The 72,089-nt window shown below is 42.8% G+C and overlaps 2 protein-coding genes across 5 annotated transcripts; both read right to left on the reverse strand.

The window, feature by feature from the left end:
• Window positions 1-879: 879 nt before the first annotated feature.
• On the reverse strand, window positions 880-13,333 carry LOC107384120 (phosphatidylinositol 4-phosphate 5-kinase type-1 alpha). 4 transcript variants are annotated; one of them, XM_054739103.2, is made up of 18 exons: window positions 12,309-13,333; window positions 8,934-8,962; window positions 8,725-8,814; window positions 8,503-8,633; window positions 8,297-8,414; window positions 6,716-6,868; window positions 6,051-6,350; window positions 5,760-5,968; window positions 5,602-5,685; window positions 5,147-5,195; window positions 4,964-5,048; window positions 4,334-4,492; window positions 4,083-4,227; window positions 3,932-4,000; window positions 3,354-3,852; window positions 2,822-2,896; window positions 2,210-2,293; window positions 880-2,102 (listed from the first exon to the last, which is right to left on the reverse strand). In XM_054739103.2, exons 1-18 carry the CDS (start codon window positions 12,370-12,372, stop codon window positions 2,100-2,102), a joined length of 2,346 nt encoding a protein of 781 aa, XP_054595078.2. In that variant the 5' UTR covers window positions 12,373-13,333; the 3' UTR covers window positions 880-2,099. The 4 variants fall into 4 exon arrangements, with proteins under 4 accessions (XP_054595078.2, XP_070412223.1, XP_054595084.2 ...); XM_070556122.1 differs by lacking the exon at window positions 12,309-13,333 and adding an exon at window positions 11,258-12,292; XM_054739109.2 differs by lacking the exon at window positions 12,309-13,333 and adding an exon at window positions 9,138-11,230.
• A 187-nt stretch (window positions 13,334-13,520) lies between these two features.
• Window positions 13,521-16,424, reverse strand: LOC107384121 (phospholipid hydroperoxide glutathione peroxidase-like). The gene is made up of 7 exons (XM_015957196.3): window positions 16,310-16,424; window positions 15,453-15,547; window positions 15,099-15,243; window positions 14,779-14,930; window positions 14,557-14,581; window positions 14,386-14,445; window positions 13,521-14,230 (listed from the first exon to the last, which is right to left on the reverse strand). Exons 1-7 carry the CDS (start codon window positions 16,421-16,423, stop codon window positions 14,198-14,200), a joined length of 624 nt encoding a protein of 207 aa, XP_015812682.3. The 5' UTR covers window position 16,424; the 3' UTR covers window positions 13,521-14,197.
• Between the last annotated feature and the right edge of the window lie 55,665 nt (window positions 16,425-72,089).

A 72,089-nucleotide genomic window follows, 5' to 3' on the forward strand; every position in this document is an offset into this window, starting at 1 on the left:
TGTGTGTGTGTGTGTGTGTGTGTGTGTGTGTGTGTGTGTGTGTGTGTGTGTGTGTGTGTGTGTGTGTGTGTGTAGGTGAAGGTGTGTGTTGAAGGACAATTTCATTCTGGGCCGATTGGTCAGGTAGCTGCTGATCCTTGTCCATCACACATTCCATCATGGCTAGACATGGCTGACTTGTCTCCATGAGTGAAATTCACAACTCTGACTCTCTCTCTCACACACAAACACACACACACACACACACACACACACACACACACACACACACACACACACACACACACACACACACACACACACACACACACACACACACACACACACATGCACAGCACATTTATATTGCATGATATTCTTTCTGCTTTGCCTTTAAACGAAAACATTTACATTTATATCAATAAAAGCAGGTTTTTTTTAATCCAACAAAAGTCCTAAGGAGCTGTTAGGGACAACAACATGATTGATTATTGTTTTATTTGTGGAAGCAAGCCTGCGCTAATAAAAATCAATCTGCTCTGAGTGAAGTCATCAAGATTTCATATCGTTTTATTTATGTACATTAAAATGTCAGAGTGATGTGGTGAGGTTGAGGTATGAGGCTTTAAACACGAGCCTCGCTTTTATGATCCATCAGGAGCACAGTAAAGAGACTCATGAGGTTGCTCATACCCCGATGAATGTTGGGTATTTTAATTTCAAACGGTATCTAAGAGCAAGAGCAGTATGGTTAAAAAAAAAGAAAACTGAAAGCAGTGAGTAGTTAACCACTCTATGAAGCAACACTGGGTTGCACACCTTCTAGGCACTCTGGCGCCCTCTGGTGTTCAAACTATTGATACTTCACAGCCAAATTGTTATATTAGACGTGCATCCACATCATTAACACAATATAACTTTATTAGATTGTTCACAGTGATAAATTACAAACACTGTTGCCCACAAACAGGCAGGTTAACATCAGCAATCTGAATTTAAACAGTAAAAAAATGAATAAGTGGTGTTTCACACTCAAACAGGGGTCAAATGATTCTGATTGTTGTTTCAGCATGTTATCACACAGGGGACCAATAAAAACAGCCATTTCTGTTTTTAACCACACCATATGCAAACTGGGGAACATTTGGTTTTAGACTGGTGTAATCATTTCTCTCCAGTGTTGGTGGAAACCGAGCCAAGCGTGTTTTGTTCTCCACACAGAGCCAACAAGCTCGTAGCTGCTTCAAGCTCTCAGCTGACTAAAAAAAAACTTTTTTCACAATCTGACAAAAAAGAGAGGAGAGAAAAAAGTCCCCATCTTACATTTTGGCATGCAAACCCATGCACGTGCGCACACACGGCAACACAAGATCAAGTATGTGCTTAAGCACATGCAAACCAACAGTTTACAAAAAATAGAAACTATTAGATCTATTGCTTCTTATTATCCTTCTATAATGCATTTTAATCACTCTGCTAAAAATAGTTGGCATTTAATTACAGATAGATATTTTTAATAGTTGTGTTTTAGTGGAAGATGTATACAAAGTGTTTATATTAAAGAGTTAGTAAGGCCATTTGAACACAACCTCTTATGCCAGATTCTCTAAATGGACCAGTACACAGCACAGGGAGAGTAAGAACGTAGTGAATACACGGTGGTTGGAGTGTGAACACTGATAAAGAGCCTAAAACAAAAGCCTACAAACCGACATGCTGCTAGTGACAGAAATACAGAAAGAAAGAGTCAATAAGAGAAATCTGTAACTGATATTGCATAGGCAGAGAAGGGACAGAAGTCTGGACCCGCTTCGCTCTTTAAGCTGCTGCTGCTTCTGCATCCAAACTCTCAGGAAAATTATGTAACAACAGATAGTTTGCATTTTTAAACACATTGTCCAATAACTGATGTTCAGTAAATCATGCTGCTGCTGATTTTTTTTTCTGTTCTTTCATTTTAATTTGTCAAAATGCATTCCCAATTTTTTTTTTTTTTAGATGAAAGCTTCATCACCCATCAAACGGCAGTAAGTCTGCAGCATCCTCGTGGCTTTATCGGCAAAACATCACCGCTTTTGTACTCGAGGACTCCACCCATCACTGTCGTCCCCACAGGGGGATTACTGGAGGAGAAAGAGAGATGATTAATATCAGGAACAGACACGCCAGAGAAGGAAAACAAATCATTTCTTCTCTGTTCTTGGAGTTCAGGAATGAGATGTAGACTTACTGTCTCACTCCCACCATCGGAGCCTTTTCTGGACTCGGAGCGGTAGTGAAAAGGAGAGTTCACCCAGCTCTGGTCCTCCTGAGTCTGCAGTTAGAAAACAATACAGCCAGCAGGGGGCAGAAGATGATGAGAAGACTGAGATCCACAAGCTTCACACAAATATTTGAAAGCTGCTGTTCAAGTTTATAAAACAGAAGTGCATTCGTGCATTTTCATGTATTAAGTTAGTTTATTTTTTTACAGATTGACTCCCAGTTGTGCAGATCTAAACATAACATTAACACATGCACAGAGCAGCTTTATTAGACAGCCCATTCCCAGCAATGCAAATACAACCAAAGTTAGATTCTGAGCATTCAATTGTCTGATTAGTGGAAATATTTGATATAAAATTGCATTATTTATTTCTAAAAACCAACGGAGGAGATTCTGATGCAGCACTTCTCACATGCAATGCCCTTTTCTGCAAACTTTAGTAAACGCTTTACTGTTAGTAATGAGCTAGAGTTTGGTTTTGATCCACATCAGCAGCGCATATGATGGTGCGACTGGAACAACTACTCACAAATCCCAGTTTGCCTAACAGCTACCACTACCTAACTGGAAACTTACATTGTAACTTGAACTAGAGTTAAGTTTACGACGGCCAAGAACCGGAGAGTACACCCAATATCGTCCATCCGCATACTGATGGTTGGAGACACACAAACACACACACACACGAACACACACACACGAACACACAGACACACATTGAAGTAAAGGGATGAGAGTGGATTATGGTATCAGACACAAAAAAAGCATCATGATGATGTATTAAAGTGTGGAATGCAGATCAATAAAGATGGCTGACGGGTGGAAAATGACATGAAGCATAAAACGGGTTGGCAGACAAACTTCATGCTGTGAAGATGAGACGCATTCAAAAGCAGATTTTAAGTCTGATTAAGACTTTTGCAGCCAGAGCGTGCGTGCAGACTGCAGCACACTCAGACCTGCTCACCATCATAACTCTACCACGCTATCCTGACTGGACCACTGAAAAAGGAATATTTCCGTTTCACTTGTCAGATGGTTTCAAATCTGCTTCACTAGCTTGAGTTGATCATTTTCAGGGGGGACGTAAAATCCAGATTGAACTTACGAAGTAAATGTCAGAAACTTGCACCTCCCCGTCCAGCGAGTCGTGGCTGCTGGACACTGAGAGCTGATTTTGTGGCACCTGCTGAGACACCTGGGGGCTTGAGGGGGAGGAGGAGGGAGGTGTTGATGGGAGATGCTGAGAGGAGGGAGGTGTGGGGGAGAGAGAGGACGCAGTGCAGATAGGGGTGAAAGCTGAGGCGGGAGGGAGGGAGGCGGTGCTTGTAGGTTGCACGGCTGGTTTAGAAACCAGAGAGGGAGGGGTTAAAGACTGAAGCGCTTCCGGGGAGGTGAGGGGTTTGTTGGATGGACGGATGGATGTGGAGAGTGTTGCGGATGACTGAGCAGCACACTGAGCAGAAGAAGAGGAGGATGACACAAAAGAGGGAGGAAGAGTGGCGGAGGAATATGCGGAAGATGAGGAGACTGTCTGATGGGATGATTGTTGGTTGGAGGAGATGATGCCAGTCATCTGTGTGAGCTCGGTGCTCTGTGGGATTTTGCTGCATAAAGAAAACAAATTAAACTGTTTAAAAAAACTACAAACATGGCTGTTTAAGCTCATCACTTCATTCTGTTTACCTCAGCTCCACCTCTACGGTTATGGTCTCCTGGCGATCACCGTGAACCTCGACAACTTCTTTTTGTGATCTTTATGGACACAAAAATAAAAAACAAAGTGTGATTTGACACGAACGTCCATAACTGGATTCCTGACGTTTTATCTTCTGACCTGGCCACATTCGGTGAAGCCATCTGTCTTCTGGAGCGTGGATGTTCTGGTGTGTCGAACGGCGAGGTGGGTAAAGAGTTGTTAGACGACAGAGTCGTGGCGATGGATGCTGTAGTGGCGTCTTCAAAGGAAGGAGGATCCCTACCTGAAGGACCAGATCATGAGTCAAGCCCAGAACCAGTACATCTACTCCGTTATAGTTGTAAAATATCAACATCCGTATAGTTTTAGATTCTTATAACGTATCTTACTGTTGTCATCCAGCATGGGAAGGTTGCGAGCTCCTCTCAGGTTCTCAAAGTTGTCTTGCCTTTCATCACACAGCGAAGGGCGCTGCCCAGTTGACCCGGTTCCAGCACTGGACTTGGACGGCATTCCTCTGCCTCTCTTAGAGGGAGATGATCGCAAAGCTGTGTGAAAGGGAGTAACATTTACTCCATCCATCCATTTTCCTCCGGTATCTGGGGTCGGGTCACAGGGGCAGCTGCCTGAACATGCCCAGCCACTTGTGCCACCTCCTTTGGGAGGAGTCCCTCCAACGTGTCCTGGGTCTTCCTTTAGGTCTTGTCCCGGTTGGACGTGTCCGGAAAATCTCACCAGGGAGGCGTCCAGGAGGCATCTTAACTAGATGCCGGAGCCATATCAACTTGCTCTCTCGATGTGGAGGAGCAGTGGATCTACTCCAAGCCCCTCCCAGATGACTGGGCTTAACACCCGATCTCAAACCAGATGCTTGTATTAGTGTGTGTGTGTGTGTGTGTGTGTGTGTGTGTGTGTGTGCGTGCGTGTGTGTGTGTGTGCGTGCGTGTGTGTGTGTGTGCGTGCGTGCGTGCGTGCGTGTGTGTGTGTGTGTGTGTGTGTGTGTGTGTGCGTGGACTCACAGCTGCTTTTCCTGAAGACGACTGAGCTGCAGAACCTGTAGAACCTCTCAGCGTAGAAGCCGGGCCTGTGGACGGACACGGTGTCCTGTGGTGGGGAAACGAAGCAAACCCAGAAACAAATAATTGTTCAAACTGAAAAAAGACACATTAACAGTTTCATGTGCTTAAATAAAGAAGATTTACTCCGTCGTGGATGAGAGACTTCCAAGAGTGCTCAAGTTTCTTGATCAATCTGTCAGAAAAGACATTAAAATACAATCAGTCACTCTTGTGAAGTATTTGTAGAAACATCAATCTAAAATACTTCTTTAATAATGGATCCATTCTATCTTATTAGATCCATTTGTTTGAGTTTAAGATCAAACTGCATTGCTGTAAATTATTTTATTTACGCCTCGATTGGCCTCAGCACAAGCATTTCCATCCTAAAATGGAACTGTAGTGGTGCCAATGAGAAGGTTCCCACATGTCACGATGACCCACACTCATCTATTTTCCCTTGTGAGAATATTTTTGTGGGAAGATTTTGTAACTTGCCCTTTTGCAGTTATAATCCATTCAAGTTTAAATTAAGCATTTGTATTAAAAATAATAAAAATCCTTAAAAATCTTTTCATTAAGGATCCCCAAAGCATCACCTGTATGACTGAAGGATGTCAATAATTCCAATGAACAGCAGGAGGCGCTCTCCTTTCCCACTCGCAGCAGGAATGCCACCCATACTAAAGCAGGAAACACACGTCTGGATCATGTGTGGCTTCGATACGATGATAATGATGATGAGAAGGTGACTCACGTGTCTTCATGGTCCAGTGTGTCCCTGCATGTGGACCCCCCCTGTATGGACTCCATAGCTGTGGAGTACAGAGCTCTCTGGCCTGCAGGCTTCTTCTCATCGCCCCCAGCTGTGGGGGAGCCTTGGGACTGTTGCTCCCTCTCTGCAAGACTCTTGTTGTGGACGCCAAGCAGCAAACTGTAGTCCATTATCTTAAAACTCTCCAGAACCTGACAGGAAACACGATTTATTGTCTGAATGTTAACTTATTTTAATTTCTAAAGTGTTTTTCTTTGTTTTTGTTCTTCTCACCAGACAGTCTCTCTGCAGCGTTTTGACCAAAGCGCTGTATGTGTCCTGATCCAGAATGAGGCCTTCAGGAACGTCGTTCAGGAAATCCAGGTCCTTGAAAGTGGGTTTGGATTTCTCCTTCTCCTTCTTGGATGCCCGTCTCTTGTACGTCGAGCCCTTCAGATCAAACTTAAGGTGCATGCGCACAGAGCACGGTAAAATGTTGTTCATAACAACAATTCTGATGTTCTTGCCTCCACACTGGACGCAGTAGAGTCCAAAGAACTTAGGCAGCAAAGTGCGGGGGTTCTGATTCAAGTTCTAAAGGAGGAAAAAGAGAGAAACTACATTTGATTTGTGGTTGATGAGCTGTTGTTTCTTGTGCTGCAGGATCAGAAGAGCATGCACCTGCAGGAGAGCGTGACTTCTGCACATGCCTCGACAGAAACCGAGAGCTAAGGTCTTCATGATTAAACCTTTTAAAGATCTCACAAAGTCATCTGCTGATGTCACAGCTGACAGAGGGCCAACTCCAGGAGGAACGGTAAAGAGGATAACTACAAGCTTCTGCTGCAGAGCTCTACTTAAGCATGTGCTCATGTACACACACACACACACACACACACACACACACACTTGTTTTTTTATACTAGACGTATTCACTAAAATGAATGAGATGTTCTCACCATGTAATAACCAGGAAGCAGCTTCTGCAGGAACTCAGCCTCCTTGTGCAGGACGGTTTTGATGATGAACTCGTCGTCACGGGTTACGTAGAAGATGGAGCCGCTGGCTCCGGGATTGGCCAGCTCGATCAGCGGCTCGTTGCACAGTGAAAACTGGAGGGAGGACAAACAGATTTCATTTCTACCTTTTCATCCAGGCTGCGACTTTTATAAAACTGCATCTGACAAATGTTCAACATATTTCAGCTGATGATGATATTTGTCAGTTTTTATTGTTTCTGTTAAAGAAGGCTAATCTGTTTTTGGCTTTAAATATTCCGCTTATTTCATAAAGAATAATTAGTCCATTTAAAAAGAGAGACTAGGTAGTTTTGGCTTGCTTTAGCACCCTCTAGTGTCCACTTAGTAGAACCAAAAGCAAAACGTGTCTCCTCATTGTGCGTTCGTCTTTTTAACTCCTTAAGCTGAAAGCTGAACTGTCTCCCCAGCCTTCCTTTGTGTCTACAGGAGCGACTCATAACTAAATTAAACAAATCAGCTGTGTTCATGATATAATACATGCAGGAAGCATGCTGGGGGCAAACTGCAGCGCCAGGTGTGTCAGCCACAACAGACCAGACTGGCACTCTGAAGTTGCAAATGCGGTATTTGGGCCACAGAGGTCGATGGGGGTCTGAGTGAACTTTCATTAACCATTTAAAGGGTTATTTTAGCACATAGTGGATCAAGAAAATGATTTACAAATATGAAAAAGTTGCATAGTATCCCTTTAATGTAGAGGTAGGAAACATAGGTGACCCTTCATCTCACTTCTCACCTATTCAGCATAATTCTGCAGTCATTTTATTGCTAATTTACATGTTTAACATTTTTTGTGAATTTTTTAAAGTATATTTATCTTTATTATTTTTATACTTGTTTGCTGTGTTTGAAAAAAAGACCTGTGTGTTAAAGGGCTGATTAAGTTATCTTAATCAGTGACGTAAAGCTATAAACTCGACTGTTAGTTTCAGTCCGACGTCAAAATAAGCAACGAAAAATGACGAAACTACACTCAGATCTTTGCAGGGTGTTAACCTGTCTAGCAAAGTCATTAAATGTTCTAAAGCTGAGTGAAAACGCATTTAAACACCACAAACATGCAAACACACGCTGTGCTGAGTCTGATGCCACTACCGGGACGATACAACAGAAAGCTTTACTCTGCTAATCTCCCTCTCCTGGCACAGGTAGACGATGTGCTTTAGTGTTGCAAAACACACTGTAAGTCAATGTGAGCGCGCAGATACCATGGCAAACACCGTGCACAAAGCTTTAGCCCAATTAGAATCTGATTGTTTGTGCATGGGCTTCCATGTTTGTGCATGTAGAAGGTTAACACGGAAAGACTGATCAGCAGATTAAAACTTAGTGACGATTATTTAAATTTAAAAATATGTTTAAAGTCATGTCGATACTAATGAGATATGACGGCTAAATATTGTAGTTTTGTGTTTTTGAATAAAACAGAATTTGTGTCTGTAAATGACGTTGCACGAAACTCGAGAAGATGTGGATGATCACAGGAAACGTGGATCTTACAAGGTAGTCGTCTGGTCTGATCCCAAAAAGTTCTCTGAAGTAGCGGAAAGCCACGGGAGCGTAGGTCTTAAACCTGAAGTCTGGGAAGTGATGAGCCGGGGTGAGGTTGCTGCCTTCGCTGTAAGAAGCAGTTTGAAGCAACACAAGTAAAACGAATGAGATGTTACGTTAAACACTTCTAACACATCACGTTCATGTGGACGCACCTGGGGAAGAAGATGCTTTCCACCACGTAGAAATCCTGCATGAGGACGTCTCGCTCCGGTTTGGAGCTGAGGTTGCCGACGGTGTATCCGATCCCTAACTGGATGGCGCCTTTCAGGGCAGACGAGGTGGTCTGATGGTGGCGAGCGCAGAGAGGTGACAACGAGAGGGTGGAAGGTAGAAAGAAATGTGTTTTGACCTAAAGTCAAAGAAGACAGGCCTACCTTTTTGTAAGTTGTCTCTCCAGAGGCGTCCACCCTCCTGTGACCGATCTTCTTCTCCCGAGGTGGGTCTGCTCCAAACAGGGACGGCATCTAATCCAACACATGGAACAGTAAATATGAATGTAACAGTGTTTTAGCTGAATGGAGCAATGAACCAGAGAAAAGGACAGACAAGACGGGTTGGTGTATCGTGTGAAATGACCTCTCACCTCTGTTATTTGAGCCTTCTTGGCGGAATCTGTAGACGAACAGAACAATAAAAAGTCTGATTAAAAGGCTGCTCATTCATGCATTATTTATTATTAGGTGTTATTTAGCAGGAGTAATGTTACCTGGACCAGTTTAACCTCCATGACGGGTTTAAAACCCCACAAGACTTCATTAGATTAGCTGCAGATGCATTTTTAACTCACCAGCAGGAGAGATTTTCTACAGATTTTCAGTTGTTCGATGATCCCGAAGGAAAAGGAGCAAAAAGAGGCTAAATCACTCAGAAGTGTGAAGTGGAGTCTGGTGTTTTCTATTCCTGGATCAGTGAGATTTGTACAGGCGAGGTAAAAACTCTATTGGATTGACTTCCTCTTTAATCCGAGTGCCATGATTGGCTGAAAGCGGCAGATCACACCACCAGCCAATCACACACGAGGATTAGAGAGATTCTCTCCAAACAACAAGTGACAAAAGTAAACGGTCTACGAGATGAGGACACAGGAGAGGGGTGCTGCTTGGTTTCCATCATCTTAATATTAACTATAGATTAAGATTATAAAAGATGCTGTTAGAGATTAAACGGTGGAAATGTTAAATTACACAGAAAACACTCAAGTAGATGGTGTAAAAGGAAAGTTCAGATGCATATAATACCATTTTTACCCTCATAGATAAAGGAGAAGACAACAGAATAAAGATTTATACAAACTTCACTACAATCCAAAGGATTCAAATGAAGGCAACTGGACTTCTTTGGTTTCTTAAAGACGTTTCGCTTTTCATCTGAGGAGCTTTGTCAGTCCTGACTGTAATATGGGAGAACCCCTACTGCCACGGTTCCCACTCAGCTGCACCAACTTTCACCTAAGCATTAAACTTCATTTCCCATCATTCCATTCTCCAGAAGTTTTCAGGTCACGGGATCTCCTACGCCTTTCTTTTCTGGTTACGCGCTATGAGTTTGTTTCCCTTCAAACCTCGTACGACGTTACCTATAATTACTGCGTGTTAAGGATGCACCGATACCGATTCTGGTATCGGTAAAAGGTAACCGATACCAATGCAGTCACTTAAAAGTGGCTTCACTGTAACTTGTCGTTTCTGTTCACCTAATATTTTAGTTTTATGATCATTTCTATTCATATATTTTACTTTTTATCTACCTCACAGTCTTTTGCTGTTGAAAGCAGAGAAGAAAATAAAACCTACATTCCAATGCATAGCAATTTCTGTGTGCTAGAAGTATCGGTATCGGCGAGTAATCAGATCCAAGCATCGGTATCGTATCAGTTTGAAAAAAAGTGGTATTGTTGCATCCCTACTGTGTGTGGTCCGGCCCAACGCTTGTATCTCCATGTTTTGGTCACACACTCCATACTACAGCTGAACTCCCGGTCTTCTCAGTTCAGTTCTTAACCGTTCTGACACCTTCCAGCCCCCCCGAGACATCACCGATGTCGTTTTGCCTTATTGTGTTGGAATGGTTGTTTGGATTAGATGCAGGAGGGTGTGACCTAGACAGAGACTGTGATGTTGACTAAAAGCTTTTCAGTGATTTATAACGGAAATATTTTGAGGTGCATGCTAACACAAGCTGCCAGCGCAGGTCTGAACACTTTGAGTTTCACAAACAGAATTGATTTCTGCTTAATTAATTTATTCAGTGACAATTAATTAAATAAAAACAGATTCAACTTAATTATTATAGTTTCTTGCAGTCACTTTCTAAATTTATTTTTGAAAAAAATGGCTACTTAAAAAAAATCTTTTTTATAACAAAAAGACAATCTTCATGAGATCTTTACTGTTTCTGCAAACAACGGCTGGATTTTCAGATTTAAAAAAAAAGCCAAAAACTGATGCAAATGTTAGTTTTGCAGAAATTTGGTCATAAATTAAACAATAAATAAAGGCCCAGAATCTGATGGCCCCCACTTGAATAGCTCTTGCTCTTGTAGTGTGGCAGTGTGAGCGTCCTGTCACAGTGACCCGACTGATCATGCCCCTGGTTACTTGGCCAAGGGGATATCCCTTTGGCTGACTGGTGACTCTCACCCGGGAGTCTGGGGATCGAATCCCGCCCGGGCCCTCATTTCTCCACCTTGCCACAGTTAATTTCAAATAACTCCAGATTAGCTCAGAGGGAGTTAGATGATGCTTGTCTTCATCCTCAACCACAAACATTGACATTGTGATGGCAACAGAGAAACAATGTGAGGATTACCTGAAGATAAATGTTGTCATTTGAACCAGACACAACCATATTACAAATTATAAATAACTGAAAGTTACTAAAAGTACTTTTTTTTTCTATTGTACACACCATGGTTTCATCTGCAGATTTCATGGATCTAAGCTGAACAAACTGCATATTGCTACATCGTGACCTTTAGGATCCCCCGTCAGAGCAGCTGCTTGCAACAAGACCTGGTTTCCACCAGGAAGCTGTAACCTGCAGGTTAATAGTGGGACATCTATGAGTGTGAGACACAGGAGAACGCAGACTGTCTGAGGGATTAGGGTCAGATCAGAATAATGTGTCACTAAGCTGCAAAGCAACAAACAGGACAACCCTACGCTGCCATATCTGTTATGAGTACAGAAGGAAATAGCTGCGGAGGATAGAAATAGACATATTACAGTAAAATCAGAGTATTCATTACATATAAACATGTTTACTTGGGTTTAAATTATGCCTTGAGCCTTAGAGTGTGCTGTAATAAAAATAATTGAAACTTTCGCTTATCAACTGAAAAAATTAATGTTAAGTGATGCTAAACATGGACAAATTCTGTGTCTGCATGCAAAAATATTTGACAATATATAAATCTTTGTAGCAACAGAACATGAAGGCGCATGCGTCTCCCTGCACTGGCTAAACTCAACCACATCTGTGATGTTTTGCCTGTAATTCTCATCCATACAATTACAGAGGTTTATTTTATAATTTTGTATATACAAAAGAATCGTCTCCTGGAGCGGATTAGGAAGAGGACATGAGAGCATGGACCTGCTGACAGATATCAAGTGCAGGATTCATGCAAACATGTTCTGCACTATTGATTTTGTAAACAGCAGCTTGTAATGTAGGATTAATGTAGCTCATCTCAACAGGCCCCTGCTTGTGTGTGCACATCATCGTGCAGCTGATTGAGACAGCATGCAGAGAGCTACTGGCATTTACAACACAGCAGTGAATCCAATCATGGCCCTGCTGGCTGCCAAGCATTTATTATTCATTTGCACGGATACTATTTTATTTACCTGTTGTGCAGGAAATTGTTGTCAGCTGTAAATAGCCTCCCATCTCTACCCCCAGGCGGACGACTTTCTAAATACCCAAACATATATGAACCATCCACTTCCACACATACCGCTGTCCCCGGAGTCTGATCGTAGACTCTCGCTCAGGCTTCCTTCCCTCAGCACCGACTCCATCTCTCCAACAGCTGATGCTACAGGACCCAGACGACGCGCTGTGGACGGACCGAACCTCCTGACATTTCACCCTGTTCGGTACCGATGCGGCTTAGGGTGACATCGCTCCTGGAGAGTAGACGTGGTTCTGCAGCGACGCCGTCGAGCTCAGAACCAGCGGTGCTGCTGATCATCTCTGCCGCTGCTGCGCGTCATCAGCCTCCTCTCGCGCTGCGGCTGCATGTGCGCGTGCGGGTCACAGCGTCATTAATTACAGACTCGTCTGTTAAAATAACGAATGCCACTAAAATTTAATGAAATTTAAAACTGTGCTGAAAATTATGGGGAAACTGCTGAATATTTCTAAATTAAAATATGGCCTAATGAAAGAATAAATCTAAATTATTTGAAAGTGTGGGCTGTGAGTTGTATAGGTGATAGCAATCTTGTCAGTTTCCCTGTTTAAAAAGGTGAAAGTGACATTGGGCCTCATCATACCTATGGGGTTTATAAGACAGGGCCGTTACTTAACCCATGGACAACCCCACTTATAAACCCAAATCTATTGAGAACTTGAAAGGTTAGGCCCAGATGAGTTTTTGTGTACTGAAAACAGATCTAATTCTGTAAATGAGCAGAAACATATGGAGGAGGAACTTTTCATTCCTGAAAGCTGCACCGATTGTCACACGGAGTGGGTCTGACCTGACCTGTCAACCGGCGCAGAAGTCTCGAGATACAGAAATCCCTGGTTTAGTTCAGGAGGTTGTGAAACAGATGGAAGTTCAGGCTCATTTTTGACTTTTTGCTACAACTGTGGCCATTAGCCACATTTTGCCTTAGTTTTATTATAAAAAACCACATATATATTTTTTTATTTGTCAAAACATGTTTAACTCTTATTCTCTAGTCTCATTTAATTCCCATTTTCTCCATTTATGAACAGGTTTAGAAATTACAGGCCAGCTGTACTATGGATTATACGTTATTCCTACTTAATTATGTTTTACTGCTGGGATCCGGTAATAACTTTTGTATTAAAGTACTTAATTCAGCCCAGGACTAAAGAAAAACTAATACCAAAATCAAACTTAATTAGAAGTTCAGATTTAAGACAAAAAGTTGAAACGTTAGGAGCGATGCTACATAAGCACATAACTGACACAAAATGCAACACGACATTTATTTTTATTTTAAATCACACATAATGGTGCAATCCTTGAAAAGTGCAAATATTATCAGTAGCTTTTAATATGCGAGGTCTTTTTCTATTGGCATCTATGTAGTTACATAAAATCACATGAACATTAGCCCCTCTACGACATGGTTTAACATCACTGACAAAAGACAATCCATCAGTGAACACAATAGTAGTCAGAGCCAAGACGGGAGGAAATATACTCTATTTTAAAAACTTGTTTCACATGTGTATGCAAACGCCAGCGGCATCTGTTCAGCACCTGCGTGTTACCAAATATGAACAAAGCCGCCGTCTTCTCACCATCAAGATCCAATAGACATGTGAAAAGGAGATACTGACAGGATCATCAACTACCGATAGTTGTCCAAGCAGAAAGGTATGTGCTATTTAATGTACAAAGGAATGACTGTTGCAAACGTATGATGCAATTTATTTAATGTTTGTGTTTGCTAGATCGGGACTGCCCTCTCATATGGTCTTACTACGCCGAGTGTGAGCAGGCTCTGGGGATAAGTTGCACGCTTAGAATCATCAGGCTCTGTCCCTTCCAAAGACGGGTTTACGAACAGAGCCGTCACTGGTCCAGGCCCACACACACAAAGACCCTCAAGTCCATGTGAGAGATCAGAGGAACATGTAGTAATATTACAAGTATGTGGGCAGGTCCTTCTCCACCACCTGCAGAAAGAGACATTTTATTGAGCAGGAAACAGACACCACAATCCAACACTATTTAACAATGTTTCTGCAGATTATGGTTTGCAAACATTAAGAGCATTTGAAAGGTTTTGTAAATCATGCATGAAAATATGTAAACAGCTGCTGGATCTTACACTTGGATCCTCTGTCGGACCGTATCGCTTCACCACCTGCCCCTCCCTGTTGATAAGAAACTGTTGAGAGAACAAAGACGATATCACAATATTATCTCAGCAGCTTTGAGGTGAAGGATTTTTAGGCTGATAATAGTTTAAAGAGACACCCCCCCCCAAACAAAAGATTACCTTTGTAAAGTTCCATTTGATGTTGCTGTGGATTGTAAAATAAAAATGCATTAACCAAAATGTGTGGATGGCCATAAAACTACTCCATTCAACTCCAATACAAACATCCCAGTACGACAGGCTTCAAGTACATCAAATAGGGAACTCAAATAGATCTGGCTAAAGGATTGTCATTTACAAAAGATCACAAAAGACTCATTTCTAAGCAAAAACTCAACTCACTTTCCAAAAGTTCCCTTCCCTTTGGGCTGTGCCTTCATCCACTTCCACAGAGGGTGAGCGCCATCACCATTCACCTCAATCTTACTGAACATGTCAAACTCTGCATTGTAACCTTTGGCAAATTCCTTAATTTCTGCATCTGTTCCCGGCTCCTAAATAATACAAAATTTTTAAAAAAATTTAATGGATCAAACTTTTCACACAGAAGAAATCTAATGTGCTCTTCAGGTGCAGGAGAACATAAGCCATCTATCAAGAGGTCTATTTAGCCCTTTTGTAATATCAGGATGATGCCACCAAGATCAGTATATGCAAATTACCTGTCCACCAAACTGGTTGCATGGGAAGCCCATGATGCGTAAACCTTTGTCAGCATACGAGGCGTGCATTCCCGCAAGCTGAGTGTAGTTTACCTTCGTCTTACCTCATTTAGAGGCTACGTTTACAATGATGCACACGTATCCTCTGGTAGAAAAGGGGAGAGAAAAAAAGATTTAGACTGCAACATGATTGAGTAGAAGTCTAAATGTGACATTTCCCCCCAGTATTCTAGAACAAATTCCAAAAATTAAAAAAATTAGTTGACAACATTTTAGAAAATCTAAAGATTTATTTGGTCAGATCATAAAAAAGCAACTAAACTGATAATGTGAAATGCAACTGGTGAATTTTACCTATATTTGTCAAGAGTGACCTCATTCCCATCAATGTCCTTGGCTGAGAACTCGTAAATGGACTTGGCAGTTTGCCAGTCTCCTACCTGAGCACACTGCACATAAAAAGTGAGAAGAGACAGCCAGGTGAGTTTACGTGATGGGGCAACAACCAGTTAGCGTTAAAGTGGGAAAACAATTAAAACGTCAATATATTTGATTGTTACGCAGTAGGAGGAGTCAAACTCCCGAGAAAAAGTGGAAGTTAACCCAGGGCCATGGTCCGAATTTTCTGAGTAAATTGCCCCACTTGTGTCATCAGCTCAGCCCCCACCCCCTCTCGCTCCATACCGCACACATCCGGGCTTAGACAGGAAAAACACCAGATTAAACTCCTAGATTTGAGTCAGCGGTAATCGTAAATCTTACCTGTCACATAATGGCCAAAGGGCAAATAAACGGATTACTAGCGAACCAAAGTTCTTGTTGATTGTCACCACGGACTACAGCGAGTCAAAACAGAATGTTTCGGGTGCAAAACAAAGTCAGCGTGGGTCAAACAAAACAGATAACCGTGGTTTGATGTGGTTAATTCTAGCTATAAAATTATTAATCCATTCCAAACATTATATGGAATGCTAATACTACGTTAATAGGGAGGGGCCTCGTTGTTGTTGCAGCAGCTGCAGCCATCAAGTTAGCTTTAGCAGCTGCAGTGACAACATCGGACACTTGTATCTGCTGCACCGCGTCTAAATAAGGAAAGCTTCAAAGTGACACAGTTGTTTTCCCCTTTTAGGCTACGGAGAGTCTCTCGGTTCCGTCTGTTATAAGCAAAAGGGTTAAAACGCACATTAAACACGCTCATTTCTACTCACCATACTTCTGACTATTCCTCTGGTGCCCACCAACCCCAATAGCACTGTCGGACGCAGCCACATAACGACCGCTTTATCACGTGACTTGTGAGCACCGCCTCTTAATTTCGTCATAGCCAACCGTTGCTCAGGAGGGACAAATTATCCATAACGCGCATTTTCAGAATTGTCAATTAAAAAACAGTGAGGCGGGGAAGCATTACGAATGCAGATCAAATTAATTTGACAGAAACTCGCTGACTTTAAATGAAATAAAAAAAACATGTAAAATCCTGCAGATTGGAAAAATAAAACAGTTTCTTTGATCTTGAGAAATAATAACTGAGAACACTGCCAGTTTCTAGAACCACTAAAAATAAGGTGAACTTTCCTTTGAATGTGAGTCTTGTGACAAGGAATAAAATACAATTACCAGTTATTTTCAGATGGTGTTTGTAATACTATTTTGTGGTTTAAACTGTCACTCATTCCTACCCAAAACTCCAAATAATACTTAAAACGTCGCAGAACTCATGTGTACACAGTCATACAAATACGTGTTAATCATAATATTTTTCCACTGCCTTTTGTGCAATTCTCTGATCATAATTAAAATACTTTTAATAGTTAGTTCAACTTTCACAACATATAGTCTCGTGTCATGTCAGTCAAAGGAATCTGTCAGATCTTAAATGTCGTACCATTTAAAACCTATAATTCTCATTTCATTGCTCGAGGTTTTTTAAACAACATTTGTAAAGAGGTTGTCAAAATCTGTCAAACCAATGTTATTCGAAAATGCAAAAAGCATAAAACGTTGAACACAAATATTTAATGTACTCTACTTGTTTTAAAATATAATATGTTTGCATTTGAAAACACAAAAATAGTAAACTGTCCTAAGAAAATATGAATAAGCCTATTGAACAAGCCAATCTTTTTTATGCTTTTGCATATTATCAACTAGGTTTTGCAGTTTGCTGTAAGAAAATGCCCGAAAGCAAGAAAAACTGCAACACGTTTACTGTTTGCTTCATCTTCTGAAATTCCCCTAATTAGAAGATTGAAATCTTCTGTGAACGTTCATTAACGATGTAGTTTCAAGGTCTGACCAACAGAGGGCACTGTCACACCGCTCACAAAAATAGATGCCTTTGGAGGCAAACTTCAGGTAATAATGAGTGTGTGTGTGTGTGTGTGTGTGTATGTGTGTGTGTGTGTGTGTGTGTGTGTGTGTGCGTGTGCGCGTGTGCGCGTGTGCGTGTGTGTGTGTGTGTGTGTGTGTGCGTGTGCGTGTGCGCGCGTGTGCGTGTGTGTGTGTGTGTGTGTGTGTGTGTGTGTGTGTGTGTGTGTGTGTGTGTGTGTGTGTGGTTAAAGGTGTTACCTTTTTGGCAGCTGCATGAGAGAAAACATTTACACATTGAGTAAATTCCAATAACTATATTTAAAATAATTAAAACTGAAAATATTTTTCATCCTTCTCACATATGCTGTCAGGTCATTGTCTCATTCTTCTTTGTTTTTGCCCTAACAAACAGAATAGACTTCATTAGCCTGATGTCAATTTGATGCCACCATTAAAATTCCCCTGAAACACCACTTAGTTTCTTTTAATTAGAGGAACTCCCCCATGGAGCTGCACGTGCACCACTCCACACAACATTCAGTAGATTAGGTGTTTGCTTTTGTTCTATTAATGCATTTTATTGAAGGTAAGATTAGCAGATTTCCTCTTTTGAATGAAATCTCAAAGGAATTCATTTTTAATATGGTGTTCCAGCTGCTGTTTTACTGAAAATGTTCTCTTGCATCGCACGGAATTAGATATGTTTGGATTTGTTACCGTTTTAAAGTCAAAGCCTGTTTTTTGTTGATGTTCCTGCATACAAATGTAATAAATATTTAATAATGTTTCCATCAATAGGAAGCAAATTAAATAAATTACTAATATATATATATATATATATATATATATATATATATATATATATATATATATATATATATATATATATATATATATATATGTATGTATGTATATTTGAAGAATTACATGCCAGAAATTGAAATCTTCTTCTACATTTAAGTACTATTTTAAATGAATTGCATCAAATTATTATGTTTATGATTCCTGAAATATTTATCACTTATAGATAGTTTGTAAAAGTGTTTTTTTTGTTTGTTTTGTTTTTTGTTGTTTTTTTTACAATTTTTACCACAAGGTCAACGTTTACAAGCAAATATGTGCTCTAAGTGCATTTGGGGTGAAGAAGAAATCTTTAATTGGAGCCTGACAAACACAGAGTCCACCACAGATCTGTACCTGAAACATCCAGCCTGAACACTGATTAAAAACGTTGCACGCAGCCAATTAAAACACAGATCAAAGAGCTTCTCCTGCAAACGATGCCAGCTCAATTAGTGCAGCGCGAGTGTGTGTGGGGATGCAAGGGGTGAGGCGCTGCAATTAGCTGATGATCTGCATACTGTCATGGAGAATGAGTGTGACATAATACAGCCAGTTTCTGCTTTGCAGGTAAAATGTGATGAATAAATGAGTGTTTACTTACTTTGAGTGTGTTGTGGAACTCATTTATAAGACATGAGAATGAGATATTACGTTAAATAATTCCCGGAGTATGGTGGGGGCTTATCTTCAGCTGTTTAATGAAAACATTTCAGATAATAAGAGCATGAGCTGACATTTGAAAGCGATACATCAAACTCGCACCCTAACAGCTGTCCGGTGGACTTTGAATAGCTGAAAGCCGGAAAAAGAAAAGGTTTGTGTGTTTACTTTATTCAGCCAGGCTGTCATGTCATGAAGGGAGAACTGAGAAGCCAGCGTTTGGTAGAGGTCAAATGTACTGTTCAGTCGTTTTTGTTTTTCTCTTTTTTAGGAGCAGAGGAAGAAAAGAAAAGAAAACTAGTGTGTGACTGAACAAGTATCATGCTGAAGCAAAAGTTTCAAAGGAAGAGATGAGACAAAACAGCGGTTGTCCCTCGTGTCAGCCGAGAAGACAAATCACCAGAGCAGCATAAAATACTTAGAGTGAGAATATGTGCTCCCACTTTTCTCTTTACAGAGATTTATGTCGGCTCATGCCTCATCAAACCAGTCGGCTGTACGGTAATGGTGAAAACTCCTGTTGGAGGAAAAGTGGCAAATAAAGAACAGAAAATACAGAAAAACCAACTAGTTTCAAATTAAAAGGAAAAAAAATTGTTGCTTAGGAACAACCTCTGCTAAACCTGACCACCACCACCCCCTCCACCTTCTACCCTCAACACACACACACACACACACACACACACACACACACACACACACACACACACACACACACACACACACACACACACACACACACACACACACACACACACACACACACACACACACACACACACACACACACAGCTATGAGCACCATTGGAGACAAGATCAGACGCTTGAAGAAACGTTGGGGTTAGTTCTTGCTGTTCCTAAGCAACAAGTTTGCTGTTTTCCTGCCTTCACCGTATCTCTGATGGCTCCGCTGGAGATTAATAGTCAGAAGCAGAAATTAAGCTGACCACAAAACTTTAGCAGTTTATTTCCAGAAGTCTGTTTTATGTTAGAGGGAGGTATAAAAGCTGGCATCGACTCGCTTGCACCATGGGGGAGTGAAAAAAGGAATCATCAGATGTGAACTTTTTGTATTTTTTACGGGGATAACTGTGCTTTATGGCTCTGTAATCTGCTGGTTAATGCATCTGGAGAGAAATGATAAGTCTGTTCATGAATTTATTAGTTTTAATATCTGCACCACAATAATGAGTGCCATCTAAACAAATTAAACACACATTTTAAAAAGTTATGCAGTAGCTGTGTTTAAGATAAACCACATAAATCGCTCACATATGTGGTGTCTATTAAGTTTCAGTGGCTTGAAGTTCTAACTATGTTATTATACGGTAATCACCTTTAAGGTGTGCACATTACACTGTCAGGAAAATATCTAATTAGGATTGCGTAGCAAAGAGTCAATGATCAGAACGTTTCTCTTTTTTCTGCAAATGTTTGAAAATGTAACAAAAGGAACATAATGAAGACAGATGGCAACCTATATTTGCATTGGCAGAGCATCTTTTATATTTAACCCTACACTCTGAGGGGTTTGGTTGGCAAGGCAACAGATTCTACAGTCTGTTTTTCATGATTGTGTCTCAATGGTCCAGTTCAGCCTCCTTATCCTTCTATCTTCCGTGAGAGAACACGAGTAACGGTTAGGTATCACATGTGTCGAAAGGGTTCAACGCTGACAGGCAATTTAAGGCCAGCTCACGGGATCCTTTATCAATAGAGTTCCAATCCGTTGCCAAGATCAGTATCTGTGGTTCCAACTGCCGAAGTCTAAGCTGCTTGTAACTATCGATCAGATATTTGATTGAGGCTTAACTCCAATTTCCTCCTGTGTTACTTAAACTTTGTGACTTACGAGAAGCTGCAGAGAAGGGAAAACACTTTTTTTTTTACTTTTAGGTTGCAAACTTCAGAGGGAAATGTTTTTATGCTGCAAATGTCATCCCAAAAATCTTTTAAAAATGACAGAATTCTGATTTCACTTAAAAATAAGTGTGCTCATAAATGTCAGTAAATGGTTAAAAGCCTGGTGTTGAACTACCTGAGGAATATCAAAGGACCCCTGATGTACCCCTTGCTGTTTGCGTACCAGGGAAGCAGATTAGCATGGGGATGCATTCCATTTATGCAACTTGTAAACTCTGCATGGACAAATGCCTTTTAAATTCAGCTCTTTTTCTCTCACAAGTTTCACAAACTCAAGATTGCAGAAGACAGAAAGATCAGCAGCTTTTTCTATAGAAGTAAAGAATCTGTTTGTGGCTGAGACTTTGGGGTCTCCAAACCCCGAAGGGACCTCTGGATGTCTGGGGCTAGGATCTCCTCCATCTTCCACGAGTCTTTGGGGGGCAGGTCTGTGGCCCCTCACACTCACTATTAGACACTCTTATAGAGAAACCTTACATACACAAGCATGTGAACACACACAGGTGCTCACATGGTGTTCTCACAAGCATGGACTCTGGTGTTTTTGACACATTACCTTAGGCTCTGGTTGGCACTAAATGCACCATGAATTACTCATTACCACATGCTTTTTTTTAGCAAACATAATTTCTGTTATGTATCCTTATGTTCTATTTCGTCTAGTCTTAGCCCTTAAGCTAGCTGCTATTGGAAGGATGATCTCAGCATCAGCCAATCATGAAGAGCTTAAATGTACGCCCACCAATGGTGGGCACCCCTGTGGGTATATAAGTGGAGCGCCTCCACTGTTCCCCTCCGTTATCTCTTCAAGCCAAGCTTAAGAGCTTCCTTTAAAGAGGAATTATCCAAGAAGATTCTACTCACCTACCATGTCCAGCAATGCCAGGACCTGCCCGGCCTGCCAGATGGGCTCCATCTCCAGCGGCGACCTACACGCCAAGTGTGAGGTCTGTTTTGGGGCTCATCACGCTGGCCTGGCCTTGACCCCCCAGGCCTCGTGCCCGTTTTGTGCCGCTCTGCCCGTGGCTGAAAAGAGCCGCTGGGTAGAGTACTTCACCCCCGCCGCCGACGAGGAATTTCCGGTGGCTGACACGTACTCGCTGGACAAGGCCCTACAGTTCTTCAACGTCGGCCAGGAGCCGGCTGGCTTCAACCGACTGGACGATGTCATCAACAGTGAGGAGTATGACGAGTCTGGCTGCCATAGCCCTTCTTCCCTCCTGGACAACACGGAGGTCGACGAGCCTCGCTCAGCGGGTCTTTCTGCTCCAGTGACTTCTCGCTCCTCCCTGCCAGCAGTTAGAGCACTGCACCAGGAGCTGCCTGCCATCATCTCTGCAGCTGCAGTCCGCAAGGGGCTAGCCGTGCCACAACCGGCTCCACCTGAAGCAGATGATTTGGCAGGAATTTTCGGGGCAACACAAATGCGCTGTCCAGACCCCATGGCCGCACTTCGCCGGTGCCATGAGCTGCTGGTCCGTCGCCTTCTCTGAACCTGCTAAGCTCAAGGCGCCAATTTCCACATATGCGCCCATTACCAAGGTCGAGGGCTTCTCCGACCAAGGCTGGCCTTCCGTTCCTCCACTGGAGCCGGACTTGGCCTCACTGTTTGGCGCCAAGAACAACCTCGCTGGCCCGCGAGCAGTTCCCATTTCTAAGCATGACCAGCTGCTGACGCGGCTCACCGATCGCGCACACCAGTGCACCTTCCAGACCGGCGCTGCAGGAAATAACATTGCCCTTCTTGCCTTTGGCGTTTCCAAAATGGTGGAAGAGCTTGACGCTCCTGACGAGTCAAAAACTATCATTACTAAAACTGCTGATGCCATCCTCAATCTGTGCGGTGCTGTACTCACCGGTTCTGCTCGCATTGCTGCCTGGCAGACCCTTATCCAGCGGGCCTTGTGGCTCAAGGCCCTGCCCTCCATTCCTGAACACCTGCACAGGGACATGCTGGAAGGCCCCATCACCTCTCACATTCTGTTTGGTCCCCATCTTAGGAGCGTCATCGAGAGGGCTCAGAAGACAGCTGAACTGTCAGCCACGGTGCGAGACCTGGTCCACCCTCGGTCAGCCTCGCACTCCGCCCGTTCTTCCAGAAGATTGGACGAACGGCGCAGAAGCTTCAGGCACCCAGCTGCACCTCCCGCCCCACGGAGCCGGCCTCCCGCTTCGGCTTCATCTCAGCGGGACCAGAGAGTTGGCGGCCAACAGTTTCGAAAGAGCCAGCAGACACCGTCTTGGCAGTCACAGTCGCAGGAACCTCGCCGAAAGCAACCACAAAATGACTCCTTGGGGGGAATGTGTGTGCTTATGACTCTGTGGATGATGCTGGTTTTGAAATAAAACCCCAAAAACATCACTTAGAGAGCACAATCCTACAAAAACATTAATACTTCCTTCAAATCCAGGTCAATGTCATTGGCTGGACTTTTTCCTCCTCCCCATAATTCTGATGAGGAGGCGGCTTCCCACCTTCTCTGCCCGGTGAGTGCGCTCGCACAATATGTGTCACGCACTTCAGGGATTCGTCGCTCACAAAGCCTGTTTGTGCACTACAGAGATTCTTCCCTTGGGCAAACACTGTCGACCCAGCGTCTTTCACACTGGCTGTGTGACGCCATTTCACTCGCTTACACATCATCAGGGCGGGATCCTCCTGAGACACTCAGGGCTCACTCAGCCAGAGGGATTTCCTCTTCGTTGGCACTCCACAGTGGTGTGTCGATGGAAGACATTTGTCAGGCTGCTTCATGGGCTTCACCCTGTTCCTTTACTCGTTATTATTTACGAGATGTGTCTTCAGGATCCATCACTCGTTCAATGCTTGGACCTCAGCAGGCTGAGTGAAAGCATTATGGCTCCACGTCAACCCTACTTGAATGAATTTCATCCTCTTGTGGATGATATTTTTAGTGGGGGCCCCACTCTTCTCTCTGGCTGCCTCAGCCTTTTAAGCCCTGGGCTGAGGCTGAGCGAACCTCGCTAAAAGGAGACATGTTGGGTGTGTCCATTGTAGGGCTGTAGCGAAGCCTCGACGAAGTCGACGGCTCCATTCTAAAAATTTGTCGACGTCAGATCCGGAAGTCGACGCACCGCGCCCACTTGTTGCATCCCCAGGAGTTTGTAAATAGAGGAGGAATCTGCCCGTTTTTCCTCTAGTTCGCCCTCTTCTCCGCCTTCACTAACATCTCCGCCAAATACCGAAGACCCGGAACAACGTCCGTCCACTACTAGATTATTTTCCTGTTTTGCCCCTTCGTCTCCCGGCAACAGACAACAACTTCCGGGGTCAGATGCGCTGCTTCATGTCTATCGCAGATGTAGAAAATCACCGGGAGCGCTTCTCCCTTCATTAAGGAGCTTCTTTCAGACATGAGGAGAGCTGTTTTGGTGGTAGCAGTCTCTCCTCCGTGCTGGTCTGTTTGCTGCTGGGTGTTTTTGGTTTATTTAAACTTGGTAACTTGAACATAACGTTGGTAAAGCTACTGTTAGCATCTTCGCTAACAGCTTCTTGCGTTGGGATAAGCTGTTACGTTTTGGTTTAGAGTTCATCTTTTTTGTGGTGTAGATCTCCCTTTTATTACATTTAGAGTGTTGTGGGTTTTCGCTTTAGTGTAAAATATCACCTGAGTTTGGTTTAACCCGTAAGACCACTCGCCTCACGCACATAAGTGACCAAAACAAAGCAGCATGGAGACACCGTCTTCTACCACCTCTCAGGCAGCAGCCTGCACTCCCAAGTTCTACACGTCACCAGAACATAACCAACCGCAACACAATAAAAGCAGTGTTATACAAAATGGAAGGCCTGTAGTGTTTATTCTCTTACAGTAAGAATTTATCAATTTTTTTGAGGAATTTATTTGAGATTTTCTGGTTTTTGTTAATTGTGCAATAGAAAAATAATCATTAGATTGATTTTCTAAATAGTCATTAGAATAGTCAACTATTCGATAAAATAATCGTCAGAATAATCGTTTTAAAAATAATCGTTTACCCCCAGCCCTAGTCCATTTGTCAGGTTCGTTGGCAGATCTGAAGCGTGACTGAGAGTTCTGTTGCCCAGACGCGGAGAGACGGAGATAGCCGGCGTGGTTATCTCCTGTAGGTGTAGTTTGAGTGTTTTGAGGGCTGGTAAGCCTGGAGACTCGATACAAAGTCTGGTGAGAAACGATGACTGAGCAATGAATGAAACGCCGGCACTTCCTTAAGTAGTGCCGGCGTGATGACGTCAGTCGCCACGTTGGTGGCAGGAATGAATGGAATGCAGTCAGCTGGAGGAGTTCGTGACAGGACCCCCCCCTCGAGGGACGGCTCCCGAAGTCCCAGGACGGCGGGCCCAGAAGTCAGTCAGCAGGGTAGGGTCGACAAACGAGCTCGTGGGCTCCCAAGAGCGTTCCTCAGGCCCGTACCCCTCCCAATCCACGAGGTACTGCCAACCTCGTCCCCGGCGGCGAGCGTCCAGAATCCTGCGGACCGTGTAGGTGCGATCCGCCTCAACACCGCGGGGCGGAGGCACCCGGACCGGTGGAGGGTGGAGAGGAGAGGAGATCACCGGCTTAAGCTGGGAGACGTGAAAGACCGGGTGGATCCGGAGAGTAGCCGGGAGGCGCAGACGGAAGGTGACAGGATTGATGACCTTAAGGACGGGGAACGGACCCAGGAAGCGAGGAGTGAGCTTCCGGGAGCCAGCCGGCATCCTCAGGTTAGCGGAGGAGAGCCACACCTGGTCGCCAGACCGGAAGACGGGGCCAGGCCGGTGGCGGCGGCGATGCTGACGGGCATACTCCGTGTTGGCCCGGGTGATGGCCGCACGGGCCCGGATCCAGGCGAGCCGACAGCGGCGGACCAGCGTCTGGGCAGCAGGGACCTCCACCTCGGGCACCTGATGATCAAACAGAGGTGGCTGATAACCGTAACAGGTCTCGAAGGGAGACAGACTCGTGGCTGAGGAGGTCTGGAGGTTGTGTGACAGCTCCGCCCACAGGAGAAAGCGGGGCCAGGTGGTCGGCTGGGACGAAGCGAAGCAGCGCAGGTAGCGTCCAAGCTGCTGGTTAGCTCTCTCTGTTTGACCGTTTGTCTGCGGATGGTATCCAGAGGACAGACTGGTGGAAGCACCGACCAGGCGACAGAACGCTTTCCAGAAGCGTGAGACGAACTGGGGTCCTCGGTCGGAAACCACGTCCTGAGGGAAACCATGGAGCCGCACCACCTGTTCCAGGAGCAGTTCGGCCGTTCTCTTGGCCGTGGGGAGGCCGGCCAGGGCCACTAAGTGCACGGCCTTGGAGAAACGGTCCGTGATAGTCAATATAGTGTCCAGGTGGTCGACCGCCGGCAGTCCCGTGACAAAGTCCAGCCCGATGTGTGACCACGGCCGCTTGGGCACAGGGAGAGGCTGCAACTCTCCAGCGCCGGGTCGGTTGGAGGACTTGGATCGAGCACACACATCACATGCAGCTGTGAACTCGCGGACGTCCCTCCTCATGGACGGCCACCAGAGAGCCCGACGGAGGAACTGGAGGGTACGGGCTTGCCCTTGATGTCCCGCGAGCCGTGAACAGTGCCCCCACGTGAGCGCCTCTTGCCGGCAGGAGGCGGGAACGTAGAGGCGGTTCGGTGGGGTCTCCGGCGGCGCTGGATCGCCAGGAAGTGCCGCCTGTATGGACTGCTCCAACGGCCATTGGAGGGAGGCCAGGAAGCGTTGAGCCGGTAGAATGGTCCGAGGCTCCGGGGGGCCGGCATCTGGTGCGAAACGCCGAGAGAGAGCGTCCGCCTTGAGGTTCTTGGAGCCGGGCCGGTAGGCGATATGGAAGTGGTACGGCTCGAAAAAGAGGGCCCACCGAGCCTGACGAGGGTTGAGCTGGCGGGCAGTCTGTAGATGAATGAGATTCTGGTGGTCGGTCCAGATCAGAAAGGGATCGGTGGTCCCCAGGAGCCACTGCCTCCATTCCTCCAGCGCCCACTTTATTGCCAGCAGCTCTCTGTCGCCGACCCCGTAGTTCTGCTGTGTGGGGGAAAACTTCCGGGAGAAGTAGGCACATGGGTGGAGCTTAGAGTCTGGACCCCGTTGCGAGAGAACGGCCCCCGCTCCCACATCCGAGGCGTCCACCTCCACGACGAAGGGCCGGGTCTGGTCCGGGTGGAGGAGGATGGGTTCCTTAGTGAAACGTCCGACCAGCTCATGGAAAGCACTGACAGCCTCTGGAGTAAGGCGAAAAGGGCGAGGCTGATTGGTGGTTTTGGTGAGTGAGGTCAGAGGTGCTGCGAGGGAACTGAAGTTGCGTATAAACCTCCGGTAAAAGTTCGAGAAACCCAGGAAGCTTTGCAGCTGCTTCAGGGTCGTGGGTAGAGGCCACTGAGCTACGGCCTGAACCTTCTGGGGGTCCATCTTCAGGCCCTGGGAGGAGATGGTAAAACCCAGGAAGGAGGTGGACTCCTGGTGAAACGCACACTTCTCCAGTTTGCAGTACAGTCCATGATCCAGGAGGCGGGACAGAACAGCTTGAACATGACGGATGTGCTCTTCGGCCGTGCGGGAGTAGATGAGGATGTCATCTAGATACACAAAGACCCAGCGACCCAACATGTCTCTCAGCACATCTGTAATGAACCGCTGGAAGACGGCGGGGCTGTTGCAGAGTCCAAAAGGCATCACCAAATATTCATAGTGGCCAGTGGGCGTGATAAAAGCGGTCTTCCACTCCTCACCTTCCTTAATACGGATGAGGTTATAGGCGCTGCGCAGATCCAGTTTAGTAAACACTGCGGCTTGTGTGATGGCGTCCAGAGCGGTGCCCATGAGAGGGAGAGGGTGGCGGTCCCGGATCGTTATTATATTTAACCCTCGATAGTCTATGCAGGGCCGGAGATCCCCCTCCTTCTTTTTAACAAAGAAAAACCCCACGGCCCCGGGGGACGTTGAGGGACGGATGAATCCCTTCTGCAGGGCATCAGTTATGTAATTGTCCATAGCCCGGGTTTCCGCCGGAGAGAGGGAGAACAGGCGACCCCGAGGGGGGGTGGTGCCAGGCTGGAGCCTGATCTCCAGGTCGTAGGGTCGGTGAGGAGGTAACCTGGTAGTGGGTTCTTTAGCGAAGACCTGAGCGAGGTCGTGGTATTGAGGAGGGACGAGCGTCAGGTCTACGTCTTTGGGAGGAGCTGCTGCTGCCCGAGGTGCAGGGGAGTCCCGGTGGTTATGGCAACCCGTGCCCCAGGCCAGGACTTTACTGGTGGACCAGGAGATGTGAGGCTCATGGCGGCAGAACCAGGAATGACCTAGGATGAGAGGCGTAGCCGGAGCCTGGATGACCAGGAAGTGGAGGGTCTCCCGGTGTTGGTCAATAGTCATGTGGAGACCCTGAGTTCGGTGGGTGAGAGGGTACGGCATGATGGGCCGGCCGTCCACAGAGGTCACGGGAATGGGTCGGTCGAGGGCGGTGAGGGGTATCTTGAGCCGAGTAACCAGTCCGTGGTCGATAAAACACTCCGCAGCCCCAGTGTCTAAAAGTGCCTCCAGTCTGGTCGGGCCTTGGTCCAGGTGGAGGGAGACCGGGAGAGTGGTTCGGTGTGGAGCCGGAAAAGTGGAGACTCCGGGCGGGACAGCTCCTACTCCGACCCGGAGGGACCTTTTCCCGGTCGTTTTGGGCACGTGCCACGGTGGTGACCCAAATCCCCACAGTAAGCGCATCTTCCCTCCTGGTAGCGCCGTGCCCGTTCCTCAGGGGGAAGATGTCCCAGCTGCATCGGCTCCTCCGTCGGTTGGTGAGCCGGCCGGCGGGGTGACGTCCTGGTGTGTACGGGGGCTGACATGGTGCTCGGCCGGTTCAGGATGCAGCGGTCCAGTTGGAGAGCCAGATCCACTGCCAGGTCCAGGGAGGTTGGGACCTCGTGCCCGATCATGCCCTCCCGGATTCTCGGTGACAGTCCCTCCAGGTAAACGGCCTTTAGGGCGGCGTCATCCCACCTCAACCGAGCTGCTGTCGTCCGGAAGCGAGAGGTGTACTGAGCCGCCGTCTGGGAGCCCTGGCGAAGCTGAAGCAGCCGCGTCTCGTCCGAGACCTCGCTGCTGGGGTGCACAAAAGTCTTTTTCATCTCCTTTACAAAAGTCTCATAGTCATTGCAGGCAGGAGATTTTTGATTGTAAAGAGCCGCCGCCCATTCACCGGCTCGACCTGTCAGCAGTGAGGTCAGCAGAGCGACACGAGAGCAGGATGTGGGGTAGCGTGCCGGCTGGCACTCGAAAGTCATGGCCAGGGTCGCCAACATGCCCTCCGGGGATCCCCTGGTTCCGTCCCACTTCTCTGGAAGGCTGAGGCGTGGTTCCATCCTGTCAGGAACAGCTGCGGTCTGACGTTGCAGAGCGGTGGTCAGCTGGAGTACTAGCTCGGTGAGTGACTCAATCTTTGTGGCTTGGCGATCAGCTATGGCACGGAGCTGGTTCATGTCTGCCGTCTGCTGATCCAAGATTGCGCGCTGTTGAGCCACTTCGGCACGCAAACGCGCAAACTCCGCTGGGTCAACTTGGGGCTCAGTCATCCTGTCAGGTTCGTTGGCAGATCTGAAGCGTGACTGAGAGTTCTGTTGCCCAGACGCGGAGAGACGGAGATAGCCGGCGTGGTTATCTCCTGTAGGTGTAGTTTGAGTGTTTTGAGGGCTGGTAAGCCTGGAGACTCGATACAAAGTCTGGTGAGAAACGATGACTGAGCAATGAATGAAACGCCGGCACTTCCTTAAGTAGTGCCGGCGTGATGACGTCAGTCGCCACGTTGGTGGCAGGAATGAATGGAATGCAGTCAGCTGGAGGAGTTCGTGACACCATTGGTTGAGCTAACCAGTGTGGCGTAAACCCATCCAGCAGCGCATTATTCCAATAGCAGCTAGCTTAAGAGCTAAGACCAGACAAAATAGAACGTTGGTTACGTATTGTAACCCCAGATTCTATGAGTCTAGTCGCAGCCCTTAAGCAAATGGCCCCACTGGTTCTGTTAGGACTAAGAGCCATCAGAGGCGAACAGTGGAGTCGCTCCACTTATATACCCACAGGGGTGCCCACCATTGGTGGGCGTACATTTAAGCTCTTATGATTGGCTGATGCTGAGATCATCCTTCCAATAGCAGCTAGCTTAAGGGCTGCGACTAGACTCATAGAAACTGGGGTTACAATACGTAACCAATGTTGTTTAGCGATGTGATATCTTGTTTCTGTTGTATTTTTGTGTTTCCCCTTTTTTCTCTTTCTGCAAGTCTAGTAGTGGATCCTGTATTGTTTATTTTTGTGGACCCCCCCCCCCCTTCTCTCCCTTCTTTCTTTCTCATTTCCGTTGTAATGTGAGTAGTTACTTTTAATAAATTGGCAATAGAATATAAAGGTATTCAATTAAATATAATATTCCATAAAAATATGGATTATAAATATTATTGAACCTTTAATATTCGATTGATATGAAACTAAGTAATTTGGGTAATACCAGGGAAACAACACCTTATAATAATTTGGCACAAAGGCAAAACTATAAATTATAAATATCTATTTAATATTACATTTCCATTACTAGGATGACGCAGAACAAATGATCATAAGGTGATATCAATTGAGACACTGAAATGAAATGTGAGCTTAGATGTTATGTTAAAAGAAGCCCAATTAAGTGTCTTAGAAAATTTAAACAGTCTGGCCTAACTGTTCAGCTCGTTAGAACTCAAATTTTAGAGAAATCATCACCTCTTTTAATAACAAATTTAGACAAATCAAGCCTTACCAAGTGTAAAATGGGCATTTACCAAGTTACCTCAGACACCACTCTTTCTTCCAACACTTAGAAGACGTTTATTCTACTTAATGTGAAATAAATCTGTTAAACAGTCATTTATAAAATAGTAAAATTATTATTTTTATTTTGTTTATCTCTTTTTGTCCTGTTTTTCTTCAGTTATCTATTCATTTATTTTCTCAGTTGTCATTTGTTGATTGTTTTTGATTGAGTTTGTTTCATTCTACAGTGTACTGCCTCTGTCTTCTTGTTTTTCATTTCCCTATGGTAGGAGGATCTACTCGTAATTGAGATGTTTCATCCCACGTGGTTTTATCCTCCTAAAATATAAGTTAATAAATAAAATAAATACATAAAAATGTTAATATACTGATAATAAATCATTATTAAATTCAAGAAGTACACTCATTTGGTGTATTTAAGATCTGAAATAAGTCAAGAAATAATAAACATTCATGTTGATTCATTCACTACTGTGAAGCAGTCAGGCATATTTAAATCACCTTAGATAAACAGAATATGATTGTAAAAAACTTGAAAAGTTAGGAAATCATTTTATGAAACAAAACAAGAATCATTTTATTAAAAGAGTAAAGTTAAAAGACTTGTCTCCTGTAAGAGGACGTTGGGAGTTGCAGCCTCAGTAAGTCAGGAGATATTTCATTATTGCGTGTCCTGGTCATGGGTGTCATGATACCACTGGTGTCATGGGTGGCACACTGATGAAATAGGCCTTGTCTGCGTTACACCGTTGCCGTGTCCATTTGCAATTAAAGCAACCAAATAATTTCTAGTGAAGTTTTGATATCAGTTGGGGTATTCTAGCTGAATCTAGTGAAATTGTAAGGCTTGTTTCCGGCACTCAGACATAAACTCTGATTGCTTTACAGCCAGACAGGTTTGCATCCAATTTGAATCCTTTTTTGTCTCCGAGCTCTTGCCATTAAGAAAACGCTTTCCTTATGTTGGTTCTTGTTTGACTCCTCTTTTGGTCGGACATTCTCTTTCTCTGTTTTGCTTCATCAAAAAAAAAAACTTTCTTTGTTCCTTTGGAGGCTCCTCCATGATGAACACAATACAATAAATGCCAACCATCTCTAGCTTGACTGTTGTGTGATGTAAACATGGAAAGTGGTAAAACATTATTTCTTCTCACAAGTTACATGTCTTCAGATCTCCAGGTCAGCGCTCCAGACAGGCTCAAGTTGCGAATGCAATATTCTGCCAACAAAGAATGAAGAGGGCTGACCAACTATTCACTCACGCTGTAAAGGGTCATTTTATCACCTACTGGTGAAAATCGGAAGGTTGCAGGTTCGAGCCCCGCTCAGTCTGTCACTGTCGTTGTGTCCTTGGGCAAGACACTTAATCCCCCTTACCTACTGGTGGTGGTCGGAGGGACCGGTGGCGCCTGTGTACGGCAGACTCGCCTCTGTCAGTGTGCTCCAGAGGAGCTGTGGCTACAATGTGGCTCATCACCACCAGGGTGTGAATGGGTGAGTGACTGATTGTGTCGTAAGCTCCTTGAGGTGTTCTGGGACTCTAGAAGACGTTATATCAAAAACAGGCCATTTACCATTCCTTGACAAAATCGGTCAATGAAACCAGTGCGTTTCTAAGCAACAAATGACGTAAACATACAGACTTTAAACCCTGATTCACATCACAGTGGCCTATTTACTTTAGTCTGTTTATGTTCACTTAAGTTCCCTTTTATAACTGTATTTTGCACTTATATGTTCAGTAAATGTGTTATTACATGTGTGCAGGGGTGAACTGGCCATTTTGCTACCAATTACTACCCAGAGCGCCGTTGCCCAAGTTGGGTCGGTTCGGTACACATAGCCCTCTCTGATGGCCAGCATCATGGGGAGTTGTCCCCTCACCCCCTGCCACACACACACTCCTGCTCCGACTAACCTTTAACCCCCCCCCCCCCCCCATCCTCCCTCACTCTGATGGCCGCCGAGGTGGAGAAATGCTAGGGCCAAATCCTCGTCCCAGTCCAGACTTGCAAGTGTGCTAAAGCTAGACCAGAGTCAATGCTAGATTGGTTCATTTTGGTTGCGGTGCATTGGGGTCAAACTTGTTTACCCTAGACAAGGCCGGATTAGCCATATGGGCAACTGGGCAATTGCCCAGGGGCCCACGAACTCTAAAGGGCCCAGGGCAGCAAGAGCACGAGCAAAATACTGTATCTGTAATCTCCCGCTTTATATTAAATTTGTGTGACCATACAATTCAATTCAATTCAAAAATACTTTATTAATCCCAGAGGGAAATTGATACGTCCTCTTTTCCCCGGACATGTCCACTTTTCACTTTTCCCCGGACATGTCCACTTTTCACTCTCTGTCCGGGGGGTGGGGGGGTGGGGTTCTTGTATTGATGAAAATGTCCGGTTTTTCATCCAGGAGCAGGGATCGAATTATGGGGAGCTGGATATCCTACACATCCAGGGGAGCCGGTTCTACCTATATTACATCATTCATGGACTGTTTTGAGCAGAGAGCACAGAGAGCGGCAGAGCGATGATCGTTGGTGTGCAGCGCTCCAGGCAGCACACAAAGTGGCACAACCAAAAAACTATAATTAACACACGATCGTTCATGTCCGCACATGTGCTCTACTTTCTGTCTTATTTGTGCCTGAAGCGCTCTGCTACTGTGGAGCTCATCACCTGTGCTGCGATGATTTCACCTCACTGACGCAACATCGAAACGCGCTCTCCGCTTTGCGGTCAGGAGATCCCTTTGATCTGCTCAGAAGTAACTGATGAGGTGAAAAAGTAAGAATCCAGGCAGCAGTTTTTCTAGAGAATTTAGAGGAGATGCAGGAAGATGAGAGACAGACAGCACAGGAAAATAGTTAAATAAAAACAAGAAAACAAAACAAAGTGTTGAAAAGTTAAATGTAGGTAGATTTATCTCCACTACACGTTTTTACCAGTAAAAAACATTAAGTTATACTCATGCACTATTTATGCATCTGATACAATTCAGATCACCTTCAAAACTCTGTCACATAGCCAGGGTCGTTTCAAGGCATTTTGGGGGCCAAGGCAAAATGCAACCCCCCCCCCCCCCCCCACACACACACACACACACACACACACCACCACCACCACCAATGAAGAGAGGGCCTCAAGTTAAGACCCTCTCCTCATTGGTCAGTCTACACGAGGTGGGTCAAAGGTTACCCTGAGCGGGTTACGTGATGTCAGGCATTCAAGTATTGAGTATATGTACTGCATATTACAGTAAAATATTCTGTATGTGACCATATTGTGGTGACCCTTGGGTCGTGATGATGGGGCCCTTTAATATTTTTGCCCAGGGTACAACAAAGTGTTAATCTGGCCCTGTCCCTAGACTGAAGATGGTGGATTGTAGTGACTCATACCTGTGGCTTCTAATGTATAAACAAACAAAAGGAAAACAAATAAATCAAAGTTAATCATTCTGATGAATCATTTTATGTCAAAATTCACCAAAATAACTCTCAGTTGGTCACATGGTCTGATGAATCAGCAACTAAGTTCCCGAGCTGGAACTGAAGATGCTATACATAGTAGTGATTGGGCAAAGCTCATTGCCTATTTAGCACGGCCCCCATGGTGAGGCAATGAGGTGGCAGCAGTGTGCTGGGGGGGTGGGGTGGGGGGTGGTGGTGGTGGGGGGGGGGGGGGGGGGGGGTAGGACTGTTGGGATCTGGACACTTGAGTAAGTGAGTCAAAATTAAAAAATGCTCTCATAAGAATGATGTGTGTTCATTGTTAAAGAAATGAAGACTAAAATAAATCTAAATAAACAAGAAATGTTTTTGCCCATCAGCTATTTTTAAAAACAGTCCTAGAATTTTTACTTTGTTTAAAAAAAGGATTTCAGATGCTTTAACAAGTTTAGACAAAGTAAGAAAAAGCTGGGCGTGTTAAGGTTTATGTGTACACTATCCACTGTAACCAAAGTGTTTGTTTTCCATGCATAACAAGTTCCTGCTTATAACACTAAAGTCTTGAGAGAAATTCTGGCAATTTAAAGCTTCAGTCTCATTATTGTGAAGTAAAAACTTTTTGCCTGAACTCTTGTCATTACCTTTTGTGCAGGTGAAGGCACTAAATTTGGATCTCGGCTGATTTGCAGATCAGTCTGCACGGCTTTGCTTCTCACACTCTCAGAATGACACCCATATGTCTGGAACAAGCTGCTGCACAAGAGTCGTTCTTCTACAGCTTGTTATATAAGAAATTGACTTGAAGGAGAAGGAGCTGCATCTGTTTCCTTAAAGTTAATCACGAATACGGCTGTTGGAAAAAGTTCTGATCTGGATAATATTGCTTAAAAAAATTAGAAAATTATTAAGATTTTAGATAAAAAATGAAAGTTAGGAAATTTCTTTTTAAGATTTACATTTTATGTAGAAAATGAAGCACATGTGTAATTGGAAGTCACGCCACACCTTTATTCTGGGTCCAGGTATCCCATAGTGATACATACTGTAAGAGACATATTCTGCCTCACAGCAAGGCAGATCTCTGCAGCTTTTGTTTAACAAGATCTTTCTGTCTCTATCATGTCTGTTTGGTACATCTATCTTACTTCCCTCATTATCCCCCTTTAAAACACACCTCCTGCAGCACTGATGTTTTCCTGTCACTGTTCCTCTAATTTCCTAGATTCTCTTTTTATTCATTCCTCACCATAAAGTCTTTCCCTCAAGCAATTTTTTAAATTTTTTTACTGTAAAGTGTGTGTGTGTGTGTGTGTGTGTGTGTGTGTGTGTGTGTGTGTATGCGTGCGTGCGTGCGTGCGTGTGTGTGTGTGCGCGCGCGTGCATGGAAAAATACGTATTCCCAGAAAACAATATGTGTTTCTTTTAAAACTGCCATGCAGAATCTGCAAGACAAGCTAGCTTTTAAACACAGTCCCAGAACATCCCTAGGCCACGCCCCCTTATACGGAATGTGCATTGCAGCCGATGATTGCAGCACAGTAAACAAGAGAGCGCTATAAACGAGTTGAAGTGGTAGCAGTTGTTTCTCCTCTGATATTACTGAGCGAAGAATCTCTCACCCCAGTGATGTTCTGTTGTTGAATACATGAGTGCATTATTTGTGGAGGATGCAGGGAAGTGTGGTGGTTTGACGAGACAGAAATCCAGATGGTCCAATAGTTGTTTTCAAACTGAGCTGTGTTATTGGCTGAGGTTTTTAGACAAATGGAAGAACCACTTCATTATGTTTTCATTTTTATTTTTAATCTCCACTAAATATTTATAGCTGAGCCAAATTTGTGTCAGAAGACCAAAGTGGACAGACATGGGCTTCCAGCAAGAGATCACCACCTGTGTAAAGTGCAATAAGTATCTCCACAATGAATGTGCCAAAGTTAAAAGAATGATATTTTGAGGATTGGTGAAGAAAAAAAAGATAACCCAAAAAGAAAACACTTAGAAACATTTATTGCAACTGTTCTTGATAATTGCTTATTATATTATTGATGAGTGATACTGAGTCATTGGCTGTTCAATATTTTAACTAAGTACTTGTTTTTTGGGGGGTATTTTTCATTATTATTATTTTTTTGCAGCTATACATTTGCAAATGTTAGTTGATGCAACACACAAAATAACAATGTCATCTAACAGATCTACCTGTGAAAGTGGAATCACAGTTGAAGGAATCTTGAAAGTTTTCCATCTACCTATTACTCTCAATACGTATTCTAACGTTGGACAAACGCTGTGATGTTTCTACTTCCTGTGCAGACAGCTGCTGTTTTCCTTTGAAGTGAGGGATCCTAAGGGTAGCACCACGCAAGGCAAGCTCATCTCTGATGGTAAAACCATGATCTGCTAGTATCTCATCATTAACCTGTAGAAGGCCATAGAAGCCTAAGAAGGTGCTATACATATACAGGCCATTTATCATTTAATTGAGATATCTGTGTAGCATGTATCATCAGACAAAATACTTTCCAGCGCCCCATAGCTTTCCAGTTCCGGTGCTAAGTATCTCAGGGAAGATACACGAGGGGAGGGGTGAGTGCTCTGTGACTGTGTTTGTGGTCAGATTTGCGATATTAGCTTTAAAGACCTGTCCATAAGAAATGTTGCCAACTCTGCATCAAACCAGGTACTTCCACAAATGTGTCCCCTCTTTGTGAGCAAATGTTTAACGCTGTCATTGGCTAATGCTGAGTGGCGCTCAATGGCTCTACGGGATGGGCAATGGGCTTGACGAAAATAAACTGGCATATTGCCTATATCACAGTGGCACAGTGAGACTCACATGTTTACAGATTTCTATAAGATCATACATGATTCCTGAAAGGGGGAAAACTCTGAATTACTTTTGTAAGTAAATTAGACATTTTATTTTCTTCTTAGGGTGCTGTAAATCTGTAGACTTGTGATACAGCTCATTATTTTATTATTTTCCAAAACAAATGTCATTGTATTGCATATCATAGGATATTTTACTAATGCTAATAAAACACACAACTATCGCAAAACACATTATATTTCAGGGTAAAGACGCCTCTTTGTTTCTTTTGTGCTTAAACCAGTATACAAAAACAAGCAGAATAAGTAAAGCTTGCAAAATGAATTAGTTTCACCTCATCTCACCCTCTTCTCAGACCTCTTCAGTTTTTCATGAAGACATTAAATTGGTGAATAGTAATGAAAGCAAAGCTCATACTGCGATTACAGCCCACATTTTATTCTCCAGTGCCTTAGAGTCAGAGAAGGTTACCTCACTATGATGAGAATAAACAGAACGTAGAGAGAAACTAGTCAGCATGGTTTATTTAACTCGTGTTTATGTTTTCACAAGGATAATATCACCAGATGCAGTTTGGGTTAACCAGGGGTCATCTCAGACTTTCATTTTATTTTTTTATTTTTTGCTAAAGTGGAGAAATATCTAAAAAAATGCTAACTACTATTCATGACAGACCTTTCCAAATAACATTGTTTGGTGCAAAAAGATAGAAATTTATTGGGAAAATAAAAAAGTGAACAACATTTTAGTGGTGTGACTTACATAACACTTCAAATTAATGGCCTGCATTTGATATAGCACCTTCTAGAGTCCTGCAACCCCCCAAGGCGCTTTACAACACAATCATTCAATCACCCATTCACACACACATTCACACACTGGTGGGGATGAGCTACAATGTAGCCACAGCTGCCCTGGGGCGCACTGACAGAGGTGAGGCTGCCGAGCACTGGCGCCACCGGTCCCTCCGACCACCACCAACAGGCAACGTGGGTTAAGTGTCTTGCCCAAGGACACAACAACAGCGACAGACTGAGCGGGGCTCGAACCTGCAACCTTCCGATTACGGGGCGAGTACTTAACTCCTGTGTCACCATCGCAGTAATAATGTACTTCAAACATTAACAGGTTTGCATGCTGTAAATAGCTCCATGGCCATTACAGTGACGTTTTATAACCACATCAGCTGATGTTCTCATCTACCTTCACACATCAAGACACATTAACCTTTCAGAGAACTGATGCTGTATTACACAGAAGAGTGCTGCTGAGGCTGTTAGAGCCGTACCACCACAGACGTGAGTAATTACACTCTCCTGTGGTTATGAGGCATAACCAAGTAAGCGGGGATATGTTTACCGTTCTATAAATACAATTTGATTGAAGGGATAATTATTTTGTTGGCATTAAAACAGGCCCTGAGAAGAATTGTCAGACTTGGAAAGCTTAAAGTGTTCTGATCAAGTAAGCTGCAATTTTACTCCCCTCTTCTCACCCTGATTCTGTCCACAGCTGACTATAAAACCAGAGACTGGATGGTCTTTGACAGGTGGAGACGTCTGATAGGTTTGGATGGACACGATAACTGCAGTGGTGGGAAATGTTATCTTTGTCTTTTTCCCCTTCTGTTTCACTTCAGTGAGCAGCTTTTAGGCATGGCAGCTCTTGTTGCTTTAGCAACAGTGAAGGAAAGGGTAGCTCACCTCTCTTCTCCTCTCAGTCTTCTATTTTACCCCTTTTTGGTTCTGCTCCATGTGTGTGAAGGCAGGCGAGAACAGTAGCATACAATATATATTCATATATTAGCATGTGTCTTGACTAACTGCTAAGAAGCTGTGGGGGTGGTTGTCACCATTAAATACCGTTCTTTGTTGGCTCATTACTCACAGAAGCCAAAAAAAGCAACAGGTCCGCTGAATTGCACTTTTAAATTTACAATTTTTCTTAGGCGTTCTGTTTTTTTGATTCTGATTTTTTCAAAAAAAAAAACACGACGAAGAGACAGTGGCGGGTGTAGCAATTTGGGGGCCCAAGGCGAAGACAGACATGGGGCCCCTTACACAAAATTTTCGACAGTCTTACCTTTAACTGGATTTGCAAAACTCACCCCTCTTCTGACATGAGTTACTTTCCCTTTTTATTAGCCCTCCTGGACTGCGCAGTGGCGAAGTGGTCAGATTTTTTTATTTTTTTATTGAGAACCTCATTAGCTCTCACCATAGTGTGGAGCTATTCTTCCTGAGGTCTCTTTCAATTTCATTACAAATATTTTACAAAACACCCTCATACCCATTCCCCCCCCCCCCCCCCACACACACACACCCAACAACAACAAACTCCAGGAGCTCATTATAATCATACCAGCTCAATTGCAATAATGATATACCAGTGAGTTACCACACACTTCAGCGTTCATGAAAAATCTAAATAAGTGAATTGCAGCGAGAAGGTCCTGTGTTCGCTTCATGGCCTGGGATCTTTGTGCATGGAGTTTGCATGTTCTCCCTGTGCATGTATGGGTTCTCTCCAGGTACTCCGGCTTCCTCCCACAGTCCAAAAACATGACTGTTAGTTAATTGTTCTGTGTGTGCATGATTGTTTGTCCTGTGTGTCTCTGTGTTGCCCTGCGATGGTCTGGCTCTCTGTCCAGGGTGTACCCGCCTGATTGCCCTGATTGTTTTGACTATCGCTTTGAGTTTGTTACGAACGCTCCCGCCTCTCTTCTTCTTTTTCAGCTTTCTCTTCTTATTATTTGTGGTCTTATGGCACTTGGCAAAGAACTATTTGGTGCATTACCACCACCAACTGGATTGGAGTGGAATGACTACCAATCACTTCCTGTTTGTGCATCGCTGTCTTTATAACCCTCTTATGACCATAATTATAACAGGGTCGCCTGGTATGTTTTCTTATGGCTGTAAAATTGTAATAAAAAGTGCAAATGTGTGCGTAACTCTTCTCCTTTTTTCAGAACAACCTCAGCTTTCAGTTTATGGTTTGTATTTAGAATTTATTTCTATTAAAGCCTTTAAAAATCAGCTTAAAATTGAAAAAAGCAAAAACGGATTTGAAGTTTTTACATTTATTACTGAACAGAAACTTCTAAATTACTTGGGCAAACAATTTGGAATGAACATTTTAAACTTTGAACTGTAATGCATCTGTTCTTGAAGAAGTGTGAACCTTGGTATCTTTTTGGCAGTTTTTAAGACCATTTATTTTTGTAAACGTTCAGACGTTTTTATTTGATGTGGTAGACCTTGAAGCAGTTTCTCTCCAGCTGCAGGCAGAGTCCCACTCTGCACACCTCACACCGCCATGGGGTGCTTCTCTTGCACACCGTGCACTGCTATACCAAAAACCTTTGTTTTAGCAAAAATAATAATTTATTGTAAAAAGATAAATAATGCTAGAATGAAGCTGAATCTTACAATTAGCAAATAGTTGAGGGTTGTTCAAATAAAAAAATAACTAATAAAGACTGAACAAACATTCATACTCTGGTTCACTGGAGATCTGTCCTTCTTCGTGGTCACTGTCTTCAGATATAAGCCTTCTGGGACATCTAATAGATCGTGTTGATTTTATTTGAGGCATTTCCATAATTTCATGCCGGCTTTTTATGCTAATTAGCTTCCCTGTTCCGTTATCCGCTTTCACCGCGGCGCTGCGCTCCGTTTCAATCAGGCTGTACAGCAGAATTTCCATAACTCTGATTGCTTCATGCTATAGATCTCTGGAAAGCTGCTTTTATGTACTTTTAAGAACCATTGGAATTTTTTGAATCTGATCAGCCATTCAAAAGAAATAAAATGGAGCATTTTGGATGACAAACTCAGCACGTCTCTGAATCTGTGTTGTGATTCGTTGCGCTCAAGACAGGGAATCCCGGTGTCTACCGTAATGTGTTGTATATGCACGAAAAGCCCCAGTTTTAATATTTTCAGCACTTTTGGAATTTTACAGATATCTTGAAGGGTTCAGGAATTAAGGTAATGAGAATTGCGCATGTCCAATCCCGTCAGCGGGGACAGGGTGGTAATAAGAATATTGTGGCATTAACAGAGGGGTGCCGGCGGTCAGGGCTAGGGAGCCCCCCAACACAAGGGGGCCTCAGGCTGCCGCTGACCTATGCCTAATGGTAAAGCCGCCACTGCGAAGAGACACACAATATGTAGTTTCCCTAACGTTGAGCATTTTGGCAGAGCATCACTTCAAACATAACCTTTTCATTTCATTGCAGTACCAGCAATGGCGTCCAAAGTTTTCTGGCACCTGTGTCCAGCTCGCTGGAGACTGATGAGTCTCCAACTGTACTTTGTGGGAGTGTTGGCAATATAAATAGAGCCAGGCTTTGTGGCGCAAAAGTGTGGCCTGTTATTGTCTCACCATTTCAAAGCGGGTCCCACCTTTATCTCACACACACCCTCACGGCTCGGCTGCCGACGCAGAACATCTTCACGAGATAAAACCACAACAAGAACGCTGAACTTTGTGTTAAAACGCTATAACTAGGTAGCAGGAGGTAGATTTCAAAGAGTCAGAGTGCAAATATGGATAAATTTATACAAAATATGAAGATTTCTATTATCAATTCTCTCTAAATGTTTGTCACATTTCTCACAGTTACATCACACACAATATAGTGAGTAGACTACTGATGTACACGAAACCTGTTAACATAGATGGATCAAAGGACTGTAACATGCAGGAGGCATTTCAAAGCCTTCCTCTGCTGCTTTTGGAGTTTAGTTCTGTTTATTTCCAGCTGTGTGAATAATACATAGTACTGTTAATGATGGAAAAGTTCTCTGCACCATTTCAGTGACTTAATGGTTTCAAACAGACATAAAACAAACGACAGATGTAATAAAAGTGTTTTTTTACATAATCAACTAAAAACATGGGGGAAATAGTGGAAGTTTGATATCAGCAACAGTTGTAAAAAAAGACTTAATGAATGTCCAAAGGGTTTAGGCGATCTATTAGGAGTGTCTCGTGTGGTGCCGTGCAGCCCGATGGCTGCTGGCACAAAGAAATCTGATTCACTGCCTCTGTTCTGGCAGAAGGTGCTCCCCATCTGCTGCAGCTCCTGCTGGAGGGAAACCAGTGTTTTATTCATTCACTTTCTTAATTTTATGCTTAATTATATATCGTGGCAGCCCTCAGATGCTGACCAGAACCTTTGGCCGATGAAATGAGAAAACAGCGTAGATCTACCTCGTCAGCTGTTAAAACGTTAACTGCACGGTGTGATTGTGGTGTAGAGGCTTTACCTGCTGTGAGCAGACAGCTGTCACAAGCAGGTGTGTCTTGATTTGTTTCTACTTTGATCTGTACCTGCTGCAAATACAGATGACTCTAACTCTTCAGTGGTTTTCCCGGTAAAAGTCTTAAAGGCTGTTTTAAAGAGACAATGTGTGGTTTTTAATCAAGCCCCCACAACGCGGCTAAAAAATTGAGCCCAACCCAGAAGTACCAAAAAATGCAGTTCCACCCTCATCCGCTGGGGGCTGGCATCAGAAGCGAGCAAATCCTCATAGACTCCCATGTTGAAAATACCAATTTCACAGCAGAAATAAACATGTTTACAGCCTGGTGCCAAAACATGTTTTTGGTTTAAATTATCTAGTTTACACTCATGACAACTCTGAGGGGAGTGAATTTTTTTCTCACTGTTCTGTTTAAGTGTATTAAAAGCCTAAAATTCTGTATAATTAATGAGCATCAGACCCACGTGACCACAGAGCTAGCTCCGTGGAAAGGCCTCAGTAGAGCCTCGGTCTGGCCTGGAAACTGTTCCGGGATTTTGAGTCTCTGTGTTTGTGTATTCTTTTTTGGATATTTTTTGTGCAATTGTTGGACAAAATGACTTGCTGTGGCATTAATTGCACTAATAGAGTGTCCAAGGAGTCTCCACTTCATTTTTTTCGGTAAGTAAAATTATATTTATGTATTTTAGGTCACTGCCGAGCTGAGCTTAGATTTTAACATGTACTGTTTAACCATGAAATTTAAATGTAATAGGGTAAAACCCAGTGCATTTAACATAATGCTGCACTTTAGAAAATGGGTTGAAATAAAACATGTTGGTGGAGCTGGGTTCCGACTATCGGCTTGTGGGGCTCTCGAGAGACCGATGTTTTCCACCCGGTTCTCCCCTCCCCGCAGCTCAGCGCATCTCTGTCTGATCGCGGCTTCTGTCTGCTGTGCGGGCTGCCGGCTTTCAGCAGCTTTGGGGAGACCTCTGTGTTCCACCCGGTTTTACCCAGCGGTCAGCCCAGCGTATCTCTGACTCAGAAGCTCTGGTGTTGAGCACAGTTAACTCCGGTTGTAGCTAAGTTGCTACCTACGTTAGCTTAGCTCCCACCTCCACGTTAGCTTTGGGTTAGCTTCAGGTTAGCTTGTAGCTAGTTCGACCGGGTGTCGTCAGTTGATCCCAGCCTTACAGCCCCACCCTCATCTCCACCTCTCTTCCCTTTTGTTGAATTGTCTGGGCTTGACGGAACCTGTGACACAGTCAAAATGGCAGTGGAGGCCACCTCCCATTTTAGCACAAAAACTTATTATTGGAGTCTATGGAAACCCATTGTCCAATATTTATATGTCGATGTTTTTAATTGTAAACCTCTGGAAATATCCATCAAAGGGCTGTTGAAAATGAATCAAATGATGCCCAGTTGTTGACAAACATTGACAGCTTTGTAACATATAGCCGTAACAATTGGGTCTACAATACATGGGAGCGAGCCTAAGGCCCAATCCCAATACTCACACCTCTGTGCCCTTCAACAGCACGATCTCGTCCAAGGGTGTGAGTTTGTAGGCTGTCCTTATTCTCAAGTGCGGAAATTGACCATGCCTCTTTTGCACCTTTAACCCACACTTCACCCAAATTTTCACACAGCAGTGGTTTGTGGGTAATACCGTTTAGATGTGCTATGTGGTATTACCCACAATCCACTGCTGCATGAAATTTTAGAAAAAAAGGCGGAGCAAAGGCTCAAGTGCTTTTTCAGAAAATATGTATTTTCAAATTAATGAAGTTCAATTTAGGATGATTATTGATATTTGTTGATGTTCTGAATTATTTAGACAAAGATTTAATGTGGACAGCAATGAATGTAAATTTTGTCTGGTTGTTGTTTGTAGTTTGTTAATAAAGATTTTTTTTTAAGTAGTACAGTGGCCAGCATCCACATTGATGCAATGCTCCCTTTCCCAATTCAGCAATTATTTGCACACTTGTACACACTGGAAGCCTTGCTGCCCACTTCCACCAAGAGCACTTGACAGAAGACTGTAGGGCGCAGTGGGAGTATTGGGATTGGGCCTAAGGGTGTTTCTCAATGTCAAGGTGTCTGGCCTTGCGAGGCGATGTCTTGCCAGGCCAGGCACATTGCTTACGAGGACAAAACACAATTACTGATTTGTGACAAAGGGTTAAAAAGCTTTCTCTATTCATAAACATTGTTTCACATATTTACCTCTTTCCTCATTGCCAGTGATTAAAGGGAGTCTGACGTGTTTGTACTTTGGCTGGAGGTTGTGCTCTCAGGGATTTTTGACCCTAATGGCCACCCGTTGGTAAGGTCTTACCCTAACACAAAAATACCACTTGTTTGCTTTGATTTATGTAAGCACTGCCCCTTATTGCCATGGTAAATACACACTGTCACTTTAAGCTTAACTGATGATGATCTTAACACAGACGGGACTGTCTGTCTGTCTTTTTCCATTTGTTTTGTAAAGATTTCAGTTTTTACATTTACAATAATTAAAAGAATTATGCAATGCCACATCAGCAGGGATCCCACATGTGTTTTCCATGGATTGTATCATCATTTCTTTAACACATATTGCTGTTTGCACCAACACCACTAAGATTTTTTTTCTGCATGTGTTTCTTTTTAATTTAATGCATTTATTTCACCAGAGATCAGGAGAAACACCTTATTAATACTGCACGTGTCAAGTACATGTGGCCCTTTTGACAAGAAAGTGGAACTGAATTGAAAACGTCACATTTAGTTAAAAAACACTTTGTAATTTTTTTTGTCTTCTTTGCTAAAACTTGATCAATATTAGAATCAATGAAGCAGGTTTCCAGAGGTGTTTCACCTTTACTGTCCACAAAATTCAATGAAGATGGATTAGAGTGCAATTAACAGAGCCAGCACACGCGGCAGCCTGGGAACACCGGGCACTGGCATCCAAAAAGTCACCAAAGATTCCCAGTTTTCCTGCTTTTCTCTGCAGTTTGTAACTTATGTCTTGCAGCTACTCCACTAATCATTTAGTAGGAGAAGTATTTTATTCACCTAAAATTGTTGGATTTATAAATAAACTGTTAAAGCATATAGCTCACTTATGAATAAACAAAATAATTGATTGAATTTTATTGAGTTTATTTCTTGAGCATAAATAATCCATTTGAAGTACATTTAATTATAGTAACTTGTACTACACTAATAATAATCAGTTTACATTAATGCCATTTTTAATTAGAAAGCAGATGAAAGCAGAGTTGAGTGAATAATTACTTTCTTAACTTTGGAGTCCTAATTACTGAAGTACTCAGGTGATTACATATTTATTTAGAGTAAGTCTGGCTCATGAATCACATCATTGGTTGAGTTTCCTTTGCTACATTTCCTGCTGTTCCTGTTTCCTTGTCACTACCTCTGTGCCACACAGTAGACATCAGTCATCCATCTAACTGGGCAGTGAGTCACCTTTTTGCTGAACTTGAATGAATTGTTCGGGGTACACCTGAGTCATTGAAGGATGTACTTTAACAAGGCACCTAAAGAGCCAATCAGCCACTTCACTGCGTTTATTTTAGTTGTTGTAACATTGCACTCTAGGCATTTCCTGTTTTACGCACAAATGTAATTGAGATTCTTATTCAGAACAAACTAGATGTTTTTATTTTCTGCTCCAGTGTGGCAATTATAAGTAGGCATTCATTCATTTTTCACAGCATCTGTTCAGGGCCATGAGGAGAGGCTGGGAGCCAGATGTCATCAGGTGAGAGGTGGAGCGCATGCTGGACAGGCTGCCAATTCATCACGGGTCCAGTGGAGTCGCAAGCATATGGTCACCTTAGATTTAACAGGAATGTTTGTGGGAGAAAACCAGAGAAAATCCCCACATGCAAACAGAAAGGCTTTGTTTCAGATTCAAACGGGAGACTTTCTAGCTCTGAGGAGACAGGACTGATAACGACACCACCAGGCTGAATTTTAAACTTATAACAGAATATCTTCAATAAATCACCAGCAAACATACCGTGCATTTCTGACATCCTATTTTTCATTTATGTGAAAAACAATTGCATGTATTTAATGTAATTTATTTTGTAATAACTCAAAACAGCTATGTAATGTGAAATTTCTGGCTGCAGTATACATTTTAAGACCCACCCTCTATGTAGAACATTACTCAGATGAAATGATTAGAAACACATTTTACATTATTTCTTTCCAACTGTTTGTTGTATGTTTGTTGATTCACAATTTTTTTTAATTATTGATGTTAAATTGACAATGTGTGTTTTCCCTGGCAATAGGGGGCAGAACATACCTAAATCACTGAATGCAAGCAGCAAGCAGTCTTTATGTGTTGGAGTAAGATCTTACCAACGGATGGCCATTAGGGTCAAAAATCTCTGAACGCACAACATCCAGTAAAATGAAAATCACATCAAACTCCCATTCATCACTGGTGACAAGTGAAGAGGTAAATGTGTAAAACAACAATGTTTATGAATCGCGAAAGATTTGTACCCATTTATTACAAATCAGTAAATGTGTTTTGTCCACACGAGCTCCCGTAGACGGAAACATGGCGTCTGTTATGGTATTGCCCAGTGCCATGGACCTGCTCCCAAGTATTTTTAGACCCAATTTTTATATTTGTACGTTATGAAGTCGTCAATAATTTTCAACTACTGGATATCATTTGATTAACTTTCAACAACATTTCAATGGATATTTCCAGAGATTAATGGTAAAAACTACACACTGTCACTTAAAAAACACAATTATTCTGTGCTGGTGAGCCGGCAATGTGACAAGGAGCCTCCCGTAATTTATTTATCAATTCTATTTGGAACACGGATGGACCCAAGCTGCTGTGTTTATCTTCATGCACCATTTGGTCGTTGCTACTTTTCTTATTGTCCTGTTTTGAGAGATGCTATTCATAATGAGCATATTGTATAAGGATTCATCATGCTGTTGTTGTCACAGATTTAGCTGTCACACACGCGTCAAATGCCAAGCAGTCACAAAGGATGGAGCGAACGCTCATGCACACACACGCGTGCACACCTATACACACACACACATACACTAATGTAACTGCAGAAAGGGAGGAGATCCAAAGTAGCCAATTATCTGAAAGATTTCATCTTGTGATTCAAGCTGAATTTCTTAAAGAGCAATCGAAATTAAAGCTGCAAGCAGCGTCGTTCGGCCCTCGCAGCGAAGCTGCTCGCCCTCCTTCCGCACCCCCTCCGCTCCATCCCCGACGCTCTCCAAACCCAGCTCCGCGCTTCTCCATCCTGGCCGGCAGCCGGGGGCACCAGGGCACGTCTGGCAGAACAGAAAGTCAACCACCCCGACACCAGAAACCTTGAACGGCCTCCTCGTCCACACCTCACCCTGACTCAGCATCCCCTCTGAGCCCACCATTGCACGTCTCACCACTAGGAGATACTCTATCTTTACAACACTGGTGATGTGATGTTCAGTCTCGGGCAAATCGGAGGCTGTTTGTGGAAGTTACAGTCAAACGTAAGGTCACAGCGTCACGCCAGAATTCGCCCTGGCATCAAAGCCCCTCCCTTTCTGAAAAGCTATCAGATCTGAATGGTCATTACAACATCATGAAGACAGTGCATGACCTTAGTGTCATGTTGACTAAATTAGAGGGGACAAATATGGGCATTTCACCATAAAACAGTAGACATCCTGTAGTCAGGGGGCGGGGCTTAGGTGATGTCAGCTGTCCACATTGTCATTGTCTTGAGATGTGTTCAGTGATCACACAGACAAAGTTTGAAATTGATCTGATCATGCACATGGGAGTTATTAAGTAAAGTAACGTAATGGCGACTGGTCAAAGTTTGAGGCTTAGCCACGCCCATACCTTTATACTTATTTAAAATCCGACGGTTGAATTTTTTCCTCTATGTCTTAAGAGTGTATAGCAGGAGTTTGAGGGTTATCGGTGGAAAGGACGACGAGACATCATTCTCCTAATAACGTGTGCGAAAACCATTAAATCGAGTACTTGGACCAAAATGGCCGACCTCCTGTGCGATATTGTACTTGGCTCCAAGAGACTTTTTTGTAGGTCCTGAGACACTAAATTCGTGTGCCAAATTTTGTGATCCTCAGTCAAAGCATTGCTTGGGGCTGATAGTTTTAATGGTCCTAGGGGGCGCTATTTCAGAAAATAGGCCACGCCCACAAACTTCAGCTGTCCAATTCTATTAGGGGTCAGAGTAAGATCACTCATCAGAAATTGTGTGGCGATGTCACAATGATTGAAGAAATGAGAGACAAACGTATTTCCATGGCGTGATGGCGAATTTCGCCATGCTCCCAAAGCCCCGCCTTTATTCTAAACCTGCCAGTACTATAGACCAAGTGACCTCAACTTGTCTGCTGCTATTTGCCAGTGATTGCTGGTGATTGGTTAAAAGGAGTCCAATAGGGAGCTGTGAAAAAAAGAGTGGCGTGGCGACAGGTCAAAGTTTGAGGCTTAGCCACGCCCACACCTTTATACTTATTTAAAATCCGACGGTTGAATTTTTTCATCTATGTCTTAAGAGTGTATAACAGGTGTTTGAAGGTGATTGGTGAAAAGGGTGATGGAGCATCTTTCCCCAAACAACGTGTGCGAAAACCACTAAATCGAGTACTTGGACCAAAATGGCCGACTTCCTGTCCGACGTTGCACTTGGCTCCAAGAGACTTTTTTGTAGGTCCTGAGACACCACATTAGTGTACCAAATTTCGTACTCCTCAGTCAAAGCATGGCTTGGGGCTGACAGTTTTAATGGTCCTAGGGGGCGCTATTTCCGAAAATAGGCCACGCCCACCGGATGTTCACATCAGATTCTTTTGGGGGCCGGACTAGGATCACTCCTAAGAAGTGTCGTGGCGATATCTCTAGAAATGACGAAATGGAAGGCAAACGTAAGGCCACGTCGGTACGCCTGACTTCGCCGCGCCGCCACAGCCCCGCCTTCTGCAGAAAACTCCCATAAAGTGACGCCAAGCAACCCCAACTTGTCTTCAGTTATCTGCTACAAATTTGGGTTGATTATTTGAAAGGGCGAATTTTGGAAAATTTCCCAGTAAAACTTGACCTTTTAAGTTCTGAGGGGGCGGGGCTTATGTGACATCATCAATTGACCATTCATTTGTCTTCGGGGGGCGATGACGATTGTCCTTAGAAAGTTACTTTAACTGTAATTCTTTCATTTATGAAATTATAGCAATTTGAATTTTTTTGGCGAGTGCTCGAACTTTGAGGCCTAGTCCCGCCCCTTCAGTATTTACGAAAAGTCAATTTTATTGTCTCATTTTAATCGTCCATCGCTTCTGTTCGATCGCACACTATTTTTGAGACGATCGTGCAAAAAATGACCAAACTGTTCAACCAAATATAGACCCTAGAAATGGCCAAAACGGGGTCAAAATGGCCACTTTACTCCAAAATGGCCGACTTCCTGTTTGATATTGACCATGGGTGCAAGAGGCTTTTCTGTGCGTATTGTTGAGTTCTACAAGTGTACCAAATTTCATCACTTATGAAAAAAGGTCAAAGCGGAGGGGTATTTTTAATTTTCCAGGGGGCGCTGTCGAAATTTTTTTTTACCAAATTTCACGTTGCCAGTGAAATACATAAATTTCACGCACTTTCTATATTGGGCCAAAATTTGGTGAGTTTTTGGATATGCTAAGACCCCCTAAAGGCCACCCAAAGACGCGGAAGAAAAAAAAAGAAAAAAGAAAGAAAAAGAAACGGAGCAGATACAATAGGCCTTCGCAGCGCTTCACTGCTCGGGCCTTATTAAAGGAACATTTAGCAGTTTTGGCTTGCTTTTAGCACGCCCTAGAGTCCCTTAACCCTCTGATGCATGAATTATGAAATCTTCAACTATGATTTTTTTTAACAATTTTTTTCATTCATCTTTAGGTGTGGATGAAACAAATTTCAACAAATATTTTTTGTAAAATTTTACAATTTACAAATAATTTATTACATGTCCATCTCAGTGGACAGTGTGCATTCTGAGCATGAAATATGTTGGCTTGGCTTACTGAAGTCCAAATGGAGGGGCTCTCATGCAATAAAGTCTTCAACAGCTGTGCATAATAGCAAAAACAAATAAATAACAATTTTGAGTACCTGTCCACTGTAGTGACCATTATGCATCAAAGGGTTAATAATTCACTGTTGTAAAACCAAAACTGAAACTCTCTTCTTCTCAGTGCATTCCTGTTTTTAACACCTTAATCTAACTACTGAAATGTCTCCTCAGCCTTCATTGGTTTCTACAGGAGCGGCTCATCACTAAATCAAACAAATCAGCTTATCTAAAATGTGCAGGGAGCGTGGCTGGACAAAAATCTTCACTCAAGGCTTGCTTTTCTCATCTAAAGATCTTTATAAATGTTTTATGACTGTAACTGCAATATACAGAAGAAAACACATTACTAGCTAATACACACATCTTAAGGGGGTGCACGATTTTTACTAATGACAAAATAACATGAGGTGATCAGTAAATGGTGTAAGGCAGGGCTATTCAATTCTGGGCCTCGAGGGCTGCTATCCAGAACGTTTAGTGGTTGCTCTGCTCCAACACACTAGATTCAGTAGTTGAATCACCTGTGCAGCAGCTCATCAGGCTCTGCAGAAGCCTGTTAATCACCTGCTAATTGAACTTAGGTGTATTGATCAGGGTTAAAATTAAAATGTGTGAGATACCAGCCCTCTAGGTCTGGAATTGAATAGCCCTGGTGTAAAGCAACCTGTCTGCTCCACAGAAACACAACTCAGCTGAAAAATGTTGGTGTTGCAGGACATTTGGCTCAGTTATGTGGCTTTTTGTCAGACTCTGAACCAGGAAATGGCTGCAGGTAATGAAACACAAGGCAAAGAACTCCAGAGCAACCAGTGACTCTGCCCCCTAGCCAGAATCATGATGCTGGCCCGACTCAGCCTTGCCAGGCACTTCAACGGAGCAGGGAATAAAGATAGGGGGGAAAGTAGAGGGGAAATACTGAACCGTGCCCTTGAAAACAGTGGTCAGTCCGAGCTGCCTAGGTCCGAGTTGCTCTGAGTGGTGGTTCCTGGAAAAACATCTTTAGAGTCAAGCTTAGGGAGATTGAGATTTAGCTGCTGTTGGAGACAAAATGAACATGGCACTTTTTTATTACTGACTTAAATTGAAGTTGTCATTTTTCACAGAAAGCATTTAACATTTGAGCTATTTTGGATTACCTAAAATGTCTTAATATTTCTTTTTCATTTGAGGGGGGGACACAACATACATGAATGTTAAGAGTCAGGCAGTAATGGGATGTCGAAAATCAGTAAAAAAAAAAAAAAAAAAAGCCTAAATCCAGCTAAACTAATCACAACACATTCACATTTCAACATCAGAAGAAGCTCACTGATGTGAGTTCATAGTCCCAGAAATATACCATCAGGATACTCCCAAAGTACTCTGAAACTCATTATCAGTCCAGTCTGTGCAGTGCTGTATATATATTTTTTATTTTTTATTTTTATTTATCTCAAACCATCGAAAACATGAAATTGCATATGCACTCCCCCATATTCCTGGTGCATACAAAAATTTTATTTATTTTTTTTTTTATATGAGGAATACGATAAACATATGCTGTTGAATGAAACAATACAAAACATACAATAACATAAAACCATTTGAGAGGGAACTGGAAGAAGCAAAAGCTTATCTCGTCCAGCCCCAATTCAGTTAATAAATCACATTTGCTCACATTAACAAATTTGAAAGAAAAAAAACTTTTCTTTATGCAGGTCGTTCTATCTTCACCTTGCTAGTTGCTACATAAAAAGACAGTTACAAAACAATTGTTCACATGAATCTACAGAAAAAGAAAACAAAACCAATAAACAACAAAAACAAAATATTCCATTTGAAGCCAATTACCATTTTTATCACTTGCTATTTATGTATGAGTCAATTATAAGTTGTTTATACAACATTTTAAATAATCTAATGTTTTTACATAATTTTAAAGTCACATCAAGTTTGTTCCACAGTTTGATACCACATACAGATACACACATACTTTTCATAGTTGTTCGGTATAATGGAAAAATGAAGTTTTTAACGCCTCTCAATTCATAACCCTCTTCATGAGTTTTAAACATCCTCATATCACCTCATTCATTTCCAATCATTTCCAATCAGACATTTATTTTCTCATTCAAAGCCAGCAAACATATAAATAAACACTAGCTGACTGGTTAACATTTTAATTTGACAAATTTAATGAATCAGTCTCTAATTTAGCAGCGGTGGATTCTGGAGGACACATTGTTGCACCAGACAACAGAAAAAAATAAATGACTTGTTTTGTTCCTTGAAGGAGCTTTGTTTTTTCATGATGCAGAGAAAATATGAGTGACAGTGTAGCTTGTTTCAAGCTCAGTGGGAGAAAAATCTCAGGTGGTCAGGTTGATTGTGGGAAGGATAACCATGGAGTGAATTCACAATAATGTGTGTATTTATAAACCTTTGTGTTAGAGAGCTGTTTCATCTGAGGTCTGCACACTTTGTGTCATTATCACTGTTCAGAGCACAGATTATGGTTAAGGCTGAGTGAAACTGTAAGAGGGGATTATGCATGTAGGTACCCTGTCCCCCTCACACACACTCCCCACCTCCCCGATCACCAGATGCATGGTTAGAGGTCATAAACATTTTGTTGTGTCTAGAATGAAATTATTTGCATGTTATGGTTTCTAATTTTTCCTTTTGTCCACTGTAGAAATATGTGCACTCTAAACAGGATAATGTGGGCTGTAATCTTTGCAAGTGAGCTAAAAAGTGTTTTTGGTCTAATTTTTGGGTGTGTGTTTCATTTCAAAAGAGAAACTGTGTGAAGAGCTCACAAGTAATTTGGCCTGCAGCAGTGACACGGGGCTCTACGCTCTCAGTCAGGAATATCAAAGAGAAAAGCTGACACGCAGCTGCCCTAACTTCTGCTAAAAAGACACTTTAGATGTTCTACATCCTAAAGCTAGAAAATCAAATAGCAATAATTTAATAGGTGTTTTAGAAGATGTGCTGTTACACCATGCCACTTTTTTTTAATCAAAAATTGTTATTTTTTTCTAACAGCTTTTTCCTGAGAGCAGAAAATCTGTGCTCAGGACTTTTTCTGGATGTTCTCACATGGTTACATGATGAAAGTTTGTTGTTCTGATGCAAGTTTCCTTGGGCCAAAATACCTATAATTAGTTAAAAATACATATAGCGCCTTCTAGAGTCCTGGAACCCCCAAGACGCTTTACAACACAATTAGTCATTCACCCATTCACTCACACATTCACTCCCTGGTGGTGATGAGCTACATTGTAGCCACTGCTGCCCTGGTGCGCACTGACAGAGGCGAGTCATACAATACGCCACCGGTCACTCTGACCACCACCAGCAGGCAGTGTCTTGCCCAAGGACACAACGACAGCAACAGACTGAGCGAGGCTCGAACCTGCAACCTTCCGATTACAGGGGGAACATCAGTGTCACTGTCGCCCTTAATACATAGCTTATGTAATCAATTAATCAGTAAACAATTATTAGATGATTAACAACTGTTTATTATGCACTGAGGGCAAATAAGAGCAAAAACTCACCGGTTTATTGCCAAATAGTGAGCCTATTCTGTTTACCTATATATTTCCTGTAGAGCTGCTTTATTAATGGTTTCAGACAAAGTTCCTAAGTTGTGAGCACAATGAACATTTGTGAACATATTTCTAGCACATGAAATAGTCTTTTATCACTTTGTTATAAATATCCACGACTATCAAATGAAGTCTTAGTGTAAAGTGGGAGGGATTGTTTGACTTTATTGCTGATAAGTGAACGAAAAATGAGTTATTATTTTCACTTGTGAATGATTGGTGTTCAAACTGTGGTTTCCAATTTGAACTGTCTTCCTCCATTTTACTGTTTGCTGTTGCTCATGTTCTGTCTTCTCTGGACTTTTTCTCCCAACTGCCTTACAGATGGTATTGGGCCACTCTTCACTTTGGACATGCTTCTTCTAGTACTGCCTTCACCCCCTCTCCATCTGTCTCCTCTTTTTCAGTTGGTTGTGTTTACTTGTTCCATGTACACACATGGCTTCTGGTCTATTGGGTTGTGTGGTGTGTGATAATCCGAAAACAAATGCATCACCAGAACTCTTAAGTCTGACACTAAGCCCCCAGAATCCACCCTCTCTCAGAATCCTATACTGAGGTCATATCAGCCTCAGCACTGACCAGCATATCTTCTCCACTCCTCTCCAGATAGTTGTGCTAGCCGTCATTGCCTTGTAAAAGTTCTTGTTTTGTTTATTGTGAAGACTATCACGTGTTTCGGACTTTGTCTGACAGTCTTTAAAACTATCCATCTATCCATTATCTACCTATTATCCGGAGTCAGGTCGTGGGGACAACAGCCTTCGTCGAGGAGCCCAGACTTCTCTCTCCCCAGCCACTTGGGCCAACTCTTCCAAAGGGAATCCCAAGGTGTTCCCTGGCCAGGCGAGAGACATAGTCCCTCCAATGTGTCATGTGTCTTCCTTTAGGTCTCCTCCCGTTGGACATGCCCGGAAAACCTTACCAGGGAGGTGTCCAGGAGGCATCCTAATCAGATGCCCAAGCCAATTCAATTGGCTCTTCTCGATGTGGAGGAGCAGCAGATCTACTCCGAGCCCCTCCCGGATGATGTGGACCCAGCTCTGACACCGGTCATACAGGAACCTAAAAGCACTGGTACCCCATACTCCCAGAGTGCTCTCCATAGGTTCCCTCGAAGGATGCAGTCAAACGCCTTCTTCAAATCCACAAAACGCATATAGATCGGTTGGGCAAACTTCCACGCACCCTCCAGGATCCCCCTAAGGCTATAAAGCTGGTTCAGTGTTCTACGGCCAGGACAAAAACCACATTATTCCTCCTGAATCCGAGGTTCGACAATCCAACGGGCCTTCCTCTCCAGAACCCCTGAATAGACTATACCAGGGAGGCTCAGGAGTGTGATGCCTTGTAGTTGGAACACACACTGCTTCCCCCTTTTTAAATAGGGGGACCACCACCCCGGTCTACCAGTCCAGTGGAACTCCCCCCGATGTCCACGCGATATTGCAGAGCTGTGTCAGCCAACACAGCCCCACAACAACCAGGGCCTTGAGGAACTCCTTAAAGCGTCTCCATCTAATGCACCAGTACCTCATGTCTGGGCTTTTGTTTACCCCTTAAAATCAAGAAATACCAAGGAACTGGAATTCTCTCATTCGTTTCATGAACTAACCGGGAATGAACTGATTTACATTCTCACTTGTTTGTTGCTGACTTATGTGTTCAGTGCTCTGTCATAGCGAAAGAGCTGTTACACTGACAACATCCTGGTTATAACAATCAACAAAATACAAAATACTCATACACATTGATCAGGTTTTCTTTCTAAAAATATCAGGACTTTTAATAAGTACTGGGTAGTTATATTTAATTTTGCTGAGCTGTGAAAAAAACATTTCTGTTTTTGTTTCTTGTCTCTTGCGGGATTCATTCCAGGATTCATTCCGGGTTGAGTCCTGCTCAAGCCTAATTCATGCTTCTCCGTCAGCTCCAAAAGGGAGAGACACGCACGCACGGATGGAGTCATTTTGCCCTCATACTTCTCCGTCTCCTGGGGAGTGTTGCAAAGCAATTCTCCGCCAGAACAACAGAGGGCATAGCGCTGTTCTGTGGTATCCTGTCATGTATCCGGTCCAAGATGGTGTGTTTATTTATATATATATATATATATATATATATATATATATATATATATATATATATATATATATGTATATATATATATATATATATATATATATATATATATATATATATATATATATATATATATATATATATATATATTGTATATAAAAGACTTTAACAAAGACAAATTTGTCTCTCTTCCTCCTCCACCTCTTCATGCTCTCGCCACCTCTAAACCCACGTTTCCTGTGATTTCCGTCCACAAATAAAACACTTGCTGCACATCTTTTCACTCCTCCAGTCTCCGGGTAATTAAACATTCATATTTTTAGAGCTAACTGCGAGGTATTCTTCAAGCTTCTCTGTGTCTGCTGCTAATTATCCTCAGCTCTCTTTATGGGTTTGAGGGCGCAATGACGGCGGTGTAGACGACAGCGGTGCCCTGACCAATCACAAGCTTGCGTTCTCCGTCTCGACGGACGGACGTTTAGAAAAGAGAGCTCGACTCCATCTTGAGCTTGCTGGAGAGCCCTCGCGAGGACGGATAATGGCGTTGCGATGTTATTGAGCTGCAAACCTCTCACGCTAGTGGCGTTGCTAAATGTGTGTGTATGGAAGACCCAGGGAAGTGCTATGAGACGGACAACCGGATGGTCCAACAGTTGCTTTCCATCCCAAATGTGTTATTGATGGAGATTTCAGACAAATGCGAGAGAGCCACTTTATTTTCTTTCTCTTTTTTAAATCTCCACAACATGTAAGAACATTGTTAAAAGCCGTGAAAAAAGTGTTTCAGGCTCATTTTTTTCACATTTGCCATTGCAGTTTTAACTAATCAGAATTGGGTCAGGTTGATTTGGATAACTTTTTGTTATTTACTAGATAAAATAGTTATTTGGAAACTCCTTTCTGTATAAACACAGAATGTCTTGATCATAATGGAATTTGTTTGCTGATCTGAAACATTTAAGTTTGACACAAACAGAAGAAAGCTTTTAAGGTCAGCTTTTCGCACATTTCTAATACATTTGCAGAGGTCTCTATAGCTGTCACGGTTTGATGTGGTTATTCATTCTCACGGATAAGAACCCCACACAGGCTTTTCTGAACCGAGCATTTTTCAGTCTATTTTCTATCAGAAGGTAATGCAGGACATTGTGGTAGAAGACTATTTTCCTGTTCAGCCTGCATGTTAAACTCTGAGTGACCGATCATTGCCAGAAATAATAAGTAAATAATGTTTCTCCGTAAACCGGCTCTTTAAGGTGGGAAAAAGTTCATCGGAGAACCTTATATGTAAATGCTATTTGAACTAATTTGTGGACAATGGCCTCACAGCAACAGGAAGTGACTGGATCATTTCCAGATTTAATCTCGTGTAAGAACATGACTCATCTTCACCATCATCACCTCATCTCAGCACGGACATGAGTCACATCTAACAATTTGGCCTTTATCATTGGCTTTTTTGTCATATACACAATTTATTACTCTAGATTACTGAGTGTAATTACTAAAGCTTAATACGGAAACACAATTTTCCAAACAAAAGTCATTTCAGAGGCATTGAAAACATACAAAATCAAATGTGCTCTAATATTTAATTGGCAATTATTATAAAATTGCTAGAACACAAAACTTCAATCCACATAAAGCAGGGTATGTGTGTACTAGGATAATTAGATCAGCACAGTTAAAACAATGCAGTGTCATTTTTTTTTCTCTCCAGGTGGATTGCAAGGTTTCTTTGTGTATAAATGTTTGTGGAAGCAACTGTGGGTGAAGTTAAACATAAATATATGATGTGCGAAATTTAATTAAACCTTTGTAATATTTAAAAGCTAGTTTTGTTTTATCTGATCTCCATAAAAAGCACAACGAGAAGTCATGCAGAGTTTTATTACGGGTCATTGCATGTGATGAATTGGTTGTATGAGTGAATGAGACCCTGCAGCCCAGTGTGATAAAATGTCGTTGTCAGACACTTTGTGAAGTGCTGAGGCTTATTACTCCATCACGTGGTTTTCTTGAGTTATGTTTACTGTCGCGCTACAGTTTGACTTTTGCCCAGTAATCCTTTAGTTTTTGCAACTCTTAATACATAAAATATGCTTTGGAAGTGCTCCAAAAATCCAACCTGTAGCTGAGAAATGTGGAGGTTATAATCTTTATGACATTTCATTTGACATTTACTTTAAGTTTTCAGCACTGTTTCCTGGAGAAGTCAACTTCCATCACTCACTATGCAAGTAATGAACACCTAAATCAATAGGTTTTCTTCCACTCTGCTGTACCTCTGGCACACACACACACACACACACACACACACACACACACACTCTCTCACACACACACACTTATGAACACACGCATGCATGAACACAAGCATGCATGCATGTATGCACACATTCAGAATACAGATAGAGCTGCTATTTTCTTTGTGATGTGGGAGCAATTGCTGCTTATCAGGCCACTAATAATGACAGCCCAACAACATCCAGTAGTGATTGCACCATAATGAAGGCGATTCTCCTGAAAAGCATAGGTAGACTCTCACATTTATCCATGTGTGTTGTTTCAGTACAGCATTTCTTTCATAACAACATAACGCAGAAGTCAGATTTTCTTTATTTTTACTATATATACATACATAGACATTTTACACATTGTTTCTGACTTGTGGCACTATCACTGAGCTAATTTTTCAGAGAAGAGCTAAGAGATACCCAGCCATTGGTTGGTTCTGAACAATGATTTATCCAAGAAAATACCAAGAATTTCCTCTAGACACCATGCGTGTTTCTGTGGTTTGTGACCAGTGCTGTACTTAACTCGTTCCATTTTGTATACTGCTTATGATCCAAATCATTTAAAGGAACAATCAGTAAGTAGTTTACAGTGAAATTATCACAAAAGTCATTAATGTCTCAATCACGTTGGAAGGAAGGTTGTACTGAACTAGATTTCATTCTCAGCCAGCTGGGGGGTTGTCAGTTTTCCTCCTTTCAAAAACGGGAAAGAGGAGTGTAGTAACTGTTCACAGTCCATGAGCCTGCAGCGTTGCAGGATCTGCGCTACGATGAAGCCACAGGGGCCCTGGGGCGCACTGACAGAGGCGAGACCTGCCGAACACAGGCGCCACCGGTTCCTCCGACCACCACCAGCAAGCAAAGTGTCTTGCCCAAGGACACAACAGCAGTATTCTCTGGTCGGAGCCGGGATTGAACCAGAATCAGAAGGGTTTTAGTGCCATATGTGCAGGAAGCACAACATTAGGAGATTGCTGCAAGTTGCAATTGGTGCAAGAAAAAATATATGATAAGCAAAATTAGAATTTAGAAATCCACAGTGAAATGATAATAATATAGAAAATCAATAATTAGAGAAGCAGCTACTTTATACAAGCCAGTGTAGGTACTGGTCAGAGCGGGTCAGTTCAGGTGTAAACACAACACAGGGCCATAGGTCAGAAATCCTCCTGTTACTCTACGACCTCCTGAGCTACTGCTGTCCTGCATGTATCATTTTTGCACATAACTTTATGCATTTACAAGTTTTCTTCTCCTCTTTTAAAGTGGATGTCTAGAGACTTTTTGTCTAATAATGAAATGGATCAAAACTTATTGTTGCAACAGAACAATAGACCCACCTGTCCAATCACAGCACAGAAATCTGTTCATCTTCACATTCTTACTAGAGATGCTGTCCTGCAGCCTCACCACCTTATGTTAGCAGCATGTTTAGGGTATGATCAAACTAGCTAGGACCTGCTTTGGCAGAACTCTCGGACCGCTCCAGGATGCAGCCAGATAGTCACAAATCACTAACAAACAAGTTATTTGTGAAATAATTAAGAATACCAATTTAGTGACATCTGTCCTGATATTCCTGTTAGTGCTCACTGGGAAAATGATAATATATCACAAAAGAAGCCAAAAACCTTTTGGCCATTTCTGGGTATCTTCATTTTTTCTCATTCTTTTAAGACAAAACCAACTTTTTTCTAATGGCAGCTTACCAGCCAATAGTTTGAAAACAGAATAATTATTTGTCTAAATCAGCCACACACTTTGCAAAACACACAGCGAGGATGCCATGTGGAGGGAAAGACAGCTGCGACGAAATGTGGAGCAGAACTATTGTTTGGATGAAGAGAAAACTCTTATGATTACATTGTCAAACACTTTATGACTGGTGATTCTTTGCATCAGATGCCTGTCAGCCGAAGGCTTTGTGTGTTGACGGTCTGTGCTCCCGGAGACGGCCTTGGGCACAGACTTAATTGGAGCAAGAGATGGTGTGTTCCATCCAGAGGGGTTGGGTTGGAGAGGTCCAGAAGAACCAGATAAGTGTGCTAGGCCTCATTAAATTGGTCCAATTAAAACTGACAGTCACCGCTTGTCAATGAGGATTGAGTGTGTGTGTGTGTGCGCGTGTGTGTGCGAGCGCACATCTTCATTCTGTGCAACCTCTAAACTGAAATGTGTGTTTTTGTTTACGTTCACTCATTGTTTTACCTCGTATTTTTATTTTGTTTTAGTTACTTCTTGGATTTGAGGATGTGATGTTCCTACTTGCTCTAATCTTCCTCATGGTGTTTCTTCATTACACTCACTACTGAGTTTCCTCAGCGTTTCCGTCCGTTTTATTGTGTTAATCATATTATTACGCTTGTGTTTCAGTGTTTTTTTGTTCAGCACACTATTCTTTTAGTAGCGTGTGGGAGGTATTGTTCTTTTGTTTATTTTTTTTCTGCTTTTACTCTCTGTAAAGCACTTTGTGTTACTCTTAGTTTGTGTGAACACTGCTGTGCAAATAAAGCCTGATTGATTGATTACATAAAGCACATGCTGACTTTGTTTTTGTGTGTGGGAACTATGGTTTTTAGTAGATCATAACTATCTGCAAACATCAATTACGTAAGCACATGGGATTTAAATGAAAAAATATGGCTCCACTTTCAGTTTTAGAAGCACACGTGTTTACAGGGTGAAGGGGAGATTTCTTGGCTAAAACACAGAGCTTCAGCAGATGCCTTTTGTTTTTCTGTTTGCAAGACTACACAGTAAACCACCAATCCACACCTACTGGAGACACTAACCAAACAACACAAGGAGGACACAGATTTTCTGTCTGTTTTATTTATTTATTTATTTTTGGGGAAGATTGTGTGTCAAGAGTTGTGTTTTTCTGGGCGTGCATTTTGAAAAGCATCTTGAGCTTCGGTATTTGCATCTTTGAAATCACCACACAATTGAACATTAAACGTTTTGCGCAAATTGTCATGATTTTATTCTGTGTTTCTGCTGAAACACAACACGTTGGTTTTTAAAGTGCTAATAAAGACATTTGTAATTATCTGAACAGCCAAGTTTAAGATAAGATAAGATAAGATAAGAACAGCTTTATTTATCCCGTGTCACGTTCTGCCCCTGCCTTCCTGACTGTGTCTCTCTCCTGCCCTGATTAGCCCTTATTGTTCTCACCTGCCCCTCATTAACCTGCCCATGTGTTCCTGATTTCCCTGTGTATTTATGCCTCCCTCCTTGTGCCAGTCTTTGTCAGATCATTGTTGTTTGTAGTCATCGTTGTTTTGTTCCTGTCCTTCCCATTCCACCATTAAAACCATTTTTATTTTTCATCTGTGCTGCTCTCCTGCCTCCTGAACTCTCCACCACACATGGTCCATCATCTCCACACCCCCAACATGACATCCCGAGGGAACTTCTTGTGTCATGTACATGCTCAAAGCAGTAGGAGAGACAAAGGAACAGGTGAAATAGAAATATGATATACAATACATACAGTAAAAAATGAACTACAGTAGTATCCTGTAGGATAGTGCAAAACAATCGCATATGTCAACAAATAAATACATGACAGCATCCTTGTGAATAAGTAATTAAGCCGCCGGTGCAGGCGATTCACAAAAGTGATTAAAGTATTGTATAATAGAATAAGGGGTAGTAGCAGCATATGATACCGGGAAATACAACACAGGCATCTTTAAAGAAGTGGCTCACTTTCTACTGGAGCTGAAATCGGTGTGTAACAAATAGAGGTATTTTACTTGTAAGCTCCCTTCCAACCTAGGACTGATTCTGATGCAAAACAGGAGTGAAAGCGTTCCACACAGCTGATCCCATGAGCTCACAAAATCACGGGAGAATTGTAACACCACGTGTGATTTCATAAGTCCACACAATACCAAGCAAGGAGTAAAAAGAGAGCTGCGTGTATCCAAAAAAGTCTGCGGTTTATTAAGGGGGTTCACAGGAAATGACGTAATGCATGTGACTTTTATTTTGAAAGTTTCCAGATGCTTTACACTTCTTGTTTGACTTCTTGCCTGGCTCTCTTGACGTTTGACTCGAAACATTATTATGGCATCCCTTTGCTTCTAGGACGTATCTGACACCTGGCTGCAGGAACCCGTCCACTATAATGGCGGCTAATTGTCTCAAACTACATTTCACAGCTTTTTTGCAACGCTTTCATGTCCAGTGGAAAGGAGGCTTGGTCACTCTGAGTTTAACATGCATAAGGAACATGAAAACCATCGTCAAACCCCGTTCCTGCATTAGCCACCAAAAAATTAAAGATGGAGAAAAAAAAGAAAAAAAAAGACAGCTCTGCAGCACACTGTAAAATTAGCATTCATGGACACACCCACCATGACCTGCGTGCACGTCTCAGCTAATAGACACTAACCACTAGCATTAGCAACATGGCAACAGATCATGTTCTGGGCTTGTGTTAGTTGTGAAGATAAACAGTAACGCTGCATTTTTTATCCAAGAGAGAAAAGCAAACAGAAGACTCAAGTTGCTGTTGGCCAATGAAAGGTGTGATCTTTGCCTATCATAAATATTAATCAGTAGGATTCCCACCAGTTCCCACCCCTCACTTCTCTGACTAATTTTGACCTGCTCAAATGGGAGTGCAAAATCTTTTTCTATCCTTTTTTTTTTCTATGATGAAGAGACCAAGCCATTTTTGGTTTAACACGGATCTTTATAGTTACTTAAATCTCAGAATAGTTTCAAATCTGATTTTATTTTATTGATTTACAAGGAGTCCATGCAGTGTTTTATGTCCACCATATTGTTGTATTTTAAAAGACTGCAGCAGAAAGCAACAAAACCAAGAACTGTCTTGTTGTGAAGCACTTCGGGTTTCATGGTTATCATTAGAAGCACAAGAATGCCTGATTACAATAAATACTCAGTGGAGGGTAAAAACAAGGAAAGAATCAGTGGAATCAGAAACAGCTCACCTCCTGGATGTCTAAATGGACCGCTGGTGGATGAATCATTCCCTGGTACAACTCTAATGGTTCATCACTAATCTATAATTGACCACGGGCTGCTTTTAGAAATTAAAACCCCCTTCAATTAACCTCTTTTATAGTTATTTTGATCGCTTGTAGATTTTGATTCTAAAGTCCAGAATATGTCTTGTCTAAATTTAGACTCGTGGAAAAGAAGGTTCAGTAAAAACATCAGATCCATTTTGCACCCATCTCTTTCAGATGTTCTTTTGTTTCCTTTTTAACTTTAAAGTAAAACCTTTTAGTGAAGGTTTATAAAAGGGTATAGCAAACCTGCAAAGGTATGCATCGATTCTTCAGAATAATTTTCACATCCCTAATTTTGCTTCCAAGTGATGTGTTTGCCTTCTTCCTAAATTATATATGTATATATTAACAAAATGTCCCATCTCACCCTCCGTGGGTGGTCTCATCCTTCCAAGCTCGGGTCCTCTACCAGAGGTCTGGAAGCTTGAGGGTTCTTTGTAACGAACCCCCCCCCCATCCCCCCCCCCCCCCCCCCCCCCCGACAACCCACTATGGACCTAACTGGCGGAGCACTACACTACCCAGCATCCCCATCACCGGCGCGGCTCAACAACGTCATCACGCCGACTCTAAATATGGAAGTGCAGCCGCTGAGTGATCACTCAGTCATCGGCCATCCCAGATGTAAAACAGAACGCTACTGTTGGTCATTCTGCCCCTCTGCAGTAAGAGTGTAGTTTAACTGGTACTGGCATTATCCAGGTACACAATAACAACAATGCAATACTCAGTATGTGTTCAATACCAATACCAGATTTACGTAGTATATCTGTGTCCCTTACAACATGCTGCAAAGTTCTGGAATCCAAGTTTTTCCGTTTTTTTTTTTTTTTTTTTTTTTTTTGGTTTTTAGTGGTTGAAGGTTACAATACTAGTAACGCAAAACTTACTCTTTGTCAAATTATCCAAATTATTCTTTTAAGTGTGTAACAAGTGAATTTACCCTTTGTGTGATCAATAAAGTTTATTCTATTCTATTCCATGTGTATAGCACCTTCTTAGGGTTCTACAACCCCCAAGGCACTTTACAACACAATCAGTCATCCACTCATTCACACGCTGGTGATGATGAGCTACAATGTAGCCACAGCTACTCTGGGGCGCACTGACAGAGGCAAAGCCTGCCGAACACTGGCACCACCGGTCCTTCTGACCACCATCAGCAGGCAAGGTGGGTTAAGTGTCCTGCCCAAGGACACAACAGCAGCATACACTGGTCAGAGCTGGGATCAAACCTACAACCTTCCAATTTCTGGACAACCTGTTCTACCTCCTGAGCTACTGCTGCACATTTGGGACATGTAGCACCACATTTCCTATCAACAGGAAAGCTGGTGCGTTTCACTCCGCCTCCAACAGTTACAAGTAAACTTGAAAGTAAAATGTCATGACTGATGGGGACGTGGAAAACTGCCTGATTCTAACAAAGACTCCTCTTCATCAATGAAATTAAAAAAATAATTCAGCAACACGTCATAGACCCTGCTGTGGTATGGATCAACCATTCCATCTCTCGTGCTGTTCTGCACCTTGAAAGCCTCTGATTTAATCAAAAATCATGACAGAGGACGTTCTCCCTGTGGAGAACGAGGAGAGAGAGCACCCCCCTCTTGTGTCACCACTTGCATAAGGACACTATCTGGAGCATCTTGACGTCACCTCCCGGTATGGCAGCTGCAGTGCCTCTGACATAAAGACTTTGCAGCATTTGGTGCTGGGAGGATGACCATGTCTTGTCTTCCGGGTCTCACTCCCTTCCCTTTGTGACGTCTATGACAAGAGATGAAAGAATAAAACCCTTCTGTGGTATGAGAGACGGCCCAAGAAAACATAACAAAGTTTCATTTTAAATCACATTAGAAAAATATTCTGCTGGAAAAGGAGCTGTAAAATATCTAATCTTTATATGTCAGTAGTACAGTGAAGAAAAACACTAACAGAGATTAAATGAATCAAAGAAACTGTCCTCTTGGACTAAATTCAGCTCCAAGCGTGTTTGATCTTCTGCCACCTGGGAAGACAATCTAGAGCAAATAATGTGTAACACATTCTTCCCAGACTGATAAATAGGATTTAATCACTCTGCTTCTAGCACTCACATTCAAACAGTACTGTATTTGAACAGCTTTTATCCCCTTTGTATCATTTTAATGTCCTATTTTACTGTCTGCACTTGTACATTTGCTAAAGTTTCTTTTATGGCACTTACCTCAATTACATTTGGGGGATTATTTAAGGGTTAACAGATGAACTGCGGCGACCAATCATGCGGACGGGCAGCCCTCAAAGTATTTTTGGGTTTACAGTGAACTCATTTTACTGGGTAAGATAAACGTTCATATATTTCATGAGGGGAATGACTGTGATGGACCTGAAATTATAAATGTTATGTGTTTATATAACTTATTGATAATACTACACTGCTCACAAAAATTAAAGGAACACTTTAAAGAAACACATTAGATACATCAGATATCAATATGAAGTTGGATATCTATACAAATAACGACAGGGCTGTCATGGTCTGCGTCTGCGTCTTTCCCCATGTGTCTCCTGATGTTCTCCATCCCTCTCTAGATTCCCCTTTTGTGTCTCATAGCGTCCTCATGTGTCCTTTGTCTGCTTCTCATTTATGTGTCTTCTGTTTGTAGCCCTTCAGGTCATCCCCAGCCCCTCCAGTTGTAGCTCCAGCCCTTTTGTCCCCAGCTCCCTCCTGGTTTTCTTCATGTTCTCTTGGTCTCCCCACCATACTTCTATAGGTCTATTATTTCAGTTTTGTGTGTGTATGTCCTTCTCAGCTAGGTGTGTGTGTGTGTGTGTGTGTGTGTGTGTGTGTGTGTGTGTGTGTGTGTGTGTGTACGCGTGTGTACATGTGTGTGTGCGTGTGTGTCCTTCCCCAGTCAGGTCCGGTGTCCTCCCCTGCTCCTTCCTGCTCCTCCTCCCTGATTAGTTATTGCCTTCACCTGGTTCTCTCCCCACACACCTGCAGCTCATCTGCCTGCCATTATGCCCCAGTCTATAAAGCCCTTTCTGTTTCTCATTGTCTTGTCGGTCCATTGTTTGTAATTCTGTCAGTCTTGTCTTGGATTACTTGTGTTCTTAGTCTTCTCGTGTCTCAAGTATTTTTGGATCTCCAGATCGTTATCTGGACTTTGGATTTTGGCTTCCAGCTTTTGGACTTATTTTGTTCTCCTTAAAAATAAAGGATTTTTCTTATTCTTGTCTGCCTCGTGTCATCCTGGGTACTGCATTTTGTGTCCTACCAACACCACACCGCGACAAGGGCAATGTCTTAGGAACAAAAGGATGCCAAGTCTTTTAATGGAAATAAAAGTTATCAGCCTACAGAGGGCTCAATTGTGTAGACACCCTAAAATCGGAGTGAAATGAAGATGTGGCTGGCTAGTCCATTATTTCAAAAACTTAATTTCTGCAACTCAAATTGCTTTTCAGTATCTTGTGTGGCTCCCACTAGCTTGTGTGCATGCTTGACGATGTCGGGGCATGCTCCTAATGAGACAACGGATGGTGTCTTGTGGCATTTCCTCCCAGATCATTTCCTCCCAGGCATCCCTGAGCTCTTGTACAGTCTGAGGAGAAACTTGGCGCCGCCTAATGGACCGAAACACAATGTCTCACAGATGTTCTATTGGGTTTAAGTCAGGGGCTCGTGAAGGCCATTCAATTGTTTCAATTCCTTCATCCTCCAGGTACTGCCTGCATACTCTTGCCACATGAGGCCGGGCATTGTCGTGGATTAGGAGAAAACCAGGACCTGCTGCATCAGTGTAGGGTCTGACAAAGGGTTCAAGGATTTCATCTCGATACCTTATAGCAGTCAGAGCACCATTTCCTAGGCAGTAGAGGTCTGTGCGTCCCTCCATGGATATGCCTCCCCAGACCATCACTGACCCACCACCAAACCTGTCATGTTGAACAATGTTGCAGGCAGCATAACGTTCTCCTTGTCTTCTCCAGACTCTTTCACGTCTATCACAGGTGCTCAGGGTGAACCTGCTCTCGTCTGTAAGAAGTACAGGGCACCAGTGGCGGACTTGCCAATTCTGGTGTTCTTGAGCAAATGCCAGTCGAGCTCTACGGTGCTGAGCAGTGAGCACAGGGCCCACTACAGGACGTCGGGCCCTCAGGCCATCTTCATGAAGTCTTTTCCTGATTGTTTGGGTAGAGACATTCACACCAATGGCCCTCTGGAGGTCATTCTGTAGTGCACGAGCAGTGCTCAGCCTGTTCCGTCTTGCACAAAGGAGCAGGTATCGGTCCTGCTGATGGGTTGTGGACCTTCTACGGCCCTGTCCAGCTCTCCGAGAATAACCGACAGTCTCCTGAAATCTCCATGTTCTGGAGATTGTGCTGGGAGACACATTAAACCTTCTTGCTGCAGCACGTGTGGATGTGCCATCCTGGAGAAGTTGGACAACCTGTGCAACTTCTGTAGAGTTAAGGAATCGCCTCATACTGCCAGTAGAGAGCCAAAACTAGCAAGAGTGTAAAACCAGCCGAAAAAGATCAAGAGGGAGAAACTTGAAATGACCTCTACATGTTAAACCAGTCCTGTTTTGAGGGTTTTGTAACTATTGCCACTTTAGTGCACCTGTCGTTAAGTCCATGAACACCAATACAGCTAAAAGTGATTAACAATGCCCTCAGCTGCTTAATCAACCAGGAAATTATCAGACAGGTTTAATTGATTTCATGCCAGGCCCAATAAAAAAAAGTGTTCTTTTAATTCTTGTGAGCAGTGTATATTTCACCATGGAGGACGTGCATTACTGTACTTCAGTGGATTGTGAAATAATTATTTATTGCAATATTATTGTTCCAATGCAGGATTAAGTGTGTGGAAATGACATCATTTATTTAGCATGATGAGCGTTGCTGTTAGGAGATGTCTTGTTTTGCCCCAATGTGAGCGTAGCACTTGAACCTGGTGACCTCGCCAGCAACAAAAACTGGTAGAGATCTGGACTTTGTTTTTAAACAGCTCCAGGTTAAAGTGAAACAGTTCATCACATAATATTATAAATCCAGCAGGGTGAATCCTTGTTTACCATACCATTCTGTAACGTCCAGAAATGGTCAGTTTTCACCTACATATTGACCTTTTCAGTGCCCGGTCATCTCCAGACATGAATCTGCATCTCTACGTCTCTTAATCTTCCAAGCTGTAGGAAAGATTCTTCCAAGCTGTAGGAAAGATTCTTCCAAGCTGTAGGAAAGATTCGCCACTGCGTGTTTACACTCTGATTGTCAACAGCATGTTCCTCCCTCCAGGTTCCTCTCTGCCAAGCTGCGGCCTTATCTATCCATAGCTTCACAGGACAAAAGATGAACTTTTACAACTCATAAGTTAAATAATCATTAAATAATTATATGGTTGAATGAACAAATGTTATATGAATACTAAAGAAATGTTTTGATTAATCTGTGCTTAAATTACTGTGGTTGAAATGAATTATATTATTATTATTATATTATTATATTATGAATTAATTATGAATTATATTTCACTATACCAGGCGTGGGAAACCCTGGTCCTTGAGGGCCGGTATTCTGCATGTCTTTGCTCCAACACTTCTGATTCAGTGGTTGATTCACCTGTTCAGCAGCTCATCAAGCTCTGCAGAAGCCTGTTAATCACCCGCTGATTGAAATCAGGTGGGTTGAAGCAGGGTTGACACTAAAATATATAGCGGCCCTTGATGGACTAGGGTTCCCCACCCCTGCACTATATCATGCTTTAGCTGCCCAAGATGGTGGACCCATGTGTTCAGGTGATGTAGGTGCAATGGGTCTATGTTAGATTTTGTCAGCTAAAGCTGGTTAATTTTTGGAGACGAGCTCTTTTTGTGTCTTGTAATTTCGCCTTGACACAACAGAGAGATGTAGGGAGTTACTACTTTAAACATCTTTTGTACGTTCTTGCTGTGTTTTTCTTCTAGTTCCATTTTTGGTTCTTTTTTAAACACAGGTAAGGTTTGTCTTTACCTTGCTGATGGTCTTTGTTTGCGGCTGCAAACATCTTCCTCTGCTGCCCGCGGATAAACGGAGTAGCACTCAGTCTTTCCGTTTAGAAAGTGGGGAGTTACTGCTGAGGTGCAGCCGGCAACTGTACTGAAAATGAAAGTCAACACGGGCCGTAAGTTTTGCCGTTTTAACAAAATCAGCTGAGATGGGAAACTGGAGCACTGCAGCGGTGCAGTACTTTAAACGCAATAAAAAGCAAGTTATGTCCAAGATCAATGGAAGTCTGCAACAGTGCAGTGACCGCCCCCATACCTCCTTCATGCCGCCATTGCCTAATTCTTTATACAAAGGACATGACTGCAACACACACCGCCATGGCCTGACCACTTATAAACAACCTAAGGCCTAGTCCACACGTAGCCGGGGTTTTTTGAAAACGAATATCCGCCCCTCCAAAAACTTGCATCCACACCACCGCGTTTTAAAAACAAACTCTGTCCACACGTACCCGGATAAATACGTTGTTAAGGACATGCCAGACCTGTAGGCGGCAGTACTTCCCCCGTTCTTAACCTCGTCCTTCGTCTGTGGTCTTCCGCAAGGAGCAGTAATTCCGCTTGCAAAAACAAACAAGCAGAAAGCGCTTGGACAATTGATGGATCGGGTAGTGACAGAGCGCAGCTCCGAAGGCTTCCATGATGCCGGCTAGTGTAAACACAGGTCGCACACATGATGTCAGCATTTTTTGTCGCGGAAAGTGACGTTGTGGACCTTAAAACTCCGGTTTTGTACGTCTACACGCAGACACCCAAAACGGAGAAAACGCAGATCTTCACTTTGGCCGGAGTTTTTAAAAAGATCCGTTTTCGTGTGAAAAAACTCCGTTTTCGTGTGGATGACAGGCCAAAACGTAGAAAAATATCTACGCTTTGGCAGATCCCCGGCTACGTGTGGACAGGGCCTAAGGCTCCCTGGTACCACCACAGCGTCGTGGCAATTTAACAGCATTGTTTTGTAAAAACGGCTAAGGAGTCCAAACCTCTTGTGTTGTTCTACCCTGTAACATTTCTCCCCTTTTTATGTTTAAATAAAGTTAAAATTGAATCACTGCCTTTTTGCTTTAAAGTACTGTGTAAAAGTCAAGTCAATCGCCATAGTTGAAGCGTGTCTCTCCCCCTGTGAGGAAACGAACCAGGAATGGTACAGTCCAGTTCAGCTGCAGATTGGATCGCAGACCAAAAAACAACCAATTATTTGTTTATCTTTAGTGTGTGAGTATTTTCTGTTCTTCTGTGCTGTGCAGAAACATTTCATGTTAAACCTTTTTATGTCACTGTTTTTATGTGAGTGGATTTAAAAGTATTAGTAACTTCATATCCCTGCTCAGATTCTTGTTTTAAATTTTTGCTTGTAGAAGTTGGTTGTGATTTCTGACTGAAGGATCCAGGCAAACATGGACCCAGCAGGCCTGTTCAGTCCGAGGAGGAAGACCAACCCACGAGCCTTCATCTTGGCACTTTGCTGGTGGAGCCAGCCATGATGAAATGTGGTAGAAAAGAATCTGACACGAACGCCAATCCACACCCTCTTGGTCATCCGTCAGGTCTTCTCCCACTCACATGGGCTGCATCTCAGTCACCAGCTTCAGTGCTCACCTTTCTGTTAAAAATGTTGGCAAAGTTGTCCTAGACTCTGTTGTGTGGAAATAATTTTTGGCAGCTGAGGATCTGCCCAAGTCTTTGGCATCTTTTCATACCCTGCCAAGGTCTAAAAGTTGTGCTGGTATACCAACCATTCCTGATTTGTCTACCTTTCCCAACTCCCAGGTGAGCCTGAAGAAGCATCAACAGGATAAATGCTGAAGAAGAGGATTCTTGTGTAAGCCCTCCAGTATGACACAAGTCTATTGAACGTTGACGTTTGATCTTAATGCCTAGTCAGACCTAACAAACTTTTCTCTGGGAGCAGTGGTTGCAGTTGCATCTGAACGTGTTGCCTTTTTTAAGCTAATTGTACAAGAAGCATCAGGAAAACAAAAGTGATTTCAGTAATTTAAATTTGAGTAGTGTACCACATTCAAATGAAATGTTTCTATTTTAATCACCAGATTTAGTCATGATACAATGTGGATTTAACTCCTGCAGAACCTTGACTGGTCCAACTTCCTCCTACGAGATGGCTGCTCATACCATGACAGATCCACCTCCATGTTTAACACCTGACAAAAACATTGTGGGTTGGATACATGTTTCTGGTTTTTTTTCTAAACTGACGCTGACCCAGATAGAAGACAAAGACGATTCATCACTAAAAAAGACGTTTCCCTTTATCGGGTTTTGGCGTTTGGCAGTTTTTATGGTTTTGGACTTAAATCTATCACACCCTACTCTGTTGTGATATATTGAATAAATGACTGAGACAAAATAATCATGTAAACCTGTTTATTTTAACTTAAATGTATTAATAACTCACATTTGTCCTGTACCAGAATGTTTCACCTATTTTGTAATTTGTGTTTTGTAATTTGAATTGCTTTTATTTTTGATTTATTCAATATATTTACCTTCAACTGAACCATGTTCAGCGCTTTGGGCTTCCTGACAGGGTTGCGGAAGGCGCTTTATAAATAAAGCTTTGATTGATTGATTGATTGATTGATTGATTGATTGATACAGGAATATCCACGAATGCCATTAATAATAATAATAATAATACATTTTATTTAAAAGCGCCTTTCAGGACACCCAAGGTCACTTTACAGAAAACACGTAATAAAATACAATAAAACAATAATAAAA

Source organism: Nothobranchius furzeri, chromosome 11 (genome assembly GCF_043380555.1).
Source record: "Nothobranchius furzeri strain GRZ-AD chromosome 11, NfurGRZ-RIMD1, whole genome shotgun sequence".
In the NCBI taxonomy this organism is placed as follows: Eukaryota; Metazoa; Chordata; class Actinopteri; order Cyprinodontiformes; family Nothobranchiidae; genus Nothobranchius; species Nothobranchius furzeri.

Excerpts from the sequence above, each read along its gene's own strand:
- LOC107384120 (XM_054739103.2), bottom strand. The coding sequence starts at position 12,372 with ATGGAGTCGGTGCTGAGGGAAGGAAGCCTGAGCGAGAGTCTACGATCA. Across the intron at positions 6,351-6,715 it reads TGCTTCCTGGTTATTACATG|AACTTGAATCAGAACCCCCG; the intron begins GTGAGAACATCT and ends TTCCTCCTTTAG. Across the intron at positions 4,493-4,963 it reads CGTCTTCAGGAAAAGCAGCT|CTTTGCGATCATCTCCCTCT; the intron begins GTGAGTCCACGC and ends CCTTTCACACAG.